We start from the raw sequence: 72089 nt of genomic DNA, 5'->3' as shown, positions 1-72089 counted from the left end.
ATAATTCTCAATATTTTCTTGACATCATCACCCAAACATTCCAAAACAAAAGAATCAGAGATATCATTAATTTTCATAGGATTGTCTGACCCTGGGAACTAATGTGAAACCAATTCTAGCCAAGTCTTGCCATCCTACAATATTTTTCTCTTTAATGGGCACAAACATTTTCTAGTGAATTTTCCTACCTCAGCAGGTTAGATCATCAAAGAGAAAGCCAGGCATGTACATTTCTTTGTCCCCATATGTTTTAGAAATAATATCAGTATTTTCCAAAGACATGCGAGGATGCCAGTGATTTTTAAATAAAACATCCGAAATAATCATGACAGGGGCGCGTGAATCAGCTATCATATTGAGAACAAGATAGCCAGCTACCACCTGGCAGGTGGGATTTTCAACCTTACTTTATGAAAACATATGGGAGACTGTTTGCACCGTGACCTGCGGGCACCACAATCCGCACTACCTTGCTTTACACCGCTGCCCTAGTATCCCCGACACCACTGCGATGCTGCCGACACCCCTGCTTTCATCATGACCTGTGGACACCCCTTGTGGAGAACACAGAGCACCGTCCCGCTTCACACCATAGCCCTGGTTTCCCAGACGATGACGCTCCACGCTGACAGCAACGCCGCTGCTTGCATTGGAGCACTGCTCGTAAATTACACGATGCATCATACTGTACCACAGCCTTGGCCCAACAACACCAGCTTCATTGACTCCAGGTCGTCAACCGATGCCACTGCCTGCACTGCAACCTGTGGGCCCTGCTCAAGTCATTGCACCATCTCGACTCGCAGCCTTAGGTCTACCGAAGACCGCGCTTCAGCAACGAAGCCGCTGCTGCTTGCACCATGACCTGCCAGCACAGAGACAAGCACAGCCCCACTACACACTGCAGCTCTGGTACCACCGACGCCACTGCCTGGACTGGGACCTGAGGACACTGCATGCCGCACCACTGCACTGCACCGCAGCCCTGACGCCAGTGCTCCTGACTGCAATCTCAAGGAGTTCGAACTGCATCACGTGTGACTTCAAGGGCCCAACGACACCTGCACAGATTCCCGGGTTCAACACCAGCCGATGCCTCTTCTCCGAAGTGCATCGCAAGTCCAACACTCTGCATCTCTGAAAGTACAGTTTTGCAAGTCTTTCCGACACCATAGCTGGCCCGCTACGCTGCAGGTGGCCAGAACTATTGTATTTGGTAGCTCATGATGCCATGATAACCCCGGACTGAGCTATCGACTTCAAGGAACTGTATATAAAGTTTATTTTTGTTTTATTGAGGTTATGGATTACTGTTTGTTAGATTTGTATTGTCTTGGTCTTGTTTTACACAGAAGAATATTTGATATTTTTCTAAAACTGGTGTGGTGTCCTCTTGTAGTGTTTTCACTGTATTACTGTGTGTTATGTGCAAATGCTTTACACATTGCCTCTGGGATAAGCCTGACTCTTCATGCCAAGCTACCAAGGGGGTGAACACGGGTTATTTCAGACATGTAATCCCCTTATCCGGACTAGAGTGGTGGATTCTGCCTGGCATAGGTGCAAACCCTAGCCAACCAGAAAAGTCATTTCTGACATGCCCTTATGCAATCATCCATCCACTCCTCATTCTAAAATCCATCCACCACTCATGAACTCACTCAATAATCAATGTATTTTCTGCATAAGCAATAGTGTTATGGTTAAATTTAAGGAATGCCACAAAGAATAAAGATAGTCCCCTGTAATGTAAATGGTCTTTTAAATGCACGTAAAAAGTAGGGCACTGCTAAAATGGTTGGGTTCCTTTTCTCCTGAGGTAATATTTTTGCAGGCAACACCTTTTAAGTCCAACACTCCCAAACTGTTGTTGCCAAGGAAATATTCCCAAGCGTACTTTGCCTCGGCCAATAGGGCAGTTCGGGGAGTTAGCATACTGCTTACGGGTACATTGAACTGGGAGGTGTATAAAGTGTATGAAGGAAGCCAGCTCAAAGGCAAATATTTAGCATGGCCTACTAAAAGGCAAATAATCACACAAATAAGAGACCCTAGTACTGCAATTATGGTAGAAGATAAAGATAGGATAGCAGAAATATTTCTTCTCCATTTTAAACAAATTTATGCTGAAGTATAGAAGTGGACCCACAGGATTTAGAAAGTTACTTTGCCATTTTAGCTACCACAAATTACTAGGGATAATGTAGAAGATTTGAAAAAGTCTATTGAGCCTGTAGAACTAACTGAAACACTAAAAGGTATGGCTAGTGCTAAGGCTAGCAGGAATGATGGCATCCCTGTTAAAATATACAATATGTTTTGGGTGAGCTTTCGCTATTTTTAATATTCTTATTTCACCAAATTATGGTAGGGATCCCCATTTCTAATAGATTCAAGGAGTCATTTGTGATTAGCATTCTTAAAAAAAGACAAAGAACCAAGCGACCCTAATTCAGATCACCCAATAAGCTTATTAAATGCAGATTACAATCTTTTTATTGAAATCTGGGTGAATATGATTGCTTTGTTTGCACAACAAGTGGTTCATGCTGACCAAACAGGATTTCTCCCAGGTAGATCAATGACAGAGAATACTTTTTTTGATTCAGGCAATTGATTATTTTTCAGTCAACAAGGATAAGGCCGCAATCTTAATGATGGATGCTGAAAAAGCGTTTGACCTTATTGACTGGCAGGCTTTGATTTTTATTTTAGGGAAGTTTGGTTTTCCATTTCACTTGATAGCGATGCTAAAGGAAATATACAAGGGGGGCATAGCAAAGATAATTATTAATGCCGAACAGGTGGGAGAGGTGGTGCTTAGGCGTGGCACCCGACAGGGATGCCCATTATCCCACTCCTATTCTATCTCTTTATTGAGCCACTAGCGATCAAAATCCATTCTAATCCATCAATTCTAGCCCCTATAATGGGGATGGGAAAAATGTAACTTTTTGCTGATGGTATAATCTTATATCTGATAGAGGAAAGGGCAAATATCCATGGAACACTGGAGGAAATCCAGGGGTTTACAGGCCTGGGTGGTTATAAAGTCAACCAGTCTTAAACAGAGTTACTTCTACTTAATGCCACAGATGCCCAGTTGCCAACACGGCTACAGATGTTTCCATAACGACCCATAAGATATTTAGGTTTATATGTAACAGCACATTTTACTAAATTGTACCACTTAAATTATGAGAATTCCCTTTTATAGGCAAAAATGCTTTTAGAGAGGTGGACATTATTACCCTTGACATCAGTGGGTCGATTTTCAATAGTTAAAATTTCAATACTACTCTTGTTTGTATTTTTGTTTCTGAACCTCTCTTCGAGAGTGCCAAACTCATATTTTAAGGAATTACACAAAGTTATTCATGAATATATATGAGCAAAGAAACACGCTGAGATAAAACTCTCTATCCTTCAATTAGACATAGAGCATAGGGGCTAGCATTACCCCACTTTCTTACATATTACCAGGCCTCTTTAGTTAGCCAGGCAATACCATTAGTAGCACCATCATCGAAATATGACAATTGTATTCCAAATCATATGTTAAAAGAAAGTGCAATCAATTGACCTGTTTTTCTTCGGTCAACAAAACTACTGCGGAAAACAAGGTATAAGGTCATAACGACAATAGTATTACGTACCCAGCTATTCTATAAAGCATATAATGTACCGGCATGCCATGCACTAACCTCTTTCCAAGACTGTGGCATTTGGGGCTTACAGCTTTCACAAGAGGTGTTGCAGTCCTGGAGCAACTTAGGTTTTTTGAAGCTAGGTGATTTTTATATTCTTACTAACTTTGTAAACACAGGTATCGTTTTTACAGCAATTTGGTAGCCAAAATCAAACTTTATGGTTAAGTTTTATCCAAATAACAAGTTCTTAAAAATAATTATAAAATGATCAATCTCTCATGCCATCCAATCTATCGTCCCATCTCTCTTCTTCCCTGGTTAAGCAAGCTGATTGAGAGCCATGTAAATTCCGTACTAGCACAGTATCTGGAATCCAACAACTTGCTACATGTCTCTCAAACAGGCTTCGCCCTCGATTAGGGACTGAGACGGCCCTTCTGGCAGTAACCGAAGAGGCACGGAGGCTTGTAGATCTGGGCGGCTCAGCGGCTATTGTCCTTTTAGATCTCAGTGCCGCTTTCGACACGGTTGATCATACTATCCTGCTGAAACAACTAAAAAGTCTGGGAGTGACCCATTCGGCACTCTCCTGGTTACAGTCCTTCCTCAAAGACCGGTTCTTTCAGGTCTTCGAGGGCACCGCCTCTTCCAAATGTTGGCCGCTCAGCTGTGGGGTTCCTCAGGGCTCTTCCCTGAGCCCCACACTTTTTAACACCTATATGGCGCCTTTAGCAGAGGTGGCCCTCCCATTCGGTATACAGATTATAACGTATGCAGATGACACCCAACTGGTGGTATCTTTAAACCATCCAGAGGGCTCATCCAGCTCTCTAGGCAGCTGTCTGGAAGCAGTAGCCGAGTGGATGAATATTTCACATCTTAAACTAAACGGCGATAAGACCGAGCTGATGTTTTCGGGAAAACCGCCATCTCCCCTAGCGACCCATCTATGGCCAACCTGCCTAAGCCCTATGCCTCCTCCAAAGCAGCAGATTAAGAGCCTCGGCATGTGGCTGGACAGCTCTCTCTGCTTTGGCTTTCAAGCTGTCAAGCTTGCCGCTCTTGCTTTGGTCTGCCAAGGATGTTAAGAAAGATTCTCCCTCTGCCTCCCTTCAAGGTGAGAAGGATCATGGTACAAGCTCTCATACTCTCTTGCCTTGACTACGGGAATGCGTTGTATATAGGTGCCCCACAGGCATCCTTGCAAAAACTCCAAGTAATCCAGAACTGCGCGGCCCGCCTACTGCTCCAAATTCCCCGGAGACAATCAGCAAAACCCGCTATGAGAACTCTGCACTGGCTCCCCATCCGGGCTAGGATCTAGTTCAAGGCCATGCGCCTGGCTCACAGAGCCATGTGGAGATCAGACCCGGCCATCTTACCCTCCCTGGTCACCCCCTACCAGCCCTCCAGAAATCTTCGTTCCAGCTCAGCCTTCCTTGCCTCATCCAGGAAAGTCTTTCGCTCCAAGTGGAGTGGATGCTCTTTCTCCCTGAACTCCTCAAACCTTTGGAACTCTCTCCCCTCCACTCTGCGCGGCGAACCTAACATACTGGCCTTCCGCAAGCTTCTCAAGACTCACCTGTTCAGTAACATGCCATAAATCTGTCTGTCTCTCTGTGCGATCCATAAGCGCTACGAGGCCTCAGGGTAGTTAGGTGCTATACAAACATAACTTCATTCATTCATTCATTCATCAATGATTTAGTAAGAACAATAATAAGGGGTATCACTGATATGAAATTGTGTGGAATAGGAAACTGGTATTGGTTGCTACGCCAGGGTGTGAATCGTAAGCTTATTGAGGAGATGCTTCAATCATTTTGCAGTAAACAGGCTGCAGGTATAACACTAAAGAATGGCAACTACTGAGTGTGATTGGTCACAAAGCTGTGAGAGTAGCTAATTTCTAGAGAATTACTTTTCTATCTAGATGGTGGACATATTACACACCTCTTAGACTTCATAAAATGTTCCCACCAACTCTGGATCAATGTTTCAGATATCAGGTGGGTGGGTACATATATATTTTTTACATGCCCTAGATTACAGCGCTTTTGGTAGGAATTCTTTTAATGTATTAGTTATTGCAAGTCAATGGCTATCCTTCCATCAGCGTTGATGGGCCTATTTGGGTTCTCCCCGGTGGCTAGTGGGCTTGCTACCTCCCCTGCACCCCGGGCAGATCAGGGGCTATTGCCCTCATCTGCCTCCCAGGCAGAAAGACTATGGCAACTTTTTTAGGGGGTGGAGGAATTGGCATGCCCATTCAAGGAAGCACCCACCCCTGACCTACAATAAAAAAAATCCCTGGCTTCCTAGAGGGCTTTCTGCGCCCCGTAGGGTCAGATCGGGTGATTTAGTCCCTATCTGCCAACAAGGGGGGCAGACAGACTGTTCAATTAGTTTTCAAGGGGAGGGGGCACTGGCATTCCGATTTTGGGCAGACCCCAACCCTAATAGTAAAAATAAATCCTAATCATTGGTGCCTAGTGGGCAGAGGGGCAGTTGATGGTAATTAGCGTTTCCTAAATGCAGTTTGCATTTAGGAAAAGCTTCATGCATCGCCTTTGGAGAATCGCAAATTGCGATTCCCTAAATGTATTCGCAATATAGGTCATCGCAAAAAAATATGATTACATAATTTGCAAATTCAATGCCTTTAATGCATCAGAAAAAGCCTTTGTGCCCTTGCAAACAGACTGATTTACAGAATCAGCCAGTTATAGGACAAAAATGCTTGATGCATGTGGCCCATAAACATTTTAAAAACACTCACAGTCACTAGATGGTGTCATCAGTGACGTAATTTGAGCTGTCATCTGTGATATCATGGACCATGTCATGAGTGATGTAATATCTGAGGTCATAAGCAGTGCATTGCAAGGGCGCAAGGTATAGTTAGCTCAGCTTAGCTGAACTTCTCTTGTTTTGTATGAGTGAAATGTCAGCCTAACTATAACGTCAATGTAACCTTGGTTTTTTCAGTGAAATATACATATATGTATATATATATTCACTGAAGAAAACACAGGTTTCAGGGATGAAATTCGCTTTTAAAAAACCTCAGAAATTCACTGAAAAAACCACCCGTGCCTCTTTTTCTTGTTTTTAAAAAAAAATCATTTTTCAACCTTTTTTCTTCGGACTCGGTTCTAGATGGCTGCCAAGACTTCCTGGTTGGAACTATTGGCAGCCAATCAGAATGCAGGCACGAGATCGGGAGGGTTCGCGGATCCTCCAAGGGGATATATGAATATCTGAGAAATGTTTACATTTCTCAGGAACAACTGAACGTATTAACACCAGTAACAGAAATAGTGCTTTCTGAACCAAGAGCTACAGTTTTTCCAAATTTGGTGTAATTCCATTCAGCAGTTCGGGCTTTAGCTGTGTCTAAAGTTTCCTATGGAAATGAATATAGAGAGAAAGTGTTTTGGGACTGCCCCTTTTTCTCTGCCCCTGTTTGACAAATCACCTCGAAACTCTCAACACAGCAGCAGAAGTGAGCTGGCCCTTAGTTTTGAAAATGTTAAGAAGATTTGTCATACAGTGTCAAAGATATGGGCAAAAGAAAAAATGCTTTTTGAACAGAAACAAGTTCCTAACTATAACTACCTACTGGTGACCGCAAGTAGGTAATATATACATAATTATCTGCTGTATATGTACCATATCATAATGACATTTGCGGTGAAGGCATATGCATGGGAAAGACCGGTGTGGTTAAGTCACTGCGTGGTTAAGGATGCACGTTAATGGCATTGCGTGTTAAAAGATGCATTGTAAAGGCATTGTGTGGTAACTGCTGCATTGTTTCACCCTATAAGCTGCAGCAGCCTGGGGATGAGACAAACTATGGACTAAGGTGTCCCACTGGATGTGGTGCGACTGCCACACATCTTGTACTCCTGGACAGCCTCTTAATTTGTGGAGCAAGGGGTGAGACTCACCTTGTACTCCAGGTCACCCTCTTGAATGGAGAGCAAGGGGTGAGACTCACCTTGCATTCTTGGACAGCCTCTTGAATGAAGACCAAGGGGTGAGACTTACCTTGTACTATAGGACAGCCTCTTATGTGGGTATCAAGGGGTGAGACTCACCTTGTACTGCTGGAAAGCCTATTGTGTGGGGATCAAGGGGTGAGACTCACCTTGTAATCCTGGACAGCCTCTTGAATGGGGAGCAAGGGGTGAGACTCACCTTGTACTCCAGGATAGCCTACTGAAAGGGCAGCAAGGGGTGAGACTCACCTTGTACTCCAGGACTGATGAAAAGCAGCGAGACTCCCAAGACTTTCGATACCGCTTGGTGCAAACCACCTTTAATTCACCTTAAGATTAGCGATCAAAATATCGAGGCAGGCGCTGCAAATTGGAAGGCGAAGAACAAGTTTATTGCTCTAGAGGAGAGTACATCACATCAGACACTGGGGCTATCATCAGGAGGTGCTCTAACTGCATCTCTGCGGCCTGGCCTTTTATATGTTTCTTTCGTCAGTTTATTACATGGTCAAACATTCCCGGCATCAGTTTATTGCATAGTGAAACATCCTTGGAATACCCGCCTTGAGCTAGTTCCCACACAAATCCAGCAGCAAATGTCCCCCCACCGGGATCTTATAGATGATCGCTATCTCGCAGCTGGACATTCCGACAGGACCTAAAACATGTGGCATCGGTCAGATCAAAGGGGTCGGGTCACTGATTAAATTCCGGCCCCTTTGTTGGTGAAGCAAGTTCTGTCGTTATGTGGGCAATAAACTAAGTCCGCAGGTGTTGGTTAGTGCCTGGGACCGGATTGAGTAGCCAGGTGCAGTGGAGGAGGTTATCAAAGGGGCCTGTTCGCGAGCGGAGGATGAAAGGACAAGTGGGTTTGGTGCGGGAAGTGACTCTAGGGCATTGTCATGCTGACATGGTTTTACGACCCCGGTATGCGTGCTCGGGTTTAGTCAGAGCGCGGGGGGGGGGGGAGGGGGTGAGGGTGGCCGGGGTGATGCGCAGGTTATCAACAGTGTGGGAAATGGCTATCTAAAATGGTTGGCGCTTACGTGCTCGTAGAGGCCTTCGTTACGCAAGATGGCACCGGCAATGCTCATATTTGTCGTCTTACATTCCACAGGACAGCCTCTTAAATGGGGAGCAAGGGGTGACAATCACCTTGTACTTGATGGAGCAAGGTTTCATAAGTACAGAAATTTGCTTGTATTCGATCCACTCGAAATAACATGTAACTTATTAATCAACATGTTTTGTTTTACTAATAATTGCATTTCATGACATTTTAGTGTCAAAGGGAAGCTTGCAAATGTACTTTTACTAACAGTAACCCAAAAGTCCTAAAATGGCCGCCGAAAATGTGGGAACCTTTCTGCGCATGCGTCTGCCACATCTATGTGGTGTGACGTATCTTTCTTTGGAGGGAATTCTTTGCAGCTGCGTACTAGTGCCAAAGATGGCTGCTTCAGGTTTCACATGCTAACGCATCTGCCTTGCTTGAACTAAACCTTGGTTGTTCTGCTTAACTATTAATGCTAAAGTTATAATAAAGTAATGGGGTTAGAGAAGAAATAAGTGGTATACAGTGCATTCATTTATTTTTGTATTCTAATGTGTCTTTCTTTAACCTTGCTGATAGCTCGTATTTGGGCCGGAAGGGGGCTACAAACTCCATTTTGAAAATTCTTGGGCTTGCGTGATCAAGCACAAAGAGCCTTGGAATTCATGTCATTGAATAGCTGCCAAAACCCGTCTTACCCGCGATGTTCCTGGGAAACTGACCATCTGACCCCACAAGAGGAAGAAATATGAACTATATTAAATGCAATGTATATGATTTGAAACACGTATTGCTGGGTGGAATAAAAGCATGGGAAAGTAAATTATGGGCAGGAACATTGATCAACTATATTCAATTGAAATTATCTCATCTTAGTATGGTGTGATGACCGCTCCTCGTCTTTCTGACCAATCAAATGAAGAGAACACAATACATTTGCAACATTAAGGGGGTGGTACACACACTGAAATGTTACAACTAAGGTAGGTTTAGTCAGTTAGTTTGTCCGACTTGTCACAGACCTGTCACTGACCCAACTCATGCTGAAGGAGAATCGAGAGCAGAGTGTTGGTCGAGCTCTCCGACAGAAGAATCAAGAGTTTGCTGAGGAAGAGTCGGGGTCCGAGACATAGCCATAGAGAGGGGTGTGACGCTGGCGTTGCCCTTAGCAGAGGTTACCTGTCCTGTTCTGTACCTGTCCTGTCCTGTTGGCATCTGATTAGTCGGGAGCCCTCATCTTTGTCCCAGCCCATGGGCAGGGTTGGTCTTCACACCATTCTAGGTAAATATAATTAATGCGGTATTTCCCTTTCTCACCCTTCCCAGGTACCAATGTTTAAAGGCATTGTTTTAAAGTCCTGCAAGATGCATGTTTTAATAGTTATATTCTTACTTGCAAAGTTTCACATCACTCTGTTGTGGCCTCTGACTCATAGAATATTGTGTAGATAAAGTGTTTAAAACTTCACTTGAGTCTGTGGTTATTTCCATGAAGGTAAATGTCAAAACGCTACCTATTATTCTAACTCCTTTGATCCTTAGGACTTAGAGCACAGGTGACAAGGATTGGTAGGTCATGGTGTACAGGTATAAGTCCTAAAGTGAATACAAATCTGATAGGAAGGAAGTTGAAGCAGGATTACCGGTTCAAAGTGTGAATGTTTATGGGCCCAGGTGAGTATGATAAACTGGACTGGTAATCCCGTGCCATCAGTATTAATTTGGTAGAAGAGGATGGTTAGGGTTTAGTTAAGATAGGTAGTTAGTTACATATTGATTTTTATTGATTGTATGTATTAACCAAAACCCTTTTGTACTAATATTTGTTGTCTGGATTTCCCAGGTGAGGTTTCTGGCCTGAAGAAGTAAGTGCACATAGTTAGGTAAAACTTGAAGCACTAGATAGGGATTTTTGTATTCGTATAAATGTGTGAGTGATTGATAGCAAAGGAGTTCGTTGGTGAAACTTTGGTTTTATAGCACCTAGAAAGGGTAAGTCTGAAGGAGTAGCAGGTTATTTTTGCTTGCGTGAAGAGTAAGCAGAAGAGGTTTTACTCGTAGTGTATGAAGGGTAAACAGAAAAGTTTTACTCGTTGTGAAAGAAAATGGTCTTTTCTTTGAATTTAGTCACTCAGGCACAGTAGCAAATGTTTTATGTTGTTAATTAATGAAATGTGCATTTAAATTGAAATGTAATGTAATTGTTGTATTAACTTGCAAAGGAGGGAGTCAGTCGCGGGTGCTGCACTGACGTCATTTGAGCCGCGCTGGGATTGGTTGAAACAGCGGGTGTGTAGTTGTGAGAAAATTGTAAAGGAGGGGTGAGTGCAGATAGCGAAACTCACGTCACAGAAAAGCCTCGCAAGCATTGGTTAACAGTTATTTGTAAGTTAACTGCTGATTGGTCATTGAAAATAAAAAGCCGCGCTAGCATTGAAAAAGTATTTACGCGAAGTAAACAATTAATAAAATTGCAATAATTGAAAATGTTCAGTGTTGATAGGCAGCGGTAAATATATGTGGCATCTAGAACCAGCATTTATAGGAAATAGCCCAGTCAGAAAGTACTTAGGATTTGCCAAAGAACAGAGTATTAGAGGAAGACCGTTTATCATGTATGGCGGAAAGAGAAAAATGTATATTTTACAGAAAATTAGAAATTATTTTAAGAACGATAAGCCAGTTAAAACAAGAGAAGGAATTATTATTCCACCACCAAATACGCCCGCATCATATATAATGGTAGAAAAAGAGGCTACCACACTTGTGTATGGCTAGAAAATTGGATAGAATATACAAAAGAAGATGGAATATTGGCATTTCCAGAGTATGGTACATTTAATGGTAGAATTTTGCACAATTTACGAACTTGCATGAATGAATTAGGCCCTAGACCAAGATTAACGCAGTATGAAGCTTTAGAAGAGTGGGAGACTGAGGCTTTTGAACGAGACAGACCTCGCTGTGACTGGAATTTTAGTAAATTTTACCCGAGATTTCCCAAAGAGACGAGAGTTAAACAGATGAAACAATGGAGACAGTCTATGTTAGTGGAAGGATTATATCCTATATTTACAACTGAAGAACCGACCAGAAGTAAAAGCACAGAGAAAACAAAACATTTAGGGCCAGATGTAGGAGCCTAAACACCGGTCGGGAATGGCGGACTTCGGCCGTTACCGACCGGTATTTAAGAATTGGCATGTAGGGGCATTTATTTTACAGAATTGGTAAATTTACAGATTCGGTAAATTTACCGATTCTGTAAAATACCGAATCGGTAATTTTACCGATTCGGTAAATCCAAATGTAGGTGGGACTCTTCTGAGTCCCAAAGGCAATACAGATTCGGTATTTTACCACCCAATTCAATTGGTGGTAAAATACCGAATCCAGGTGTGCATGCACATGTGTGCATGCACAGCTATGCCATGTGACAGACAGACATGCCCTTAGGGCATGTCTGTCTGCCACATGGCACACATGCCTGTATTTGGGGTGCAAGAGGGTGTCAAAGTGGCACCCCCTGCACCCTTGCAGAATTCGGTATTTACCGATTCGGTAATTACCGAATCGGTATTTCCCATTGATTCCTATGGGCTTCACAGCCCATAGGAATCAATAGGAAATACCGATTTGGTATTTACCGAATCGGTAAATACCGAATATTAACGAATCGGTATTTCAACATCTGGAAATACCTACATCTCCCCCCTTCATATTTACCGATTCAGTAAAATTCGGTATTTATGAATCGGTAAATAACATTTACCTACATCTAGCCCTTAATGACTAATAATGGTGATTGATACAGCCTAGGAAAGAAAACATAATAATTGATGATCAGGCAAGTGAATGCAAGTCAGTAATTTCCTTGATGGATTTACCTATAAGAGAACCAGTGGGTGACTCGATCAGGAAAATTACTCCTGGACGTTAAAAGAAAGTACAGATTGAAACCTCCACAGGAACGAGAAGTGCTACAGTAGTAACCCCTGAAGAAAGAGAAAGATGGACACGAGATATAGAAAAGCCACAATCACAGTCAAAGGTATTAGACATTTTAAAATTAAGGGTAGAATTGGAGGAAATGGTAGCTGGAAATGTAGGATTAGAAAGATTGAATTCTTTTAATGAAGAAGAATTATTGTTCATATGCAGAAGCATTACCCGAAATACAAAAATATTCCATGAGAAATTAATGAATTTGCCCTCAGAAATGGGAATTGACATAGGTAAATCAAACAGAAACCTTACAGAGCTGAATTTTCTGACAATGATTTGGAAAACATGAATGTGTCAGGACGAAAATTGCAGATAAAAGAATTGTTGTCATTGTTTCAAAAGTGGGGCAACTTAGACTAGTTGGACAAAGAAAAAGGAAGAAGCACAGGCAAATCGAACTGCATCTGAGTATTTAATGGAAGAAACAGAAAAGGTTGAAAGATTGTGTCCGATGAGAGAAGTGCCAGGAGGAGGTTACGTACATGTCCCATGGTCCCGGCAGGATATTTTATCCTTTACTAATGACGTCCCAAAACTCAGAGAAAAACCCGTAGAATGGTACAGGCAAGTCGAAAGGTTTGTGAAAGTTTCAAAAGTACTACTAAAAGATTTAGATGGTTTGTTCGATATAGTTGTCCCTGTAGATTTATAGACAGAATGTAAAGTCACTGAAGATTGGCCTAATGATGAATACCCTGGAGATCCAAAAACGTGGGTTCCGTCTGATGAAGTAATGAAAAAATATAATCAGGTAATAACCTATTTAAAAGGAAAAGTACCTCCAAAAGAGACAGATTGGACCAAAATAGACAGAACAACCCAAAACAAGAATGAATCAGTACACGCCTATTATGAGCGTCTTTTACAGGTGTTCAAGCAGTATAGTGGGTTTGAAAGTATGGTTAATAAAGACATGACACATTTTATATATCGTTTTGTGTCCGGATTAAAGTCAGAAATATCTCAGATGATTAAAGAGCATGAATTATGTTGGCAGGCAAAGCCTATTGATAGGATTCTCAAGTGTGCAAAATACTGTGGGGATGAAATCGATAATAGGCGAAAGAAATTAGATGAAAAAGTAATATGGGCTCAAGTAAAATTGGCAGAGCAGCAGGAACTCCAGCTAAGTCAGCAAACAAATATTCAAGGAAAAAGGGAAGGTCAAGGAAAGGTAATGGGGGCAAGCCTAGAAACCGAATGAGCAAAGAAGAGGCAAAGAAAAATGTTCCCTGTCATAGGAGCGGAAAATTGGGGCATTTTAAAAACGAGTGTAAATTAGTAAAGAATAATAATGTCCGAAATGAAAATTTAAATCCACAGACGCAGAATGAAGTGTCAATGAGGCAACCACAACAGGTAATACAAATTCAGTTACCACCGGCCCCTATGCCAGATTTTGTGAGTCAAGCCAAATACAGTGTGGACACCGGATTTCTGGAGGGAAGTGGTAAGAAAAATACGGTAACACCACAATTTCTTTTGCAGGACACATTCTTTGAGGCTGCATAGTGACGGTGCCTGAGAGGGGGGGGGGGAGAGGAATGCGTACTTGGTGCATCCTTACCGGTAGATCGGTCAGGTCCTTAAATTGAGGGAAATGTTGAGGGAAATTATACCTTTTTGTTGGACACTGGTGCTACCCGTTCTACTGTGAGAACAGCAGACATTCCAAACCTACCCCTCTCAGGTGAAGCGATCCAAGCAGTGGGCATTTCTAATAAGATTAGGACCCCTATTACAGAGCCAATGGAAGTACAAATTGGAAATTTTAAAGAAATGCACAAGTTCGTAGTCTGTGACTCAAGCCCTCTGAATTTGTTAGGCAGGGATTTACTGTGCAAAATGAATTGCACAATCTTTTGCACACCAAATGGTGTTGAAATTCAGACTCCTGATGAAGATGGAATATACATAATTATGTTAGGTAAACAGGAAACAGACGTTAAAAAGATTACCCTAAAATATTTACAGGAAGAACTCCAATCCTATGTAAATCCTGAGGTGTGGGATTTTTCTGGATAGGAAGTAGGATTAATGGCAAATGTCGACCCTATTAAAGTGACAGTAAAGGAAGGTGCCGTTTACCCAAATACTCGACAGTACAAAATGAGTCCAGAAAAAAAAGCAGGTGTTGCAGCCAAAATCGAGGGATGGGTTTAGCAAGGTATTCTAAAAGAAATGATGAGCAGTCCATGTAATTCACCTATAATTGGCATAAAGAAACCAAGTGGAAAATATAGGGTAGTTCAGGACCTGCAAAAAATAAATAAAATTGTCGTGCCATGTTGCCCAGTAGTACCCAATCCAGCAGTAATTCTGTATCAGATACCATGGAGAGCAGGATGGTTCACTGTAATGGATTGGATGCAATGGAATGGAAAAGTAGGCATGGCATACATTTTTATTTTCTTTTAAGTTTGATAAGCATGTTTATGTTTGGAATCGTGTTCCTCAGGGGTAAACAGAAAGTCCATCGATTTTTAATCAGATTTTGAAAAAGTGTCTTGAATCACAGGTGCTGCCCGGACAGTCTGTATTTTCGTTTAGTTTGATGAGCACGTTTATGTTTGGAATCGTGTTCCTCAGGGGTACACGGAAAGTCCATTGATTTTTAATCAGATTTTGAAAAAGTGTCTTGAATCACTGGTGCTGCCCGGACAGTGTGTTTTGGTGCAGTATATCGATGACTTATTAGTAGCATCGAAAACCAGAAATGACTGCATTATTGATTCAATTGCATTATTGAATCATTTGGCTAAAAGCAGACATAAAGTGTACCCTGAAAAATTGCAGTATTGTACAACCTCAGTTAAATATCTGGGGCACCAGACAGAGAGAGGGGTCAGAAGAGTGACTTCAGAAAGAATCAAAATATTTAGAAACATGAAATTACCTCAGACGCAGAAAGAGATCAGGATTTTCTCAGAGTTGTAGGTTACTAAAGGCAGTGGATTGTGGGATTTGTAGAACTGGCAACACCATTGATTCAACTGACAAAGAAACGGGCACGAGATCCAGTTGAATGGAAGTTGAAGCATCCTATTTACCTGGAGTCAAGTCTGCACAAGTAGCCGAATTGATTGCTTTAATAAAAGATAGCAAAAATTGGGAAAAATTGGAAAGTAACCATTTACACAGATAGTCAGTATGGTTACGGGGTTGTGCATGAATTTGGCCAGCTTTGGATGCAAAGGAAGTTCATGACTTCTTCAGGAACCCCTAAAAAAAATGGACATTTTGGAAAAGAATTACTTGAAGCAATTCAATTGCCAAAAGAAGTGGCCGTGGTCAAGTGTGCTGCTCACCAATCTGGAAATGACAGCCGGTAATCGTTATGCTGACCAGTTGGCCCAATATTGTGCCAAATACAAAATGGTAGTTAATAAGAAAATTGATGCACGCTGAATCAGCTGCCAACTTATGCTGCTAGGGGTGTAAGAACATGGGAGGAAGTGATAGATCTCCAAAATGAAGCAGAACCCAAAGAAAAGGAAGAATCAGAGAAAATAGCTTGTCAGAGAAGAGTGGAGGATGGTGTGATAATCTATTTAGATGGGAGACCAGTGTTACCTGACTGTATGCTTGCACCCATGGCCAGGATGTACCACGGACACACACACACACATAGGCAGAGATGCAATGATAAGGCTATTTAGACAGGATTGGTTTAGCCCAAGGTTCAGAAATGTAGCAGAGAGTATTTGCCAGAGATGCTTAATTTGTCAAAAGATTAAACCTGGTAGGAAAACTGTGGTTTGCCCTGGGAAAATTGGAAAGGCAGAAGGTCCATTCATAAGACTCCAACTTGATTTCATTCAGTTACCTGCTTGTCGAGGATTAAAATATGTCCTTGTCCTTGTTTGTCTATTCTCCAAATGGGTAGAAGCTTACCCATCAGAAGGAATGACAGCTTAACTATCGCCAAACTCCTTTTGAGAGAGGTCATTCCTAGGTTTGGTTTTCCAATAACGACTGAATCAGAACAAGGGTCTCATTTTAATATTGAAATAATTCGATTAATTTGTGATGCATTCAAAATTGAGCAACAGCTTCACTGTGCATACCCCTCAGAGGCTTCTGGAGTGGTAGAACAACTGAATGGCACAATCAAATCGAGATTGGGAAAGATGTGTGAATCTACCCGATTGGAATGGCCTGATGCTTTACCTCTTGTCTTGATGGGACTCAGAAGCGTAAAAGACAAGAAAACAGGCTTGAGTCCCCATGAAATACTCATGGGAAGGGCAATGAGGCAGGCATGTGTGCCAGGACACAAGCTGTTGACTATATCTGATGATTTGGATTTGGAGTACTGCAAAGAGTTGGCTGACCAAGCGTGTTCTATCTCTCACCAGGTTGGGGAAGACGCTGTTGCCAGACAATCAACTCCAGTACACGACTTTAATCCAGGTGATTGGGTAGTGATAAAAGAGCACACTCGAGAGTCGTGCCTAGCACCACAGTGGGGAGAACCACATCAAGTAATATTGGTTACCACCACAGCTGTGAAGTGCAAAGGAATTCCAAACTGGACTCATGACAGTTATACCAAAAGAGTAACTGACCCTGACGAAGTAGAGGCTGAAGCTTGCACAGCTGAAGGATCTCAAGTAGTAGATCCTGAAGTAGGTGATTAAGAACAACCTAGCACCAGTCAGGTTGAATGGATTCCTTTAACCGACATACCTGAAGTGATAATAAGAACAAGGAGCCAAACATATTTAGACAGTCAGAGTGATAGTGAGGATGAGACAGGAATAGAAGAACACACTCAGATTACAGAAATCAAAGCTAATAGTAATTCTGGGGAGGACCAGACAAGGAAGAGCAATACACTCAGACTGACAAAAACCCAATCAGAACTCCTGAGTCTGACGAGGGACAGATAGGTACTAGAGAAAACATTCAGGCAGAAGACAATCAAGAGATTACAAGACCTGAGCAGGACCAGACAAGTATAGAAAATCGTGTTCAGGAAGAAGGAGAACAAAGCAAAAGTCAAATCCAACAAACTCCTGAACAAGGCCAGACTAGTATAGAAAAACCCATCCAGGCAGAAACAGAAAAGGTAATAAGCCCTGGACAAGGTCAGATAGAGAGGAACTTGGAAGACGTAAATAACTCAACTCAATGAAAATAAAAGAAAATCTGAAGAATCTGAAAGCACAGTGCCAGCTAAGAGACTCAGAAAAGGTGATGGTTGGCCTAGATGTGTCAAGAGACTGAAATATCGCCTTAAGACAATAAATGAAATACCAGACCAAGTAGATGAAATTTCAAGTCAGTCTGGACCATCTACAGAGAAACCCAGAAGGAGCAGTCCACGGTTGAAAAGACTGAATAATAAATTCAAAGGACCTGAATGGACCTATATAATTCTCAAGGACTTTGAGAATCTGTATATCAGTGATGAAAGTGATGAAGAATTAATTGCTGATCAAATTGTTGAAGAAGTGAGACCAACTTGAAATCATTTTGCAGTTTATACTCTGTGTAGAAGTTACAAAGAGGGATTACATCTCCTTAGTCAGAAATAGCTGATAATAGAGTAACAGAAAACTCGAAAAGAAATTGTATAAAGGAATGCTGTAGAATATGCATATGTAGTGTATTAATAGTGCTCATAGCATGGCTAGGACTGACAATAGCAATACCTTACTTCATGGCTGCTAATAAACAGAATGACACTAGTACACATGGAAAGATAGCTAACCTTAAATAAGACAGAGTAGATTTAGAAGCACCAAATGAGATAGAATTACATCATAGTAGAAATAGAAATGAGACCGATTTGGATGTATTTGCTATCCTGTTAGTGCATTATGTAAAAGCAATGGAAGTTAGTGATTGCTACGTCTGTATGAAATTACCGACATCAGTAACAGAAGGAGTGACATACCATCATTTACCACTGACATATGGTATTTCATGTAGTATTTTAGCTAGTTTGTTTTATAGAACTGGAAAGTTACAATATTATTATTTTAACATAGATGTGATTTTTCCTGAAATTTCCTTACGCAGAAACATGAACCCTGTCCTTAGCAATAGAGATTCACAGTTTATGGGTAATATTTTTTAACAATGAAAACGATAGATATAGCTGAAGCACATAAAGACCACTTAACATGTAGGTTACGTGAAGAAGAAAAGATATTTTTGAATTTAGTAGAGAAAATGAGACAGGATTTCCATAAAAAGGCTACTGAACCAAAACCCCCAGATACCCCAATGGGCTGAAAGGGAAGAATTTATTGCAACTGTCAAGACTCATGCTGCTATGTCTCTGGACTTTGAAAAGAAGGGCAAAATCTGTCTCCATAGATTAAAAACTGAATCGGTTCCAGTGAATGTGAACACAATTTCCTGATAATTGGGGGTCGGAGACTAAAAGGGGGAACTGATCCAGTATTTCCTGGAGTCTATTATATTTGTGGGAACAAAGCTTATTTTAAGCTACCTGATCACTGGTATGGGGGTTGATATTTTGGAATTGTAGTCCCGAAGGTATACCATATAAAAAGAATCACAGGAAGCAATGAAGACAATAATGAACTAACACAACAAAAGAGCTAGTTTTTCAGAAATTGTAGGCAATATATTTAGTGCATTGATACCTTCAGTGGGAGTAATTCTGAATACACAAAGAATTTGTAAATTGTCTACAGTGGTGGATCGCTTATCGAATGACACTGCTGGAGGATTCTTACTGATCAATTCTGAATTAGTTGCGATAAGATCAATGGTTTTAAAAAATGTACTTGCTCTTGACATATTATTGGCAAAAGAGAGCCGAGTCTGCAGAATGCTGAAAGCGCAACATTGTTGCATTTACATACCTGATAAAAGTATTGAAATTGGAAGGTATGTCATAAATAGTACTCATTTGGAAGAAGAATTGCAACCACTGGAGGTTGATAGTGCATGGAAGAGACTAACTGATGGTCACTCCTCTGTAGGTAGTTGACTTTCTAATGTAGGAATAAGTATTGTAGGTAAGGTACTGATGCCAATAATGTGAATATCACTACTGATTTTGGTGATAATGATTTGGTGCAAATGCTGCAGAAACAGAAATTGGTAGGCAGTAAATAAGATAAGAAAAGGAACAAGCATTGGCATAGCCAATAAGTCTCGCCTTTGGGACCTTATAAGTGTTTAGTTATTCAGCACAATATCCTTGGTGCAACAACATCAAGTGTTGCATGGCAAAGCCAATAGGTCTCGCCTTTTATAAGTGCTTAGCCATGCAACAGTTGATGTTGTTGCACCAAGGATATTGTGCTGCGTAACTAAATACTTATAAGGTCCCAAAAGTGTGACCTATTGATTCTGCCACTGCTTTGTTTTAAATGATGTGAATAGATTATCAAAGTGGCCACTTCTAGCTTGCAAAGCAAAATTTAGCATTGTACTGCTCACCTAAAAATTACTGTGAGACTCCCAGTTTGACACTGGGGAGGATTCAAACATGTACATCTAAGAATGACCCCAGTACTCAAGAACAACAGAATGCAGGCAGGTGGCTCGATTTTATAAGTACCACCAGTAGCATTCTCATTATTAGATGTATTAGTAGTGGAAGTATAACAACTCAGCTAAACTCATTATTACCATGTCTCAATACAGGACTGTTTATACAAAGAACAAACGAGATGTGCCTATTGATTCCAGGAACAGGCCAACTTATTAAAGAAAGCTGCTATTCGTGGAGGACATGAAAGGGGGAGGGCTAAAAGTCATCGTAAGAAGAAGAACGCTAAGACACCAGCTATTGTTCATTGTTGGCCTTTGCGGGAAGTGCTGCAGAGCTGTGGCAGAGCCTGTGAATTCACTGTAATCAGGCTCAGAGTCATCAAAATGAAAAAAAGGCAAACAAAACCTCCACCTTTGGGTTGGTGTGTGCGGTGGGGGCCACGGAAAGGAATTCCATGGATGACACACGCTTTCTTTTCCTTGGTCACCTGGCATGTTAGCTCAGGGATGGACTTTTGTCAGGAGGTCAGTAATTAGAAAGTTCCTAAGGAGAGGGAGTGGAGAGAGAGGTAGATAAACCCCTTCGATTCTCTCAAAAGTAACCTCAAATACAAGAAAGGTAGGTGGGACAAGGACTACGAGGGACTAGAAAGCAGGCCCAAGCCCGGCCACTACCTCAGCATCCCAGCATTCACCATGGGTTACTGGTGTCTGAATGAAAGCCTTAGTGTGGAGTATCCGGGTTTAATTTTTTTTTTTTATCGATTGCATAGCTCAGGTGAGTAATGCACCTGCAGAGATCTGGGGTCCACCATACATTCCCAGGTATTAACCCCTGCGGAGATGGCTCAACTTTTATCATTCATAGGTATTAAAATAGGTTCTATATTCAAATTGGTCAATAAAATAGTCAGTTTAACACAATGAAGCGAGCCCATAAGAGTTGCACGAAAACAATGGATTTTTTTGGTTAGGTTTGGATTGTCTATCTATGTTTCTGCAAAAATTACTAAAAGTAAAAAAATGTAGATGCAGAAAATCTGTTACTAAACAATGCTCTATTATTTTATATTGCCAGTTGCTACTAACTACATAATTTAGTAAAATTAAATGTATAATGCAGTTACCATCAGTCATAGCAATGCCTTTAAATGCTAACAAAGACATACATTCACATTGAAAGTAACGTGCATTCCAAGATGTTCCCAGTTGTACATTCAGTGCTTAGCCTTTTCGGTTTCTTTGAACCAGTGAACTATTACACCAGCAAGTTACACTTTCACCGCTCCCGGCCTTTCTTTGCTTTTTCAAAATGTCTTTTTTGATCCAAATGTGACTTCCCTTTCTGCATTTGTAAGGATGTAGATGTTTGCTTGCCAGCGCCATATTGCATTGTTACCAATTCGGTCTTTGTAATCTGGGAACCTCTGTGCTACACTGCTCATCGCCACAGGGCTTTAAGTGGGATGAAAAAACTGGTGGGTCTCTCAAAGGAGCATGGCTGATGGAATTAAGGGCGTGGCTTAAAAACACATAAGCTAAACATATGTGCTTTGCATTGTGTGCCGCCAGATGTGTATTTTGCTGTTTCTGTCATTGCCTTCAGATATGATACAAGCAGGGCTTTAAGTGGGGGAGAGGCTGTGGCGGGCTGAGCCCCCACCAGTTTCTTTTTGAGGGGCCTCGAAAGGGGGCTCTAGGGAGCTCTATTTTCGGGCCTCAAAGGTCAAAGGTAGAGTGAGCAGACGTCCCGGTTTTTGTTTGGTGTTACTAGTGTCTTGATAGTGAAATACTGGCAATTTCGTTTTTCGCTATTGAAAGGCTGTCTTGCTCATAGTATCACATGGGGAATGCTATGTGACATGTTTACCTACAGTTGCTGAGATTGCTGAGGAAGGGACTGTCTGTTGTGTGATGTGTCCCCCTAACTTGAAGAGGGGCTGTGCTGTGTACTTTGCCCCTCTGAAGCCTGCCTGTCTCCAAGGGCCTAAGAAGAGCTGGGATACAAAAGTTCTCCATCACCCACCCTTCCAGCTGCTGTGTGGGTCTCTGTGCTGTGCCTTCCTGAACCTTCCCCCCTATGAAATCTGTCTCGGTGTGCTCATCGGCACACAGCTGGGGCATAAGGTCATGAGGCCTGCTCTGCCTCAAACGTGATCTGCCCTAGGATCGAGTCCCTCGCGCTCTGTGTGTGCAGATTAACGCACCGCTGAGGAACTTTGCAGTGCTTGCTTTGCCCCTGAGCACTGTGTGCGCATTGACTCCACCGCCGCCCCTCGAGCTGTGTTCTGTGCACGAGGCCGGGTTTGACGCTTTGAGAAGGAGCCTTGAAAACACCCTGCCAGTATTCACCACCACCGGTCCAGGATCGTCATTTCCAAGCCGCGCTCGGATTGGTCACAGCAACGTGGATTTCCCCCAGCAACGAGGGGGTTCCTCAGGCGGAGCTATGTTGCTCCTGGGGAGGCGCAAGGCATCCCCTAGCAACCGGGTTTCCTTCACGCTTGTCATCGAGGGAAGGAGCTGCCTGTACCTGAGGCCGAGGCACGTCCCACCGGCGAAAGCGGCTTCACCGGAGATCAGCGCGGACCGCAGAGCCCCCTTCACATCCTAAGGTAACTGGAGTTTGCACAGGGGGGGGGAGAATATGATCACATGCGCTACCGGCGGGTCTGCCTTCTCTTTACAGGTCGCCCTGTTGCTACTTACATGCCAGTGGTGTAACGCAAACTTGAGGGGGCCCCACTGCAAAGTACCTGGCGGAGGCTCCCTCTGACCACATTCAGTAGCTTGGGGAGCCACGTATCGTGGGGGCTGCGGGGGGCCTTTGTTACACCACTGGGGGGAGATTCATATTCAAGACTTCTGGACTTTAGCCTAATAGCTACCTTCGCTTTACAGTTTATAATTCAGTTCACATCTGGTTGGCAGCCCTCACAGTTGCTCATTGTCGCCCTCTCTATTTCTTGGGTCACCGTTAGCACCTCTCCTGCCATGCCCCTTTGTAGTGCTGCTTCTTGCCTACTTTGTTTGGTGGGTCTTACAAGTGTGTTTGCAGCAGTGCGCTGGGAACTTCAGTCAGATTCCTGGCACACCCCCCGGGTCACTGTTGTACCACTCACTGCTGAAACCAGTACGGATTTTTTCATAAGGAATCTATTCCTTGTTATATGCCCAGTATTATCTGTACAGCACATGCCCTCAGTCCTACAGCCAGTCAGCTTTCCTCCCCTTGTAACACCAAGACAGGGGATGCTGTATCTTGAAACAGAGCTGTGCAAAGGAGGTGGGCTCCAGTTGGCCATTGCTCTTCTGCTCCCATTCCCTTGTTCTCTAAAGAGAGGGATTCTCTTTCTCACCTGATTTCTGGGCCTGTTGGCACTTTCCATCCTGTGCACCTGAAGGCACTTTCCATCTTGTGCATTAGTTCAGAGATTGAGGGATGGCACGGGCTTTCAGTGGATTCATGAGTCCGAAACTTAAAAGCAATTCATGTTAGAATTATTCCCATCACCTTGTTGGTTGTAGCGGCTGACTCCCTAAATGCAGCGGCTATGCCCAGTTGTGGGTACCATGCTCAATTGTCATAGGAACCAAGCTACACCTCTCTGATGAGACCCAAGTACGTTCTGCTGACCCCATCTCTGGTTACGCATTAGTTTGCCCCAACTAATCCATTGTAGTGTAATAATAAGGTATCTTGATTGAGACCACGCCCCTACTCGGATAGGCCACACCCCTTTAAGAAATGTGCCACGCCCCTTTTAGAGCACACCCAGTTTTTTCCCCCACTTAAAGCCCTGGATACAAGTAACAGCATACCTACAACAAGTCAGGACTACTGGATTTGTCAATGGTTGTTACTTGCATAAGATAAATAAGCAGCAACTATGGCTTGTATATAATATTGAAAAAGCTTCTACTTAAAGCCCTGGTGACACCACGACAATGTTGCTGCTCCTGAGTTTCAAAAAGAGAATGGAAATCCAGAGACAAAATTACCCTTTAAAGGATTTCCCTTTTCCTACAATGCTCACCTGGCATGCTGTAACTTCTCCACTAGTTAGAAGTGAGAATGTGAGCAGCACACATCGATGCAGTCAGGGGAAAAAACTGACCTCCTTTTCAGGGCACAAAACAGAGCCCGACAGAGACCCGTTTTGAAGCCTCCTTTAAAAAACTGCCGGTACTCAGCACCGGTGAGAGCCGGCCCACTTAAAGCCCTGCATCCTCATTTCAATTTAGGTCACAATAAGTACTCAGATCATATGCACTAGGTTCATTAGGCACCTGTTGCAGCACTTCTTGTTGTCTACATCACTTAGGCTTGGTTGCCATCCACACGAGGCTAAAATAGCTGTTCATTCTTCTGAAGCTGATTAAATAGGTACTTTTGAGTTGGTCAGTGGTGGTAGCCTTTCGTGCTACGCTGAACTACATGTGTAGTTTTGCTTTGTAAATTAATGATTTTGCGATGTATGAAGTGCTGGTTTTGTGAAATAAAAAATCACCTGGTTTGCCATTCAGGCAGCAACACAGTGCTCAGGTGGGATTCTGTAGTATTCACCCCTGTCATTCTGGGTTTTAGCTCTTTTTCGGAACCAGAAGGACAGTGAGGAATCTCGAGAGTTCTAGTAGGGTGAGGGAGGGGGCTCGATTCAGTTGGAGGTTGCCGTTTGTCACGGAGGCTGTTGTTCTTTATGTGGGTACCTCTTTAACACATATGAACAAGATGAAATAAAAGCTACAGCACCTCAACGTTGGTGTGGTCGGTTCCTTCAAGTACCACACATTCGCTAGCCAAAGAGGAAGCAGGGTTGGCCCGGCAGCCCCGTAGCACAGCGCTGTGTGTTTACTTCAGCAGGATACAGCACGGGTGGTAACAGTGATGCAGGGGAGAAGAGGGGAATTCGGCAACACTTTATTAAACAGCAATGCACTTTGTTGTGCTTTTCATTTAGCACTCTGAAGTAACTACATTGGTGTATGCAGCAATATCACATATATGTAAATGAAATAAAGAAACATGTTAGAGCAATGAAGCTCTTTCTGCAGGACCATCTCCTCAACTGCACGCCCAACTAGTGTGACCAGATTCTCAAAACAAACGCACGTACCTCGCGCAAGTAGGGGGTGGGGGGAGTGCGGCCGAGAGCAGGCAGCGTTTAATTGCGGGAGCAAGCGCAATAATTTGTAACACATGGCGCAGCTCGCTCCCGCAAGGGAATCGCCAAACGTGCACGCGTTGTCATTGAAGGCAATATAACGCATGCACGCTTTTGGCTGAAAAGCCTAATCAATTGCTAAAGGTCTCCTTCCTATGCAGCACACGCGCTCTGCATAGGCGAGACCTAAAAAGCGAAAGTATGATGAAATTCAACTAGAGGAGATGAAAGGGGATATTTACAAAAGAATGAAGGGTTTCCAAAAGAAAAGAGAAAAAGGAAATCCTAAATCAATAGAAAAAATTGAATTGGGAAAATGCTGAAGTTGGCATCTGGTTCCGTAATTAGTGATGGTATAGAATACCATCAAAGAGGGGATTGATTGAGCAAGGTTTCATAAGTACAGAAACTTGCTTGTATTCCATCCTCTCGAAATAACATGTAACTTATTAATCAACATGTTTTGTTTTACTAATAATTGCATTTCACGACATTTTAGTATCAAGGGGAAGCTTGCATATGTGCTTTTACCAACAGTAACCCGAGTGTCCTAAAATGGCCGCCGAAAACGCGGGAACCTTTCTGCGCATGTGTCTGCCACATCTACGTGGTGTGATGTATCTTTCGCTTTTGGTGGGAATTCTTTGCAGCTGCGCACTAGTGCCAAAGATGGCCGCTTTAGACTTCACATGCTAACGCATTTGCCTTGCTTGAACTAAACCTTGTGTGTTCTGCTTAACTATCAATGCTATAGTTAAATTAAAGTAATGGGGTTACAGTAGAAATAAGTGGTATACAGTGCATTCATTTATTTTTGTATTCTAATGTGTCTTTCTTTAACCTTGCTGATAGCTTGTATTTGGGCCGGAAGGGTGCTACAAACTCCATTGTGAAAATTCTTGGGCATGCGCGATCAAGCACAAAGAGCCTTGGAATCCATGTCATTGAATAGCTGTCAAAACCCGTCTTACCCGCGATGTTCCTGGGAAACTGACCATTTGACCCCACAAGCAGAAGAAATATGAACTGTACTAAATACGATGTATATCATTTGAAACAAATATTGCTGGGTGGAAAAAAAAGCATGGGAAAGTAAATTATGAGCTGGAACATTGATTAACTATATTTAATTGAAATGCTCTCATCTTAGTATGGTGTGATGGCCTCTCCTCATCTTTCTGACCAATCAAATGAAGGGAACACAACAAATTTACAACATTAAGGGGGTGGTACACACACTGAAATGGTATAACTAAGGTTGGCTTAGTCAGTTAGTTTGTCCGACTTGTCACAGACGTGTCACTGACCCAACGTATGCTGAAGAAGAATCGAGAGCAGAGTGTCGGTTGAGCACTCTGACAGAAGAATCGAGAGTTTGCTGAGGAAGAGTTGGGGTCCGAGATATAGCCGCAGAGAGGGGTGTGACGCTGGCGTTGCACTTAGCGGTTACCTGTCCTGTAAGCATCTGATTAGTCGGGAGCCCTCATCTCTGTCCCAGCCCGTGGCCAGGGTTGGTCTTCACACCATTCTAGGTAAAAATAATTTATGCGGTATGTCCTTGTGTCTTTTCCCTTTCTCACCCTTTCCAGGTACCAATGTTTAAAGGCATCTTTATAAAGTCCTACAAGATTTGTGTTTTAATAGTTATATTCTTACTTGCAAAGTTTCTGATCACTCTGTTGTGGTCTCTGACTCTACTATTGCATAGATAAAGTCTTTAAAACTTCACTTGAGTCTTTGGTTATTTCCATGAAGGTAAATGTCAAAACGCTACCTATTATTCTAACTCCTTGACCCTGATGCAAAGATCTGGCCCGGGACCAGGGTTCAATTCCCGCCTCGGCAGGTCTTGGGCACAATTTACTCGGACCTGATAATTCTTGCCTCTGTGCCTATTCTAATCATGGGTCCCACTCTGCAACTCTGGGCAATAGCTTGCTTAATCTCCACAACGGCCCCAACAGCGCTGGGATGCCTGGCTTCACCTTGGGGGTGCCCAGGAGTGGACATTTCACAGGGAAGCCAGGACGGGTTCCTAAGCGGTATACGGACAGCGCCGGGACACCTCCGGCGGAGGTAGCTGTGCGCTTTACAAATGTCGGCATACTCCTGCACAGCCTCTTATGTGGAGTTCAAGGGGTGAGACTCACCTTGTACTCCTGGACAGCCTCTTGAATGGGGAGCAAGGAGTGAGACTCATCCTTGTATACCATGACAGCCTATTGAATGGGGACCAAGGGGTGAGACCCACATTGGACTCCTGCATAGCCTCTTATGTGGGGTTCAAGGGGTGAGACTCACCTTGTACTCCTGCACAGCCTATTATGTAGGGATCAAGGGGTGAGACTCACCTTGTACTCCTGGGTAGCCTCTTGAATGGGAAGCAAGGGGTGAGACTCACCTTGTACTCCTGCACAGCCTCTTATGTGGGGATCAAGGGGTGAGACTCAAGACAACTTGAGGGTTTTGGGGCATTGGCCCTTGTAGCCTAACGGCGTTGTGCGCCTACCACACATGTACAATCCCACGCAAATACAACAATTGATGGACAGAATGCAGAACAATGTCATACATTCACCCCATTACAGAGATCTGGGCCTAAATCCATCGTTTTTTTTGCACTACACACCACCCCAGGTCAGACAGGGCCATATGCAAATCAGCTTTGACCCTGTGCCTCATGGAAACAGTCCAGCCCGAACTGCCAAGCCATGTCTTTCCTGGACCGGAATCAAGCATCCAAGGACCGGTTTCTGGCTATCAGCCGTCATCAGCCTGGATAGCTTGACTCCAATGGTGTGGAGAGCATGGGACTCATGTCTGAGCATACCCATCCCACTCGGGGTGACAAATGCAAAAACAATTGATGGACAGAATGCAGAACAATGTCATACATTCACCCCAGTACAGAGATCTGGGCCTAAATCCATCGTTTTTTTGCACTACACACCACCCCAGGTCAGACATGGCCATATGCAAATCAGCCTTGACCCTGTGCCTCATGGGAACAGTCCAGCCCGAACTGCCAAGCCATGTCTTTCCTGGACCGGAATCAAGCATCCAAGGACCGGTTTCTGGCTATCAGCCGTCATCAGCCTGGATAGCTTGACTCCAGTGGTGTGGAGAGCATGGGACGCACGACAACAATTGATGGTCAGAATGCAGAACAATGTCATACATTCACCCCAGTTGGCAGGGTATGCTCAGACATGAGTCCCTTGCTCACTTTGCCACTGGATTCAAGCAAGCCGTGCTGAAGACGGCTGGAATGCCAGAAACCGGTCCTCGGAAGCTTGTTTCCGGTCCAGGGAAGGCATGGCTTGGCAGTTCGGGCTGGACTGTTCCCATGAGGCACAGGGTCAGACTGATTTGCATATGGCCATGTCTGAACTGCGGTGGCAGAGTGGGCTATAGAACGGTAATGGATTAAACCCAGATCTGTTGACTGGGTGTGAGCGTTTGATTGGTTCAGATGCTCCATCCATCACCACCCCCTTTTGCACCACTTTGTTCACCATAAGTTGGCAGGGTATGCTCAGACGTGAGTCCCTTGCTCACTTTGCCACTGGATTCAAGCAAGCCGGGCTGAAGACGGTTGAAATGCCAGAAACCAGTCCTCGGAAGCTTGTTTCTGTTCCAGGGAAGGCATGGCTTGGCAGTTCGGGCTGGACTGTTCCCATGAGGCATAGGGTCAGACTGATTTGCATATGGCTATGTCTGAACTGGGGTGGCAGAGTGGGCTAAAGAACAGTGATGGATTAAACTCAGATCTGTTGACTGGGTGTGAGCGTTTGATTGGTTCAGATGCTCCGTCCATCACCACCCACTTTTGTACCACTTTGTTCGCCATAAGTTGGCAGGGTATGCTCAGACGTGAGTCCCTTGCTCACTTTGCCACTGGATTCAAGCAAGCCGGGCCGAAGACGGATGAAATGTCAGAAACCGGTCCTCGGAAGCTTGTTTCCGGTCCAGGGAAGGCATGGCTTGGCAGTTCGGGCTGGACTGTTCCCATGAGGCACAGGGTCAAACTGATTTGCATATGGCCATGTCTGAACTGGGGTGGCAGAGTGGGCTAAAGAACCGTGATGGATTAAACCCAGATCTGTTGACTGGGTGTGAGCGTTTGATTGGTTCAGATGCTCCGTCCATCACCACCCCCTTTTGTACCACTTTGTTCGCCGGAAGTTGGCAGGGTATGCTCAGACATGAGTCCCCGTGAGTCCCTTGCTCACTTTGCCACTGGATTCAAGCAAGCCGGGCTGAAGACGTCTGAAATGCCAGAAACCGTTCGTTGGAAGCTTGTTTCCGGTCCAGGGAAGGCATGGCTTGGCAGTTCGGGCTGGACTCTACCCATGAGGCACTGGGTCAGACTGATTTGCATATGGCCATGTCTGAACTGGGGTGGCAGAGTGGGCTAAAGAACGGTGATGGATTAAACCCAGATCTGTTGACTGGGTGTGAGCGTTTGATTGGTTCAGATGCTCTGTCCATCACCACCCCCTTTTGTACCACTTTGTTCGCCATAAGTTGGCAGGGTATGCTCAGAAGTGAGTCCCCGTGAGTCCCTTGCTCACTTTGCCACTGGATTCAAGCAAGCCGGGCTGAAGACGGCTGAAATGCCAGAAACCGGTCCTCGGAAGCTTGTTTCCGGTCCAGGGAAGGCATGGCTTGGCCGTTCGGGCTGGACTGTTCCCATGAGGCACAGGGTCAGACTGATTTGCATATGTCCATTTCTGAACTGGGGTGGCAGGGTAGGCTAAAGAACGGTGATGGATTAAACCCAGACCTGTTGACTGGGTGTGAGCGTTTGATTGGTTCAGATGCTCCGCCCATCACCACCACCTTTTGTACCATTTTGTTCGCCATAAGTTGGCAGGGTATGCTCAGACGTGAGTCCCTTGCTCACTTTGCCACTGGATTCAAGCAAGCCGGGCTGAAGACGGCTGAAATGCCAGAAACCGGTCCTCGGAAGCTTGTTTCCGGTCCAGGGAAGGCATGGCTTGGCAGTTCGGGCTGGACTGTTCCCATGAGGCACAGGGTCAGACTGATTCGCATATGGCCATGTCTGAACTGGGGTGGCTGAGTGGACTAAAGAACGGTGATGGATTAAACCCATATCTGTTGACTGGGTGTGAGCGTTTGATTCGTTCAGATGCTCGATCCATCACCACCCCCATTTGTACCACTTTGTTCGCCATAATTTGGCAGGGTATGCTCAGACGTGAGTCCCTTGCTCACTTTGCCACTGGATTCAAGCAAGCCGGGCTGAAGAAGGCTGAAATGCCAGAAACCGGTCCTCGGAAGCTTGTTTCCGGTCCAGGGAAGGCATGGCTTGGCAGTTCGGGCTGGACTGTTCCCATGAGGTACAGGGTCAGACTGATTTGCATATGGCCATGTCTGAACTGGGGTGGCAGAGTATGCTAAAGAACGGTGATGGATTAAACCCAGATCTGTTGACTGGGTGTGAGCATTTGATTGGTTCAGATGCTCCGTCCATCACCACCCCCTTTTGTACCACTTTGTTCGCCATAAGTTGGCAGGATATGCTCAGACGCGAGTCCCTTGCTCTCTTTGCCACTGGATTCAAGCAAGCCGGGCTGAAGACGGCTGAAATGCCAGAAACCGGTCCTCGGAAGCTTGTTTCCGGTCCAGGGAAGGCATGGCATGGCAGTTCGGGCTGGACTGTTCCCAGTTAACCGCGCACTTCAATTTTATTGGTTTTGTACGTTTTTGTAAAATAGCGTGGGACAATCAGTCCGCTATTTAATCGTATGCCATATGCAACGAATCGTAAGACGCATAGAGCAACGCTACGAGGTAACGCAACGTGATCCGAGGGAGGAGCCACTTTCTCTATTTACATCGCCACCAACCTCAACCATTTCATCTTGAAGGGGTACATCAATATCTGTAGACCATAGTGGGACAGTAACAACATCAGATATGCTTTTCTCACTTTTATTTTTACATAACAGCCTTGTTCTATAGCAGCCGCGGTGCGTCCATAGGGGCGAGGGGGTGTAGCCCCCCCACCCGCAGCAGTTCCCTCGGCATCTTTGAACTTAAGTAACTCAAAGACAGAGGGAGAACAACTGACAATCATGTCAGTCAGCATGACGTCAGACCGCCCACCCCCTTCAGATGCTTGTCACCAGGGGCAGCAGGCAGCGAGGGCGCATGAGTGGGGACGGAGGTCGAATTTTCGCACCGTGCCCACTCATGCGCACTTGTGTTTTGCCTTGCTTGCGCATGCCCATTAGAAGCCCCTCAGCCTCCTAATGGGCGTGCTGCGGGCGAAGATTAGCAGTGCCCCTAAGCCAAGCCTGGCACTGCTGGCAGCGCCAGGATTGGCTGAGATGGGCTACCAGTCGACTCCAGGGGTGTTCGTGTAGGCGCCAAGGGAGCAGCTGAGATGGCGCAGACCGGCTGAGGTAAGTTTTCATTTTATATGTATATAATATTGAATTCCCTGCCACCCACCCCTGCGCGAACAAGCCCAACTCCCCCCCTCCGTGAGCCGCGTCTAGTAATACAAACTGAGGGTTAGAATGAGCTTAAAGATGTGATGTTCTGTGGCTCGACGGAAATTTACAATGCGTAATGTTGCATGTTTTGAGTGATGTGGTGCACATGATGAGTGATTATACAGATAACCATTTACCGAGTGTTCCCAGATGTGTGCTGAGGTGGACAAACGGAACATAAAACTAAGGAGGAGGGATGTGCTTATATTTTCCACGGGCACGTTCATTGTGAAGGGTGTGAAGGGTGATGCTAAGTAATGCGAAGCATTGCCCTGATTTACTAACCGTTAAAAAAAGCCTGAAGGGAGATAGCAGAGGTTGGACCTGACTAACAGAGACGTCCATATAGTGTCATCGGTACAAACACAGCAGTTGGTGCACTTGTTTGTGGACTTATTATTTATTCGCATGTGTGTTTTGTGGTGGCACGAACCTCTAGGCGTGGTGCTGCCATTTCTGTCAGGATACGGAGTCTCGCGCACATTTTTAATGTGGGGCACGGACGTTTCTGACTCAGGCCTTGACATTAATTCGGGGTCAGGGTGACTCAGTGAAAGTGTTTTCAACGGAGGCCTGACAGCATGAACAGTGGTGCCGTGCATGAAGTGCTTCTGAAATGCGCGTCCTTGCGGCTCAGAAAGAACGGGCAGCAAAGGCATTGTTTGGGTTTTATTTTTGTTCAGCCCCGCAGGAGAAAGATTAACATGATTTCAACTGGGACGCTTTTTGTTGACTATGACAGGACTGTCCACACCAGAGTGAGAGATATTGATTGTACTGTCTACTGCAGAAAAGGGAAAACTCCTCTGGAAATTGCTGTGTCAAGTTTAGCAAACTGTAGTAAATCCAAAGGGGAGGGTGTAAAATGCTTGGCTGCTTATCATCCCAGCCACTGGGATTATGCAACCGGCACGGAAAGGCAAATGAAGAGCCAGAAAGCGGGGAATTATGTGGCCTATCATGCAATTAAAGGCTTGCTGTCTAGCTATTTTGACAATTTTATACAGTGATACCAGTGCTATAAAATAAGCAGGTTTTGTAAGGAAGACAATGGACACAATCTGAAGTCCCTATTCATGAGCAAATAATCATTTTTCAGTGTATGGAAGCTCATAGATGCTGTTTTATTGGTACTGTCCTTTCAAAATGCGAGAGTAAATTGGATTGTGTAAAACATCTACTACATCGTTGCATTAAACATGAAACAAGCCTGCACGTTCACACATCTGGTATTAAAAGCTGGTCCTGATTTTTTGGGTCACGTTCTAGTTATCGTGTAAAACGTCTTTATGTAGTTTTGGGTTTACCTTATATTCACCAGGCAATAACTTACTGACCCCCTTCCTGCATGTTACTCTTAAAGATCTCCCACTTACGTATTCTGAGCTTGAATTTCCTATATCTGTAGAATGTTATATCAAAGTCAACTTTCTGTGACCCAAGAACTACTCGTCATCTTTGTAACTAAGGTACAAAAAGTTGCTTTACAAGAGGAAGTTCTGTGGCATTAAAAGGCTCATTATGGGGAATATTTTGTGAGTAAAGGCAGTTTATGTGGCATGTTGTATGTTATTTTGATATTTTTGTGTGTTGATGCAAACCAGATCCCAATGCAACGCTTGGTAGTTTTCAATAGCCTTGACTGCACACTGCATGTACCTAAAGCTACCTATGTCGTCATCACATGAAATGTCTTTATTGATGTCATAGCTAAATGTTCTCAATTGCTTTATTAACTTTCTTGCTCTCTCAAATTTGCTTGAAAATGCACCATTTGTCCACTGTTTTTTCAAAATGTTCTCAGAGACGTCCCCCCCGAACTCCCCTTATGACTGTCGAGTTTGCTTGCTGCGCTCGCTCCCCCACAGGACACTGTACTTTTACGCCGCACCACTTTCAAATCTGTCACCAGCCGCCCCTGTTCTATAGGACAGCCTTGTGTGGGAGATCAAGGGGTAAGACTCGAGACGACTTGGGGGGGTTTGGGGCGTTGGACCTTGCAGCCTAACGGCGTTGTGTGCCTGCCACACATATATAATTGTCCAACCCTAATCCTTTTTAAAATGTAATCTTGAGTGATTTGCAACTTGTATATTTGTAATTTTAACCACTAGTATCTGTAGTAGACGTCTTTACTTGCTACCCTTTTTATGTAATTTCAGAGTTTTTCTGTTTGTTTCTTCTCCTTGAGTGAATCTTCAACTTGTATATATGCAACTCCAACCTCTAGTATCTGTAGTAGACTTATGTGCTTACTACTGTTCTTTTGCGAATTTAGAGTTGATCGGTCTGTATTGTTATGTTCCCGGCTCTGCACGTCGTGTACGTCACAGGCGTGAGGAGCCGGGTCACGTGTGCTGTTATAATAAAAAGGGGCCCCGCACGCACGTACGCCACTTCGGCGAGGTGCGGAGAGCCATAAGCATATTCCCAGTGTCCGTCTGAGTTTATCATTAGGCCACGTGTCAGGCCTAGGCCACTGTAGATGCCCCCTGAGTGTAGGGTCCGAGATCCGGCCCCTAGGGATCGCCTTGTCACCCTAAAACACACCATTGGCGACGAGGGTGGTTGCCGATCCCTCGCTGCGTGTGAGCGGTGCCGGCCTCTTTGTGCGGCGGCTGCGAGCGTGTCCATCCGCTCGCGGTGCTCGTGCCACACGGCCGCTCACACGTTGTGCGAGCTCAGTGTCGGAGTGCCTGGCCTGGCGGGCGTGCAGGTGAGCCGCTCTGCCCCCTGCGATCTACCCGCTCACCTAGCGCATGGCCCCACGGCTCTCCGGAGCATATTGCGAGCGTCTTGATGTCCACCCCCGGCTGGCCGTCTCTCTTACACCATCTCGGTGCCCCATCTGGCCAGCGCCGCACCCGGCTTTCTGTGCCGGTGCGTGAAGCGCGCTCTCGTCTAGGCCCTGTGCGGCTGGAGCTCCGCGCCTGCAGCCGCGCCCTGCCGGGTCCCACGCATTGGGCAGACGCTGCGTTTTCGGCGGGGGCTCAAGGACGCCTGTCTTATTGCCTCTGCAGAGGGAGGAGGAACTTCGGTGTTTCAGCTAACACACGTCCAAGGTACTCTCAGGCGCCTGGTGGCACGACACGGCTGTGTGAACACACAAGACACGGAGGATACTGCGTGGCCACGACCCACCTGCCACCACTCCAAGGCCTGCCCGCCACACCCATAACAATCACCCATGGCCATGATTCCGCCGTTGGAGCCGTTTGTGGTGGAGGGATCCCCTTCCTCGTTGGCACCTAAGTGGAAAGAATGGGTGGACAGACTTTTGGTGTTCTTTGAAGCCACGAAAGTTCATAAGGATCAGAAGAGAGCCATGGTGCTCCATCTCGGTGGCAAAGATGTGCATTCCATTGCGAGAACACTTACGGAAGCCACACCCAAGACTCACCACACACTTATCAATGCCCTGAATGCTCATTTTGAACCTATGGCTAATCAGGACTATGAACGATTCGTATTCAGGCAAGCGCGACAGCTGTCCGAGGAGTCATTGGACACGTACCACACCAGGCTCAAGAGACTGTCCCTGTCTTGTGGTTTTGCGGATGCTACAGAGGAGATACGAGGCCAGATAATCCAGGGGTGCGCGTCGGCGAAGTTGAGAGAACGCATTCTGGAAGAGTCTGGCAAACCTCTAGCTGACATCCTAACGCTGGGTCGCACAAAAGAACTGTCCAAAGCAAGGGCTGCGCACATGGAGGCCGCTCTCCAAGCACCGGTCAAGGCTGAACCGGTCAACGAGATTCAGGCCCGATCACCAACCAAGTGGAACAAGAAGCCTGCGAGGGCATCGACAGGAGCATCCGGTTTTCCTTGTGGATACTGTGGAGGCCCGAATCACCCCGCACCAGAATGCCCGGCTAGAGGGAAGCGATGTTCAGGGTGTGGCAAACTCAACCACTTTGAGAAGGTATGCCGCTCGAAGAAATTTCGCAAGCCCCGACAGGTAGTGAATACGGTGCCGGAAGGTGATCAGAGCCGAAGTGATATGGATGATGATGAAGAGGAGGAGAGGACAGTGCACCAAGTACACATGATTGGTACAGCGGCGCTGCGAACCAGGAAACTCCCACAATGCTCGATCCGAGTGGCGGAGCAGGAGATCATGGCCGTGGTAGATACGGGAGCCACCATCAATCTCATGAGCACAGCACTGTATAGGACCATGCCGCACCCTCCCAACCTGAGCCCCTCGCCAATCATGGTGTTTGCATATGGTCAGGAAACGCCCCTCAAAATCCGAGGGAAGTTCCGTACAACCGTCAGCCATGGCGATAGGACAATCACGGCGAACATTTTTGTATCGGAAGATGGGCAAGGCATGCTCTTGGGATGTCGGGCCGCGGAGGACCTGGGAGTTGTCACCTTTGCGTTTGGGGTTCATGAAGAGTCCGTGCAGCAGCTCATAATGGACTTTTCGGACATCTTCAAAGGCATAGGCCGCTTCAATGTTCGCGAAATACATCTACATGTGGACCCGACAGTACAGCCAGTGGCACTGCGACATCGCCGGATTGCATTCCATCTCAGGCCCCTCGTGGAAGATGAGCTTGGAAAGCTAGAGGCGGCCGGCATCATCGAAAAAGTGACGGGACCTACTCCATGGGTATCGCCTATTGTGGTCACAAGGAAGCCCAAACAACCAGGAGCCGTCCGGATCTGTGTGGACATGCGCCTCCCAAATGTTGCCATTAAACGGGAACGCCACATCACACCCACTATTGATGATCTCATTGGAGAAATGGCAGGAGCATGCTGGTTCTCGAAGCTAGACCTCCGATCTGGATACCATCAATTGGTGTTGGACAAAGAGTCAAGGAACATAACCACGTTTTCGACGCACATAGGCCTCAGGAGATATACCAGACTCAGTTTTGGAATCTCCAGTGCTGCGGAGGTCTTCCAGAACGTGATACAGGAACTGATTGCAAACATACCAGGGGTGATCAATGTCAGTGATGACATCATGATACACGCCCGAACAATCCTGGAGCACAACCAACGACTGGAGCAGGTGTTCCGGAGACTACGAGAAGCGGGACTGACCCTACATAGAGAAAAATGTGAGTTCCTAAGAAGGAAAATAGGGTTCTTCGGCTACACCTTCTCAGCGGATGGAGTCAACCCAGACCCGGAAAAAGTCCGGGACGTCAAAGAAGCCAAACCTCCCACCTCCGTCACTGAGGTCCGCAGTTTCTTGGGGATGGTGAACTACTGTGGGCGATTCATCAGAGACCTCGCCAATCTCACACTGCCCCTGAGAGAGCTCACAAAGGACTCCACTCCGTGGACCTGGGGCCCGGCTCAAGACAAGGCTTTCGAGGACATCAAGGCTGCTCTCTCGGACACCACCACGCTAGCGTTCTTCGACCCCCGAAACCTCACCCTGGTGGCGGTGGATGCTGGCCCCGCAGGACTAGGTGCAGTACTGATGCAGAAGCAGCGGGATGAACTGGACTGGATGCCAGTGGCATACGCCAGTCGTTCGCTCACGGACACGGAACAACGCTATTCCCAAATAGAAAAGGAGGCCATAGCCATACATTGGGGTTGCCGACACTTTCATCTCTATCTGTATGGGAAACCATTCACTGTCATCACAGATCACAAGCCGCTGATGGCATTATTCTCAGGCACTTCGACAAAACCACCTCCTCGGATAGAAAAGTGGATGCTGCAGCTGCAAGAGTACAACTGCCACATTGAATATCAACCAGGCGCACTGAATCCGGCTGACTATCTCTCACGACATCCCCGGGATGCTACGCCTGAAGAAAGGGAGGAGGCGGAAGACACGGAAGCTTATGTAAAATGTGTCACCGCACGATCATGTCCAAGGTCCATCTCACTGGAAGAGGTAGCAGACGCCACCACACAAGATGTCTGCCTACAAAGGGCCAGGGAAGCCATTCAGCAAGGCAACTGGCATTGTGCCAAGGAGAGCTGGAAAGCACTCACACCGGAAGCTCAACGAATCATGGAAAGTTTGCACCATGTAAAAGATGACCTGAATGAAGACGACACAGGTTGTTTACTACGAGGACACCGGCTGGTAATACCCTTGACACTAACGGAACAGGTGATTCAACTGGCTCATGTAGGCCATCAAGGAATAGTCAAAACTAAGGCGCGATTGCGAGCCAAGGTGTGGTTCCCCCTCATGGATGAACTGGTGGAAAAGATGGTAAAATCCTGTACGGCCTGCCAAGTCACGGGCGATGCTCCACGGGAGGCCCCAATCTTAGTGGAGCCTCGGCCTCAACACCCATGGGAATGTGTCAGCATGGACTTTGGCAGCCTGCCGGATGGGCGACACACGTTAGTGGTGATTGATGACCACTCAAAATATCCAGAAGTAGAAATTGTAACCACCACAAGTGCGGCAGAAGTGATTCCCAAGCTGGAGAAGATCATGGCTGCGCATGGAGTAATACGGGAACTGCGGGACTGACAATGGTCCACCATTTCAAGGACAAGAACTAGCTGAATATCTGAACTCCCTAGGCACACGACATCGCCGGATAACGCCCCGATGGCCACAAGCTAATGGAGAAGCCGAACGCTTCATGAGAACTCTAAACAAAGTTATCAGGATAGCTCATGACAAAGGACAGTCGGTGGAGATGGCCATATTCACGTTTCTACGGAGTTACAGACAAACACCTCATACCACCACTGGTGTAGCTCCGGCCCATATCCTGATGGGGCGAGTGGTCACTGATTCCATTCCTCATCATCCAAGGTGGACACCGAGGACAACAGATGAAAACCAGATCGCGAGGAGCAGGCAGAAAGCCTATGACCAAGTCAGCAAGCGACGGGGAGCCAGAGTCACACAGTTCAACAGAGGAGATCAGGTGCTACTCAAGAACAGGGTGACCAGTGGAAAATTCAGGCTGAACTATGAACGTGGACCGTGGCGGATAATTAGTGTAAAAGGCACCCGCATAGTAGCGGTCAGAGGAAGAGAAGTGGTAACCAGGAATGTATCTCACTTCAAGCACTTTCACCCGGAACTGGACATGAGACCAAACCCACAGTCATCTGTGGTGCCTGGGGCTGATGTCAGCCCACCAGGTCTGGATTCCACGGCCTACAATGATGACTTGGGGACAGAGGTCACATCTGAGGACTCCGCTAGTGGTGCTGAGGAGAGGGCAAGCCCTGCTGAAAGCTCAGAGGGTCCTGATGCTACAACAAACAACTCTCCACTCATGGGCTGGACCAGTGAGAATACCACTCCGAGGCGAGGAATGTCGCAGTACAGGCTGAGAAGAAACCCCGAGCCATCCTGTCGGCTGCGAGACCACTTCATGTAAGACTGTTCTAATTCTAATCATGTTCAAATGTAAATGGTCACAGCTAGCCACCTGTCACTCAAGTTGATTTTAAAACACATCAAGCAGAGACTGCCTATAATGTAATTTCCAAGTTGGACTGTTCCAGTCTGTTTTGTTTGTTTCATATTTTAGGAGGAATGTTATGTTCCCGGCTCTGCACGTCGTGTACGTCACAGGCGTGAGGAGCCGGGTCACGTGTGCTGTTATAATAAAAAGGGGCCCCGCACGCACGTACGCCACTTCGGCGAGGTGCGGAGAGCCATAAGCATATTCCCAGTGTCCGTCTGAGTTTATCATAAGGTCACGTGTCAGGCCTAGGCCACTGTAGATGCCCCCTGAGTGTAGGGTCCGAGATCCAGCCCCTAGGGATCGCCTTGTCACCCTAAAACACAACATGTATCTTTTATGTAATTCATGTACTCCGAAGTCCTTATGTAGTGTAACTGGTCGTTCTGTAAAGCGCTCTGACACCTTTGGGTAAAGTTCGCGCTATATAAAATCGCATTAAATAAAAATAAATAAATAAATAAACTCACCTTGTACTCCTGGGCAGCCTCGTCAATGGGGCGCGCCGAGTGAGCCTTGTGGTCTTTGGAGTCTCGACAGACCACGCAGATGGGCTCCTGGTCATTGTCACAGAACAGACTCAGCTTCTCCTCGTGCTCTTTGCACAGTATCGCTCCCTGGGGCGCCGTGGTCTGGGTCTGAAGCTGTTTTATCTGTTCGGCCATGTTTGCGAGATGCCTGTTAGGGAGGAGGGTTTTATTCGGAAATGTTCCTCTACACTGCGGACATGTTAAGTCTGTCTGCAGCACCTCCCAGTACGCAGAGATACAGGACAGACAGAAGGCATGTCCGCACTCCACAGACACGGGCTCTGTGAAATACTCCAGACATATGGAGCAGATCGCCTCTTCTTTGAGGCTCCGGAGCTGGGTTTCTGTAGCCATGACCCAGCCGAGAAGGAGGACGTGAGGTTAGTTTCAGTTTCGCTTCCTTTCGAGCAGAGTTTGCGAAGTGGGAGGTGCCCATAATTCAGCTTCAGGAAGAGGTGACTGGCCTAACACTGCGTCATGGCACTAGAAATCCGGCATGTAGGTAGGGTTATAAAGTGGAAGTGCCGAGAGTCACAGAACAACACAGGACGGTTTTAACTAGCAACACTGGCGTGAAACAGTGTAAGACTTTTCTAAATGCGTGTTGTGACTTGACATGGAGGTGACCGGTAGCTGTAAGAAGCCACCAGTGAAAACAGTCAATACCCGCCTAGAAAGCAGAAAATGGTGAAGCTGCCAAGTGGGCTTATGCAGTGGATGACAATTTGAGCCAGGCATTGCTTTTTAGTCAGTACAATTTGCATGCTGGGATTTGTAGTTTCGCTTGAAGCACAGAAGTGCTTACAAATCTTAGTATGTAATACACGGTTGCATTTGTTGACAATGCGACATGGGGGTCACTGGGCCACAAGTGTGAAAATACGCCCATCACCTTTCGCCTTTGTTTGCGACATACAGATACCACGTACATACATTAAATACCCATTGATAGCTGATGCGCTCTGCCTGTCCTGCCAGACCTACATGTGAGCTACCGCTTTCTAGGGTACAATTTCTACATATAGTGTGGTGCAGGGCTTTAAGTGGGCCGGGTCTTGCTGGTGCTCAGTTTTAAAATTAAATGCTGAGACGGCGACCTTATCGAGCTAAACATTTTTGCCCTCACTTTCAGGATGAAAAAAATATATATCTTACCTGCAGCAGTACCATCCTTCACTGCCTTTGATGTAACTTCAAAGAGACTCGTTATAGTTCTTTCAGTCTCATCATTTCAAACTGAAGCATTTTCAATATGCTAAACAATGAAGTCATAATTGTTGCTTATGTATCGAATACAACAAACAAGCATTGGCAAAGCCAATAGTACTGGCTTGTTGCAGATGTAATGTTACTTTTTAGGTCGAGCCTAGCAGCAGCATGCATGCTCTGTTCGCTCTACGTGGCATGCTGTCTTAGGGTATGCACTAGCAGCACCGCCCATATTTGTCATTGGCTTTGTGTCCTTGCCCTTCTTAAATGGTGGCTTCTGATTCGTAAATGGGCTTGTTACTCCCGCTTTGGTACTGCCTTGTCTCCATTTGTTACGGCCCATAACAACAGGACCTTTTACTTGGCTCGTTACAAGGCCTGCTTTATCTAGGGGGTGGGCACTATTTTTGTTATTGTCAAGTTCAAGTTCAGGAATTTATATAGCGCACTACTCACCCAGAGGGTCTCAAGGCGCTTGGGGGGGGGGGGGGGGGGGAGAATGTTAATTATCGAATAACCAGGTTTTAAGTTCTTTCCTGAAGGAGATGTGGTTCTGTGTAAGGCGGAGGTGAGTGGGGAGTGAGTTCCAGGTCTTGGCCGCCAAGTAGGAGAAGGATCTACCTCCCATTGTGGATCTTTGGATACGCGGGACTGCGGCGAGGCCTAGATTGGAGGATCTTAGTTGGCGGGTGGGTGTGTAGAAGGATAGTCGAGTGTTGAGGCATTCGGGCCCTAGTTTGTAGAGGGCCTTGTGTGCGTGGGTGAGGAGACGGAATGTTATTCTCTTGTTGACGGGAAGCCAGTGGCGTTTACGGCTGCGTTTTGGGGGATTTGCATAATGAGCCCACTTTAGGGACACCGCGATTATTTTCAGTTTACATTTTATTTATCTTACATGTTGTTTATTTACAATTTTAAAAAACTTTTATATTGCACGTGGTGCTGGCTTCAGGTACACCGCGCTCTGTTTGTTTATTTTTTTTTAACTTTATACCGTTAACCACTGCGTTAAATCCGCCGCGGGTAGGGTGTTTCCTTGAGTCGGCAGGTCCGCATCAGCCAACGGACGTGTGCAGCACTACGTAGGTAGTGCTCGCGAAGGCCGTTGGCCGAGGCAGGCAACGAACAGGTTAAAACTGAGTGCGCCACTGCTTCACGGACACTGCACTCGGTTTCTTTCTTTTTTATTTTACTTTAACACTGAGCGCAGTGCCTGCTTCAAGGACACAGCGCTCAGTGTTAAAGTAAAAAAAAAATAAACCGAGCATGGCGTTCTTGAAGTGGCGCCCCGCTCAGTTTTAAGGTTAAACAAGCATTGCAATGCAATAGGTCTCGCATTTACGCAAGTTTAGGCTATTGGCATTGTCATTTACAATGCCAATAGCTTAAACTCGTGTAAATGCGAGACTTGTTGCATTGCAAATGCTTGTATTATATATTCGGATGCAATGACAGAAGTAGCAAAATGCCAGTCCGGCGCACTCTAAACTAAACACAGATTTTCAGCGTAGGTGTCTTTTAGCCACGCCTTTAATCACATCAGCCACGCCCCTTTGAGAGACCCCCCAGTTTTTCATCCCATTTAAGCCCTGGTGTGGTGCATGCCCAGAAAGGACGCAGCATTGTAACAGATAACATTCAAAGAAGAGATTAAAAGGAACGCTAAGACTGCTGTGATCCAGAACACAGAGCTCTTCACTCTGGCTGGAGCACAGCACATACATTTGAGTCCTGGCTCGGCTGAGAGGCTGAGGGTAGACCCTGCGTGCCGTGGTTCAGTGCTCTCTATAATCCTGCGATACCACTGGGGAGCTCCCTGCGAGTGCCTGGAGAGCTGACCGAATCAACATTTGAATATATACCACTTTCATTACTGTACTGATTTTCACAATGCCCCGATGGCCATCTTGAGCCATGGCCATCTTTTGAGACATTAGTAGCTCGGTATAAATGTTTGTATATGCCTCAAGTGTAGTCCATCTTCAGTGTCGTGTACTGATTTTCACAATGCCCCGATGGCCATCTTGAGCCATGGCCATGTTTTGAGACATTAGTAGCTCGGTATAAATGTTTGTATATGCCTCAAGTGTAGTCCATCTTCAGTGTCGATGAATATCACAGCACAATTCACCTGTCACTGGGAGCCATCTAAATGCTGCTCGCCATATATGAGGCCTTTAATCTTTGGATTTGGCCCATATATCCTTGGTGAATTGAAGTTATAGTGCTTTTAATTCTTGAAGGTCATGACCTTCTGCTTTGCTGTGTGGATCATCATCGTCTTAACTGTCATACATGTTTTTAAATTACAACTTTTTATGAACTTTTAGCCTTATTGTGTATGATTACTGTGTCATATGTATCTGAGCTTCAAACCTACAGCCATCTGCTCATCCCAGGATCCGAGTACACATGTGGTAACAGCTATTTATCGCCTGCTCTGAGCATATTGTCTAAAAAGTTTCCTGTAGGGGATTTAAGAAGGTGGGGATGGGAAGAGAAGACGTCACCTGGCAAAGGGAAGCATTACTCTTCCTTACCTTATAGGCGGGCCAGGGCCAGGGCCAGGATATGGGTCTGGCCTGCAATGCAGCCCTTTACCAAAGCATCATCATCATTGAACTATATTTCAGTCTTAGACCATAAAAGTGCAAGTACCAAAGCAATTTTAGCCCCTTGAATTTCCTGCTGGTAAAATATATGGGTGGGCTGAACTCTTAGAGTTTAACTCCATAAAACTCTGCGAGATTCAGTGGAGTTATGCCAATGGTAAGAAATATGCATTTCATAATGCAATTTACAACCTGTAGCACAAGCAGCACTGAAAAATCAGTGTGTACAGCACCATGCAGTGCACAATTGCGAGCGGCTAATTAATTTGACTTTTCTGCCATTCAAGTAGAAAATCTTCTCAAGCTGCAGCAAACCTACTCGAGAAGCAACGGTCTTACAGCAACCACCCACAACTGCCTGCATTAGAAATTGAAGCTAGGGGATTCTATATATTGCTTGAATCTCTGTCACATTGCGGCACACAGTAATTGGTGGAATGTGGCCAGAACTCTGTTAAAAAAGTAACGCAGAGGTGCCAAATTCTGTAACTTCCACAGGCGTTCTATTCCGCCCACTTCTAGTAAAACGAAGTGGGGTGTTCCCGCACCCAAAACAATCCAGGTGCAGGAACACCGACCAAAATATAATTTGTGAGAACCGAACGTCCACATGGCCATTCTGCTCTACACTCTTAGTAATTGGGGCCTAAGAGGAAGTAGAAACTAAACAAGCTATTCAGTGTTTGTTCCCAATGGGTGCTTGGAAAGCTCAGGTGGTCTTAGTGAGATCTGCGGCGCTCATCACAGAACCCCCATACCCACAACATTTCAGAGACACCTAAATCTCTAGATGAGTGCTATTAGTTGGCAGAGGGATGCCCTGGACAAAGTTAGTAACTTAAATACATTCTCAGCTATATTTAGTAGTGAGATGGTGCAAGCAGTCAGTGATTAATCTCTTTGAAACTATTTGAAACAGCCAGCCATTAAGTCAAAATGGTTTTGCTCATGCCAGAGAGGAAGGAGTAAACTGACCCACTTACATGTACTCACAACCAGGCCGGAGGGAGTTGTGATGGTGCAGATTGAGATACATACTTCCAGGTATCCTAGTGACCTCAGTGATACACGTTTGGCAGCACGCCTGGTTCTGATGCTGATCTCATTCTCTGTGGATCTTCATGGGATATTACTTCCGCACAGGAACAGGACAGGATGACATTTGCCCTTGTCCAGTCAATCAATAATACATATTCTCTAGTTATACAAACGCGGTCCCTTCATAACTGTACATGGATTAACGTTAAAAAAGCAATACATAATACTACATTCTGATATAAAATGATAGCGATGGGCAGGGTAAAGTGCATAAGTTGATATAAAGTGCTACCTATGTCTTTGTAATACCAAACATTTTACTTTCCTAGGTTTAACGACAACACTAAAAACCTAATTGGTTCAAGAGAGAAGCCTCCTGTACATCAGGCCTTCACAGTAAATGAACTAACTGCAGATGTATACTCAAACTCTTACGGAAGGTTGTTTTTAGTGACCCTGTCTGCCAGGAGATGACCACTGTAGACTGAGCCGTATTTGAGCATCGTGCGGGTCTTGCTACTATCCTACCACTTTGGTGACCCTGTATGCCAGAGGGCACCACTGGTAAAATACAATCTCAAGTAATGTCAAGTCTTGTGACTGTCTGGTCCGTGGCTCTTAGGCTGAAAAAGCCTAAACCCATATTGCCACGTACCATGGCAACCCCATATTCCAGGAGGGGCTGCTGATACTAACACTAACAAAGGATTCGTGCTTCCTTCTGAAGGAGAGACTGAGGGTACGACTTATGAACTGGACCCGCTGAAGGAAATATTACCACCCCAGTTGAACAAAGTCAACTTAAAGGTTCTTTGCAGGTATGGAGCCTTACTGACATTTGAGAGAGTTCCAGTATTCTGACAAATCTGGAGGGCTATAGAAGACATCAGGGACGTTGTCATGTCAGACAAGAGCAAATGATGTGACATGTTTTTTTGGAATGATTTGATTATAATATGTGGAAGTATTGATTAAGATATAAAGCGATGCAATATTTATGACTGTAAAATGGCCTCCATCTTTTTTGGCAGAAGGATAGATTGAGTAGGAGTCCGTTGTCAATGTTGGTAGATGTTTGTGCACGCCTACCCGGCACAAGACGAGACAGTTGAACTATAAACAATACAACCTACAGTTAAAATCTCACACAAATTGCACCAGCACAGATGTGATTTATGCCATCATCTTCCCTTGTGATTTGATATATATCGGACAAACACGCCAGAGGTGCGCATTTTGCAACACTGCAGTAGGGTGAAATGCAATGTCCCAGGTGCCCTTTTAGTGGAATATTTAAAAAAACTGAACCACTCACCAGAAAGTCTCAAATGAATTGTATTGGAAAAGGTTACACTGGGCCCCAGGGGTGGTGACATTAACACAATTTTGAATATTTGTGAATGTGAATGGTGTAGTGTCTTAGCGTGGACACGTTCTAGTGTTCCGGTGTGATGTAACATACTCTACACCCACCCACCACAGACGTCATGGTGTCACATGACGCTGCCAATAAAAGAGGCCGAGCGCACGTGCTCCAGACCTTTCATACCACTCATTCCTGGTGTCTGTGTCCCTCATTGCTGCGCCTGATATGCGGGCCTAGGCCCGCCGCCAATACATCATTACAATGGCGACGAGGTCGGTAAGGCAGCCCATGCGTGCCACTACCCTACACTGAGGAAAAGGGGGAGAGAGTTGCCCGCCGGAAGGGCATCCCCTGCAGCAAGGTGCAGCGAGCCGAGAAGCCGGTGAGCACGTCGGAGCACAGCAGCCACTAACAGGCTAACAGCAAGCCGACCGAAGCCACCCGCGTCAGCCGCCACCAACATGTGCCATCAGGAATGAGCGGACCGCCCAGAGCCCACCTGAGACGGCCGAGAAGCGGTGACCCCCCGGAGAGGTGTACCGGCCGGGCGGAGGCCGCGACAGAACGTCAGGCCCGTTGGCTGAAGGTGAGCCCCAGGGGCGAAGCGCTAATAAATAAACTGTGCCCAATCATAAGCAGGACCAGCGGAGCCTACCCGCGGCTTGCCTGAGTCATCCCCTGCCCCCGCCGCGTGTGTGACTGTAAGTGTAAGCGGCGGGGCCCAGAGACAAGCGACTGCGTGAGGGAGAGTGCGGCTGGACCCGCAATTAACACAATCAACGAGGGGGAGGGAGCGGAGTAGCTAACCGCCTCCCGACCCCCTCGCAACGTGGTCTGGGCCAGCGGAGTCCACCCGCGACCTGCCGACGGCACCCCCGGCGAGGATAGACTCAGCAGCACCAGCGGAGCCCACCCGCGACCTGCCGGCGGCACCCCCAGCGAGGATAGACTCAGCAGCGCCTGCGGAGCCCACCCGCGACCTGCCGGCAGCACCCCCAGCGAGTAAAGACATTGCAGAGCCAGCGGAGCCTACCCGCGGCCTGCGAGAAGCAAGGCGGGTCTCCGCCGCGCAGCAAGTGCCAGTAGAAGCTGCTGCGGCGGGAGACCGGCGGAAGTGGAACCTGCTGGGCCAGCGAACAATCAAGTCGGCAGAGCCGGCGGAGCCCAACCGCGGCCTGCCTCGAGCGCCCCCCGTCAGGGAGGAGTGACCGGAGAGACCCGCTCCCCGCCGGAGTGAAGCACAAACCCCCGCCCGCGTGAGGACTGCCGAGGCTTCCGCGGGCGGCGAAGGGAAAGCGGGAGATTGAGGAAGCGCCTGCATGCGGCCAGTGCGGCCGCGATCTAAGGTGCTCCCACCTCGTGGGCAGGAACAAAGTGCCGGGAAGCGGCCGCGCCGCCAATACAAAAGGTGCCCCCTCCTTGAGTGCTCCGTGTGAGGAGCAGAGGCCGGCAGAGCGGTCAATACCGCCAAAGATTAACCAGCCCCACCGGAACACTGATCAAAAGGAAGCACCGGTGCACCCATAAAGACTGTGAATTTTGCCCCCCAGCATCAATGCTGCACAACACCAAAGGGAATACACAGTGCTGTTGCAATGTCTTCCTGAATGAACATGGCAGTCCTGGGAGCATGCTTCAGTACATTCTGCCTCCAATAGTGAAAAGGAAAGAGACTCACCAGGAGGACACATCGAAACAAGTTCTCAACAGCAGCCCCAGCCCCCTGCGCACTGAGTGAAACAATAGAGTGCACCTCAGGGAAGACAAGACCCACAAGACAGGCTGCTAACAAATCCAGCAACACTGCCACCCTGTGGCCAAAAGCAATAGTGCACTCACAACCACTAGTACTGAAACAAGCATTGTACAACGCAAGAGACGTTAGCACCATCTAGAGGCAACAAACTGAGTAGCGCCCCCAGGGAAAGCATCAGAACTCCCGTAGCAAGAAAGCGCGCACAGCGCAGAAGACACCCACACGCACCAACAAGGAGTCGGCAGACGCCACTTCCAGAGTGACGTGGGAAGAGGCATCAACACCTCTCCGAGCATCTAAGCAAGGACGAAACGTCTGGAGAAAACGACTGCCAAGCACTGGAGGAACGATCAAGGAAAAGACTGCCGCGATCAGAAGACGGAGAGAGCAGTGACTCCTAGTGGCCACAGGAGATCACCGCAGCATCAACTACTCCCGCCAACGGTCCGAAGCAGCAAGCACCTGACGCCAGCCAAAGCAGCAAGTACCCAACGGTCCAAAAGCAGCAAAGTACTGGACGTCAGCCAAGCAGCAAGAAATCGACGCCAGCCAAAGCTGCAAGTACCAATGACACGCAACTAGTGTCCGAGAGCCTTGAGAAACTACGGGCGCAGATAACGCGCCACGTGGCACGGCACAGCCCCCACGAGATGGAAGAAGGGCACAGGTAACGCCACAGTGCAGAACAGTTACCGGAAACGACCACTAAGCGTGGCGCCCCCCAGAAGCCGATCCACAGAATGATCGCGTACCAAGTATGACTCGCGACGGGTCCCCTCAAACAACACCAGAAAGTGCTAATGCACCAAGTCCGACAGGACGACCGAAGAAGCCTGCCAAAACATCAGCAGGAGTGGACCGCCAAACGGTCCAGGACGTTCAACCTAGTCAAGGTCTGTGAACACCATCCCAGGAACGTCACCTACAAGAATCTAGAGAAGAGGGTTCGCGACACCAACTCAAGAAGCTGAGGAAGAGGGAGGAAGTGTTCCTGTAGGGACAAACCAGGAGTACACATGCAGCGGGCGCGCCCTGCATGTTGGAGCCAGGTCAAGAGAGAAGATGCAAGATTGGACCAAGTGATGTCGCGAAACAGGAAGGGAGAAAAAGGAGAGATCCGAGTGGCACGCCTGCCACTGTGAAAAGAAAGGAAGAAGAGGCGAGAGCGGTGTGGCACGTCTGCCACTGTGAAACAGAAAGGAAGAAGAGGAGAGAGCTGTGTGGCACGTCTGCCACTGTGAAACGAAAGGAAGAAGAGGAGAGAGCGGTGTGGCACGTCTGCCACTGTGAAACAGAAAGGAAGAAGAGAAGAGATCTGAGTGGCACGTCTGCCACCGTGACAAGAAAGGAAGAAGAAGAGAGATCTGAGTGGCACCTCTACCACCGTGTAAAGAAAGGAAGAAAAGGAGAGACATGTGGCACCTCCGCCACTGATAGAGCGGAAGGAAGCATATTCCACGTGGCCGTTGCCACAGTTAAAGAGCGGAGAGAAGTATATCCACGTGGCCATTGCCGCAGTTAAGAATGGAAGGAAGTATATCCACGTGGCCGTTGCCACAGTTAAGAGTGAAGAAGAAGTCAGTGCAAAGTAGGTCCCCACAGTGAGTCCAAGGCCGAAATGGGTACGTAACCATCATTCCACGGTGAACTACAAGAACTCCAACCGCACCCGTTATCACGGAAGGCAACAACAGAAAGACTGTGAGGACAAAGAGGCTACCCAGTCGTCTACAGACTGTTTCCATCGAGCACCACCAACCGGTGCCAAAGCGGACTAAGGTTCCCCGAAACAGATGGAACTCCATCTGCCAATTCCAAGCAGCGGCGGACAGAAGAGCATGGCGGAACTGAACACTTCACTGCATCCTGAGACATGCTACTTTCCCCAAATGTGAATTTTGAAGTTGGGTCTTTTCAATGATTAAAAAGGGGAGTGATGTAGTGTCTTAGCGTGGACACGTTCTAGTGTTCCGGTGTGATGTAACATACTCTACACCCACCCACCACAGACGTCATGGTGTCACATGACGCTGCCAATAAAAGAGGCCGAGCGCACGTGCTCCAGACCTTTCATACCACTCATTCCTGGTGTCTGTGTCCCTCATTGCTGCGCCTGATATGCGGGCCTAGGCCCGCCGCCAATACATCATTACAAATGGATGCACTCCCTAGACACTGAAACTGCTAGGCAAATGTCCTGCATCAATACTGAATGATTTCGGATATATGTTAGGTGCAGTTGCATGTGAATAATTTTGGATATCTCGCATCTCTCCGAAAATGTCATAGCATGTTAAACCGAGCTATGTTTTGTCTATATATTTGATGAAATGTCTAATTCTTTTTTGGTATAAGTGCTTGCTCTGCCTGATTGTACAACAAAGGCGCTCTAATAATTGTGCTCTCAACTTATGTCTGCATGAAGGGACCTTTTTCCATTACCATACACAAGACCTCTTACCCCTTTCAATAAATATGGCCTGCCTACATATATTGCATATTTTGACCTTTACGGTCATTATTCATTCACTGAAGTAGTTTCTCAGTGTCGCTCGTTGACACTCCCGGCCGTAGGTGTTAGCACTTAGCGACTGTGCTCCTAACGTAAGCACAGCCACGTGCACGCCTACAGGACCAGAGTCTATTTTTAGACGGATGACTGCTGGCATGTCAGGCCACACGTCAGCATTCATCCACATAATCACGTATGAATTCTTCCTCGCTAGTCACAATAATACTTTGACTGAGATCTTTTTAAACATCCTGATCGAGCCGTGTAGCAGCCCCTGATATATTGTTTGGTCCTCTCTATAGATGTTTTTGGATTAACTCCGCCACTGATGCTTACAGCCATATAAAATACTGATGCTTCACACTTGGTTGGATTTATTTACATAGCGAGTATATCATTCCAACTGGCGTTTTTGGATGGAAAATTACTACCTGGCCCAGAATATTAAATATTCTTTCTTCATTTATTCTCAGCACCTATGAAGTCTACTAAAGGGACTGGGCTGATGTCTTTTATCTCTCTGCCAGAGGAGCCTACGAGCCCATTGGGAGGGATGAGGGGGCAAGCCACACCGACAACCATTTGTGTGTGTAAAAGGCCGCTTTATTGAAACAGGTGCATTTCACAATTTTATTAACACTGGCACTTTGCCTTACAAAACTGAAACTTCTCTAAACATACATTTACCTGACCCCTTGACTTTCCTCCACCCACCCCTACGATCCCCACACCATAAAACCCCTACCTTGCACCATACAATGCATACATTTGAATAACATTAAATATTACACAATCTTATCACATAGCATTTAAAACTCCTATCCCCCATGACCTACAATCCTACCTGCCTTCCTGCAACTGTAACTAACAAACCTCTAATGTAAACTTCCAACCTGCTTAATCTTTCCCCGCTCCTGTTCACAAACTACCCAAACTTAACCATAAACTACCAAATTCCAGCCAAACTTGGCTAACTTCAAAAACAACTCCGCCACCCAGGAAAAGGCGGAAGGGTAGGCGAATACGCCTCCGCCACCTTTTTCTACCACCCTGCCCTCTAGCCCTAACTCCCTGCCCCCCCCCAGGCCACCTGTCTAACCTGACCCCCCCCAAAAGGCCGCCGAAGATGCCCGCTCAAGTTCTGTGCACTCCCAGCAGCCTGGTCAGCAGTTCCCGCAACTCCAATAAATAGAGATCCATACCAAGCTGAGAAAGGTGCACCCCGTCGCCCTTGAACAATTCCGGTGCACCATACCGAATGTCCTTATACCAGATTCTAAAAAACCCAAAATGGTGAAAAAACCTTACCATTTCATCGTTCACCTTCCTCTTTCCCAGTATCCACCGCCCCAGGGTTCACTGCGCCCCTCCACACCGGACGCGGAACAAACTCTGTCCAGACCACCGTGTACCCTGACCACTAAATCCTTCCTCATGGCCCACATCAACACCAGCCCCGTCTCTCTGACCATGTCATTCTCCCACAAGTGGAGGACCAGGACATCAGGGCACCTACCAGCCACCAACATCCTGTTCTTTGTTTCCAAAAGTTCCCTCCAAAGCATTCCCCCTTTTCCTTCCAACACACATTAAACAAATTAGTGTTAAATCCAAGGTTATCCCCAAAATAACTGGCACGGCCCTGAACCTGGGCCCATTTGACAAACGAATGGTCCACGATCCATATCGACATATCCCTGGCGAGGGGACCCGTCACCGAACCTGAAACTAAAAACATGAGTGAGTACAGGAGAAAACATACACAACCGCGCTTGCAACTGGCTAGAAGCGCAGCACATGTAACGCCGATAGCAGTCGGACGACCACCTGCCCAAACTAATAATGCCCCCTCGCCCCATCCCCGGTTGTGCGCCTCCGACGCAGCGCCAATCCGGAAGGAATGCGTGCCATAGCTTTTGCCATCCAAACCCAGAAGGGCCAGGGCCTTCCTTAATAAAGCCAATAGCTGCGAACCTAGCCCGGCACCCAGGCCCTCAATCTCAACCCCCACCGTACAGGACATAGCCAAACAGAATCTGCCGCCTGCAGGGATACCCAACGGCCCACGACCCTCTGGTTCGTCTTTGATTTCTGCAGCCAAAGACATACCTCGGTCCCTTTAAAGGAAACTTCGGACCACAAACCCCAACCCCACCTTTGGCCCCCAGCAACTCAGACACGCGGACGGCCCCCACAAACATCCACGACATTAGTGTGGAAAACAGACAGAGTTCCCCGTCGTCCCTGCAAACCCGAGGCAAGGCTCCCAACAAGATTCCAAGACAAAGGTTGTCTATCCCGGCACACCCACCCGCCAGGGGCATAACACAGGCCCCCGCAGCCCACGCATTGCGGGGGGCCCCCATGCTCCAAGGGGGCCCCTTGCTCCAGAGCCCCTTCACTCAGTAGTGGAATTTAATGGTGCGAAAGGCTGTGCTGCGCGCTCAGCCAAGGGCTTAAGTTAACACAGGAGGCCCCCGAAGCCCCGGGCCCTGTGCAGGGGCGCCGTTCTCCAGGGGGGGCCCTCACTAATAAATTGGTGGGGCACTGCACGCCCGGCCTCTTAATTAATTAAACTGTCATCCGTTTAAAAGGCAAGCTCTTTATTAATTATGGCGCGCAGATGCCTCCGCGCCTGCGCGTCTTCAGGGTGGGGGCGGCGCTCTCTCTGCAGCAGCAGTTACGAGGACGTTGCTGCATTAGTCCTGGATGTTAAAGTAAGGAGTGCAGAGCTCCCGGTCGCTAAAGACATGCAGGGTCAGGTCAGACCTCGGTGCTTCGAGCGGTGCCTCAAAAGGCCTACAGGCAGGCCGGGCCAGTCAACGACATTGAAGGTACGGGGAGGGCTGCACTGAGCTCCGGGTCACAAGTGGCAGGCTGGGACTATCCTGGAAATGAACGCAGGGAGAGCGCGAGCACCTGGTGACTAGAGCCAGGCTGGCTCGGTAGGTCGGGTTAGAGGACCACAGAGTCCAGGTAGCGGGTACAGTTTCATCCCAGTTATTATTAGTACGGGGAGCGCTAAACTCAGGGTTACCGGACCCCTGTCTTCTGCTGCCCGCAGCCCGCCCCTCTCTCCTTCAAAGCTGCAGGCCGGCCCAGGCCTAAGGAGGTGAGGAGCGATGAGTATGTGTGCCGTGTGTCCTTCTCATGTTAATGAAAGAACATGTTTTGTACGACATTTACTTCCACACACGAAACTGTGAAATCAGATTCATGCCATCTTCATGGTTTACGATTCGCTGGATCGTTCTAATAAATTGAGAGTTATTATAGTTTTCAATGTTTCCCTGTGAATGTTTATGCAACATGAAAACAGGGTGTTTTAGACTTGTTATAATCTCTGGCTACGCTAATGGAGGGATATGTTCTGGGTGATGCATATTCTGATAGTAACAATAAACCATGGAAAACATCATGTTTGATGACGTTTTAAGCTGACACAATCTGTGAATGATAAAGCGAACTGGGAGGTGAGAACACTGACTACATTTAACACACTGTTCAATTCGATTTATTTTATTATGTTTTGGCACTCCGAAGAGGTCCACATAATACAAAATACTCAGATACAAATACACATTTCTCTAAATAAAAATGACAACTACAACATTTTCCACTAAACAAGATAATCAGCGGCACAAACCTCCATATTTCATCAATAAATAGCTAAAAAACCTTTAAAAAAATTAAAAATATTGAAGCAAAACATTTCATTTGGAGGAGTATATAAAGCCTGTAAAAAAGAATTCACATTAAGGATACCCAATTGCAAGCATATTGGTCTTAACCACTTCAACCAAAGTGGACGCAATGCAGGACATATAAACAGTACATGAGAACGATCCTGAACAGACATATTACAAAAGTTACATGTGGGAGAGGACCCATACCATTTTGCCAAAAGAATGTTCAGGGGCAACAAGTCCTGCCTTAGGAGGAACCAAAATCTCCGAACACCGTGTGGTAAATTCCAGGCGACATAGGGTTGGGCAAGCTTCATTAAATATGTGTTAGCAAGGAGATCACCTCCCCTCTTTAATTGCATGGACTTCTTGTCCAACGTGAAGCAAAGATCCCATGAAGCCTGTTTCAAAAGGGATTTTAACTGGGTAGGAGAGATAGTAAAAAGGGTACTCTCTTCCAATTCAAGAAGTGCCACAGCCTTTCTAAAGTTCTTAACAATTTGGGAGTACTCTTTTAAATTACCCAACAATTCCCCCTTGAGAAGGAATCTCAGAGACCCCCTTTCTCCTCTAGCTAGGCTAACAACCCATCGAACTAGAGCTGACAGGCCCTGCGCCCAACTGCTACGGAGACCGAATTCCAGTCTGCTGGCGGCCACAGAACAGGCCGGATTAAGGGAAGTTATAGACCTTAATAATTTTCCTTCTACCGTCTGTAAAAAAAAACAATGCTTTAAATCAACCAGTTCCATTCCGTACAGGAGGGTTGGTGGAATTTTTGCCCTAAAAACCTCCAGTAGACAAGCAAAATGTCTTCTCCCTGTGGCGGAGTAAAGGGCACTCAGACTTTTGCCTTGGGATCTGGCTTTACGGGAATTATTATCGATATGAGGCTTTTCGCTCAAGTTGGCAGAAATTATTTTTCCTAAAAAGGTATATGTCTTAACCACCTCCAGTTTCTGACCACCTACTGCCCAACCAAAATTCTCCGATTTAGATTTTTTCTTCCCTGTAATGCACATGATTTTACTTTTTGTGGCATTTATCCTCATGTAGTGGGTCTCTGCAAAAAGATGTAAAGCCTGCAGACGATTGGCCAGTCCCTTGGGAGTTAAATCTAGAATGAGAATGTCGTCTGCATATAGCAGGCAGGAAATAGAAGATCCCCCCACTACCGGCGCTATGCCAACACAAGATGAAAGGGAAGCTGGAAGATCAGCAATATACAGGGAGAAAAGTAAAGTGGCCAGAAGACAACCCTGTTTTAATCCATTGATGGAGCGAATAACCCGCGATAAACCCCTTTCTCCACCTTGTAAAACTCGGCACCAGGTGTCCGTATGTAGAGACCGCACCAGATCTAATAGGAGAGGAGGCATGCCCAAGTCAGATAGCTTTCTCCACAGCAAGGGACGGTCAACTTTGTCGAATTCTGTGGAGAAATCAATGAAAGCCGCATACACTCCTCCCCCCCGAACTCTTATATATTTGTCCGAGATAACCTGAAGGGCTGTGAGGTTATCCAATGTGCCATGGCCCTTACGGAAGCCAGTTTGTTCAAGGGGTAATATCTGATTCACATCAACCCAATCAGTAATTAAAGATAGGAGACATTTGGCAAAGACTTTTCCAATGGCATCTAGAAGGGCTATCTGTCGATAATTCATTGGCTTATCCCTATCGCCCTTCTTGAATAATGGAACCAATATGCTCCCCTTCCTAGAAGAGGGCACAATTTTACTAATGAAGCAAGATCTAAATAATGGAAAAAGAATCTTGCTCCAAGAAACAGGATCCTGCTTCAGTACTGATATGGGAAGTTCATCAGGCCCCATTGCTCCGGAGGAGCGCATGTCCTCAATGGCCGATTCAATGGTTTTCTCCGAAGGGGAGTCAATAGGAAACTCATCTTCTTTAGTAGTCTCCTTACATTCTACCATTGCGACATTCCCAGCATACAAGTTGGAAATGTAAATGACCCATGACAATTCAGCAATGGGAAAAGGAAGGGAGCTAACTCTTGCTCCACAACCCTCACCGATGAGTGACCAGTATTGTCTAACTTTGCCATGAACAGCGGCCTCCCGAAGACTTGTCCAAAGTAAGTCTTCTTTTTCTTTTTTAAGTTTCTTCCTGATTCTGCTTCTCCTTCTTTTTGGCGAGTATATTTTATTATTTATTTCAATAGATCTACACAAAAATTGCTCCCGCACTAATTTATTTATTTCCTTATTTAGGAGGGTAATCGGTCTAGAAACATAAATCTTTTTTACAGAAGAGCTAGACCTTTTGGCAACAGAGATGACCTCCTTCATAAAATTCTCAAAATGAATTATTTCGGAACCCTGCCAAACATTCAGTTCTAGTATTGTTTTACCTAGAATACACTCCAGGCCCTTCTTGGCTTTAAAATTCCAGAAGCATCTACCAGAATCCTTGTGAAAGTTAACTATATCACTGTTAAGGGACCATGAATTGGATTTAGGAGGTTGAAATGAGAGGCTTATAGTAATCACATTGTGGTCACTAAATAATGTCGAAGAGACCACCAGATCCTTCACTAGGGAGAAAGTACAGTAGTCGGTGATTACATAGTCCAAAATTGACTCACTTTGGGAGGATCTATGAGTATATTTTGCAGGGACATCAGAGGGAAGCCTACCATTCACTATTAGCCCCTCCGCCGCTGAAAGTTCTTCTAGCAACAGCTTCCCTCTCTTATTAGTTTTAATTTTATTGGGGAAGAGGGATTGAGGAATAAGATAGGCTTCTTCTTTAAATTTGTTTCTAAATAGCTCTAAGCTAGAATTAGAAACTTTGCAATTAAAATCACCTACTAACAAAACATAGGGAGGAGGTTCTACCTCTTTAATCTGTTTAATGTATGAAAACACTTGCTTCAATAAGATATTAAAACACTCATCGGGGGGGATGTAGGCATTTATTATTACCAGAGAGTTATTATTTCCCATACTAGTTAAGCTACAGAGGGACACTGCCTGAAAGAGGTTGATTGGATCAACATAATGGGTGAAGTTCCACTTTAATCTATTGGACAGAAGGCACGCAATTCCCCCTTTTGCATGGCCTTTCTTCGAAGGAGAAGCCACAGCCTCGAGGACAAAATAATCTCTCCCTGCACACAATCTACTAGCACACCAGGTCTCTTGGATGCAAATCACACTAGCGTTCAGAGAGAACAAATACTGTAGTTTCTCAGGACTACTATTTATCCCGGCGGCATTCCAAGAGAGAACTTTCAAATTACTACTAAAGATGTTGAAAGAGTTTAGGGTTGTCTGTGGATTTACTAGACAAAGCACCGGGCAGCCAATTCCAACTCTGGTTATCTTCTATTGGAAGGCTCTTCTGAATTAACGGGGCAGGCATTACATGTGTCACCAGACGTGTGTTTTTCGATACCCATATTTTTAAAACATCATAAGAGGGAGAGGGACCATCTTTACCAGTGCCCTGCTGAGGAAGTCTGTTATAAGGGAAACCATCTCTTCCAGAAGAAAAAACAGGTAATACATCAATTCCCCTACACTGGAAATTCTCAGCCTGTTGCAATATAAGATTTACTATAAATTTGGAATAAAACTTTACCCTAGCATAAGGCGCGGCAGCTGTTCTAGATAAGGAAACTAGATCAATATCATTAGTTTGGATTAATTTTAAACTCTCTATGTTTTTGAAACATTTAAGTAACCATGCTCTATTTAAAGGCTGATCAAAATCAAATAACGATCGAAAATCCACAGTCAATGTATCTACAAAAACTTCTGATACTTTTGTAGGCAAATGATGAGGCCATACAACGCCATCACCTGTAGCATGAAAAGCAGGAGCAGACGGATTAAGAGCCGCGGATACAATAGGGCCTAACCCTATCATCTCTGCTGCGGGGGGAAGGATCGTCAATCCGCCGACATCAAAAGAGGGGCCTCCCACAGGAAAGGTAGAACAATTGGGAGAAGTTTTAATGCCTGATGCAGAGGGATTCAAATTGTCAAAAGGATGAGTGGCAACTTCCTGACTCAAGGACCCATTCACGGGCTCTTCAGTGATAGGGTCATTGATATCAGGGACTTGAGAATCCTCAAAAATTATTTGTCTCTGCTTTTTTTTCCTGTATCTGCGGATTGGTTTCCTCTTTTTTTCTTTGTTCTTTCTGTGATTTCCAGATTTTACTTTTTCTTCCCCCCCCCAACCCCTTAATTTCAGGCACAAAAATTGGGAATAGCTCTTTTTCCGATTTTGGAGCGGTAACATCAACATTTTCTTCCTCAATTTCGAGGACAGAATTTCTTACACAGTTAGATGCAGAAAATGTGGGTACTAAAGATGGCTCATTTTTAGGAATAGCCACATGTTTATTTTGAACTAGATTAACATTTCCGGCTAAGTGGTCACTGCTCAACTCAGGCCCCTGCAATCCAGCCTTAGGACCTAGATCACGAACCTTTTCCGGGAGTTTTAACAGTAAGACATTTAATATCTGAGTGACCGATTCCAAAATACAATCAGAGCTTCCCACAAATTTACCCAGTAACAGTAAAATGGATGCCAGCAAATGTTCCAATGCAATCATGGATTCAGAAATCGGTTTTTCCAATTTATCAAAGCCTGGGGGACCAATAGGACCAATGCCAGATATATTAAGCAGTGGGCTCTTCGAGATGTTATACTGTGAGGAAATATCTTGCGATTTTATGGAGGGGGTACTACTATAAAGCAGAAGACCAGATGGAGTAGCACCAATCGGGGACTTAATAGCTTCAGATGATTTCAGGGTAACATCTACTAGGTATCGACCACAAAGCTCCAGGTCAATACTCGACAAATGAGAGTCCCCCTTAACTTCCACCTTTGGCAGTGAACCTCCTATAGGAACGTTAGATAAAAACACTTTATGGTTTACAGCTACATTATTTTGTTGGCCGCCCTCAGAACTGGAAGCAGAGCACTTAATGTCACCAGTTATTTCAGAAGGCACTGGGAAAGGCTCCTCAGTAATCAGGGAGCCCGAATATTCTTCATTCACCAGAGGGGGACCTTCTTGACCACCGCACGGGCTGTTCCGGATGGAGAAGCTATATTAAAGGCTTTGTTTGCAGCGTTTATCAAATCCTTATCCTGGGGTTTTTCCCACAATTGCAACAGCTGGCATTGGCCCTTTAATACCAAATTATTGGTAGCCTTATTTCTAAGGGGGTTGGATCTTGTCTTCATGCAGGACCTTCCCCACAATAATCTCCCCGAGCGTAACTTTTTAGCCGTCATCCTTGTACGTGGAGAAAAGGGGAGACCGTAGCCCCGATGCATATAGTTAATAACAGTTAGTCAATATAAATTAAGAAATTGGAGGTAAGTCACGATGAGTTCCTGGTCGGAAGGAAAATGTCTATACTGACATATTACACCATGTGATACTAAACAGAAAATGTTTTCAATATAAATAGATAAAAATATAAATAAGTAGGCCCAGCCCAGCCTACTTCAGGCACTGAGGGCCACAGAGGGCCCGCCCTTTGCCGGGGCTTCGCCCCGGGCGCTCCCGCGCGCTCCCGCGACACGGGGGTGACGCCTCTTTTCAAGCGCCGCCTGGCGCGCTCTGAGGTCGGGATTCCCGCCGCTAGGGCAGGCGGGAAATGTAGTTGTTCTTCTTCTGTCCGGTGCCCCCCTCTGCTCGGCGGCCGCGAGGATGGTGAAGGCGGCGGCGAGAGGGGGACAAACACAGACCCAGCAACAGCAAGAAGAGAGGCCTACAGCGTATCCACAGATAGGGGTCCCAGTGGGTTTAAACAGCGTCACCCGCTCCACCGGGGTGACGCCTCTTTTCAAGCGCCGCCTGGCGCGCTCTGAGGCCGGGATTCCCGCCGCTAGGGCAGGCGAGAAATGTAGTTGTTCTTCTTCTGTCCGGTGCCTCCCTCTGCTCGGCGGCCGCGAGGATGGTGAAGGCGGCAGCGAGAGGGGGACAAACACAGACCCAGCAACAGCAAGAAGAGAGGCCCACAGCGTATCCACAGATAGGTGTCCCAGTGGGTTTAAACAGCGTCACCCGCTCCACCGGGGTGACGCCTCTTTTCAAGCGCCGCCTGGCGCGCTCTGAGGCCGGGATTCCCGCCGCTAGGGCAGGCGGGAAATGTAGTTGTTCTTCTTCTGTCCGGTGCCCCCCTCTGCTCGGCGGCCGCGAGGATGGTGAAGGCGGCGGCGAGAGGGGGACAAACACAGACCCAACAACAGCAAGAAGAGAGGCCCACAGCGTATCCACAGATAGGGGTCCCAGTGGGTTTACACAGCGTCACCTTTAACACACTGTTTTAGATTCGTAGGACAAATGAGCTGATCGCATGCATTGTGCTACAAGTTGTTTTCCATCTGCTTCTTTTTTAAGCCTCTCCTTCAGATGCTTCTAGTAACAGCACTACAGAGGCAGGCTCACAAGCGTCTTAGCAGGTAACGAGGTGCACTTTATTTCTCTATTCCGACTTCTGATAGGCTAGGAAGGGGCATGATAGGCAAGCCCTGAAACTCAGTTCTCTGGCACGCTTCATTGCCTTATGCCAGTGTAGCCTGTCAGATATGAATTGTCACTGTGTGAGGCTGGGCTGTATCAGCCCCCGCCTGACACATGCGCAATACAGCCAGTGGAGCCGTTAGCTGCTGGTAATGTGATATTATAGCTTTTACATTCAAATAAACGATCCATGAAATCATTTGTTTTCATGTAAAATATGTACATTCTAAACAAACCATGCCAGAGCCAGGTGGTGGGCCAACGCCCAGGCGCCCCCTGTGGAGCAGCCACTGCCGCTATAAAGGTTTGTAAGTCTGGGAAGAGTGTGGGTAGAAGGAGAAGGAAACTGGAAAGTGTCAGGCGGAAAAGGTAGGGCTTTACCTGCATGGTCTACATTACAGTCATGTGTAGTCCAGTCAGGGGGCGTAGGGAAACAAAAATATATAGGCAGTTACACAGCATAAACCTATAGAGAGAAGCAGTGAGGTTCTTTGTGTGTAGACCAAAACAGGGGTAAACAGAGAAAGTCATGTAATCCTTATGGCACCATGAACAAGGCACAGATGGTTCCAAATTAGTAAAACGGTGCCACATGGGTCAGAAAAGAAATTGGTGACATAAGCAGTATCGGTCCATCTTTGTAAGAGGAGCAATGCTTCCAAGTACTGTACAGATACAACCTCCTGAGTGAGGAAATAAGTGGGAGAGCAATCACGATTGACAATCTTGAGCAGCATTTGCACTATCCTAAAAGGTCCCATTTTGGCCTACTCCTGCCATGGTGAAGGAGGTCAACATTTTGAGCAGAGATTCCGGCCTCAAACATCTCATGCTCTGGAAGGCTGTCAGAGGAAGAAGTGAACATGTCGGACCAGCCCTGGATGCGTAAAAGGTGGAAGGATGAGTGAAAGGATGGATGATGAGCGAGTGGGTGGATGGATGAGTGAAAGGGTGGATGATGAGCGAGTGGGTGGATGGATGAGTGAAAGGGTGGATGATGAGCGAGTGGGTGGATGGATGACTGTAATGATGGATTGGTGTGGTGGAAGGATGAGTGAAAGGATGGATGATGAGCGAGTGGGTGGATGGATGACTGAAATGATGGTTTGATGTGGTGGAAGGATGAGTGAAAGGATGGATGATGAGCGAGTGGGTGGATGGATGAGTGAAAGGGTGGATGATGAGCGAGTGGGTGGATGGATGAGTGAAAGGGTGGTTGATGAGCGAGTGGGTGGATGGATGACTGAAATGTCGGATTGATGTGGTGGAAGGATGAGTGAAAGAATGGATGATGAGCGAGTGGGTGGATGGAGGACTGAAATGATGGATTGATGTGGTGGAAGGATGAGTGAAAGGATGGATGATGAGCGAGTGGGTGGATGGATGGATGACTGAAATGATGGATTGATGTGGTGGAAGGATGAGTGAAAGGATGGATGATGAGCGAGTGGGTGGATGGATGACTGAAATGATGGATTGATGTGGTGAAAGGATGAGTGAAAGGATGGATGATGAGCGAGTGGGTGGATGAATGACTGAAATGATGGATCGATGTGGTGGAAGGATGAGTGAAAGGATGGTTGATGAGCGAGTGGGTGGATGGATGACTGGAAAGATGGATTGATGTGGTGGAAGGATGAGTGAAAGGATGGATGATGAGCGAGTGGGTGGATGGATGAGTGAAAGGGTGGATGATGAGCGAGTGGGTGAATGGATGAGTGAAAGGGTGGATGATGAGCGAGTGGGTGGATGGATGACTGAAATGATGGATTGATGTGGTGGAAGGATGATTGAAAGAATGGATGATGAGCGAGTGGGTGGATGGATGACTGAAATGATGGATTGATGTGGTGGAAGGATGAGTGAAAGGATGGATGATGAGCGAGTGGGTGGATGGATAACTGAAATGATGGATTGATGTGGTGGAAGGATGAGTGAAAGGATGGATGATGAGCGAGTGGGTGGGTGGATGAGTGAAAGGGTGGATGATGAGCGAGTGGGTGGATGGATGAGTGAAAGGGTGGGTGATGAGTGAGTGGGTGGATGGATGACTGAAATGATGGATTGAAGTGGTGGAAGGATGAGTGAAAGGATGGATGATGAGCGAGTGGGTGGATGGATGACTGAAATGATGGATTGATGTGGTGGAAGGATGAGTGAAAGGATGGTTGATGAGCAAGTGGGTGGATGGATGACTGGAATGATTGGATTGATGGATGGATGTGAAAGGGTGAATGGATGGATGGATGAGTGAAAGGGTGGATGATGAGCGAGTGGGTGGATGGATGACTGAAATGATGGATTGATGTGGTGGAAGTATGAGTGAAAGGATGGATGATGAGCGGGTGGGTGGATGGATGACTGAAATGATGGATTGATGTGGTGGAAGGATGAGTGAAAGGATGGATGATGAGCGAGTGGGTGGATGGATGAGTGAAAGGGTGGATGATGAGCGAGTGGGTGGATGGATGAGTGAAAGGGTGGATGATGAGCGAGTGGGTGAATGGATGACTGAAATGATGGATTGATGTGGTGGAAGGATGAGTGAAAGAATGGATGATGAGCGAGTGGGTGGATGGATGTTTGAAATGATGGATTGATGTGGTGGAAGGATGAGTGAAAGGATGGATGATGAGCGAGTGGGTGGATGGATGACTGAAATGATGGATTGATGTGGTGGAAGGATGAGTGAAAGGATGGATGATGAGCGAGTGGGTGGATGGATGACTGAAATGATGGATTGATGTGGTGGAAGGATGAGTGAAAGGATGGATGATGAGCGAGTGGGTGGATGGATGACTGAAATGATGGATTGATGTGGTGGAAGGATGAGTGAAAGGATGGTTGATGAGCGAGTGGGTGGATGGATGACTGGAATGATTGGATTGATGGATGGATGTGAAAGGGTGAATGGATGGATGGATCAGTGAAAGGGTGGAAGTAAGGATGGATGAGTAAGTGAGAAGGAGGGTAGATGGACAAAAGGATGGATAGATGAGAGAAAGAGGGAAAGGATAGATGGATGAGAGAAAGGATGGCTGACTGATAGGGTCAATGGATGGATTCATAAGTGGATGAGTAGATGGATGGATGGGTGGGTGGAAGGAAGGATGGCTAAGTGAAAGGGTCGATGGAGAGAGAAATGGAGGATGGATGACTGAAAGGGTGAATTGGTGGAAGGATGAGGGACTGGGAGGGTATATGAGTAAGTGAAAGGGTGGCTGGATGGATGAAAGGGTAAATAGCTAGATGGATGAATGGATGGATGGGTGGAAGAGTAGATGGATGAGTGTAAAGATGGATAGGTTGAAAAGGTGGATGGATGGATAATGAATGGATGAGTGAAAGGGTGGATGGAGGGATGGATGAGTGAAATGATAGATGGAAGGATACATGATGGACAGGTTTGCAAATGGTTGAATATGTTTGGATATGGATTTGCTTACTTATATACTATTGCACGACCTCCTCTGATGTGTCTGTAAAACGTACTTTTTGTCCTGAAGTTACGTCCTGAATTTTGACATCCTGTCCTGAATTTTGACCCGTGGTAGGGCAAAGTGATAGGTGGTGGACTGGGACACCAGGGGGCACCCTCCATGTGCTTTGCAGGGGGGCCCCCTCAAGTTTTGTTATGCCACTGCCACCCGCACTCCCGGGCCCACCCTTCAAGCATCCGAGAGCCGACCTCCCCCGACGACGGTGCGTGACCCCACAGGAGCTTACCCATGAAGGCGATCCCTGGCAACTTTCCCGCTATCGTGACCCGCGTGAGCTCCTTCTTAATTACGGACAGGATAAACTGTATAACATCCTCCTGCCGTACCAGCTCAGAAGACCGCCATCTTGCCCCAAAAGCCACAAGCTCCACCCATGCTGTCATGTAAGTCAGCTTAGTAGAGTGCACCAGGGACCCTAAAACCAGCTGCAACATCCTGTGTTGCCTATGTACCACAGTTGCGGCGGCATGCTGGTCGGGTTCTGATCCGCGTCCTTGGCTAATCCACGGAATCACCCCCACTGCGAACGAGACAAAGCATCAGCTATGTCATTTTCAACCCCGGCACATGCACAGCGCGAAAGACAATATGCCGCAAGCAGCCCAGCACAAACACTTCTCCGCACACCATTTGCCCCGCCAGTACAGCCCGAAGCCCTCACTCCGTGCTGCATCAGAACAGATCTGTACATCCCAGACAAGGTCATCACCCCGTTGCATAGGGACCCCGTTTAAGTTCCTCAAAAAGAACTGCCACATCCTCAGGTCCTCCCGAATACCCGCGGACAGCCTCACCTGATGATGAGGCGGCCTCCGCCCGGCCAAAGCCCTGCCCAATCTCCTACAGAAGATCCGTCCCACTCGCACCACCCTGCAAGTGAAATTGAGGTGACCCAATAGCACCTGTATGTCCTGTACCGTGACTTTGTGTCGTGCCAACATATTCTCCAGCAGCTCCAACAATTGCTGCTGCTTATCCGCTGGTAAACGGGCCTCCATTGCCCACGAATCCAGTTCAATTTCCAAGAATGACTGTCTTCTCCGGTACCAATGGCATGCCCAAGTCCCCCATGATCTCTGGAAACATGGCCCGCGTATCCTGGCAGTCCGTGTACTGGTGTACCAACCAAGAAAAAGTCATCCAGGTAGTGCGTTACTCCTTGGTGACCCGTCCGTTCCGTGGACAACAATTGTAGGAAGGTACTGAAGCATTCAAACAGTGTGCAAGACATTGAGCAGCGCATCTGCAGTGCTTTGTCCACGTACCAGCAGCCGTTAAACTGGATCCCCAGTAAGCCCCAATCGTCTGGGTGGACCGAAGCAGCTGGAAGGCCGACTTGATGTCATCATCGCTGTCACCACAAGGGACATGGCCGCGCCAACAGAGGAATAAGACATCGTGGTCTCTCGCTCATCAATAAAGTCATTTACAGAGCTACGTTCGGGCCATGACAGATGTTGAATGTGGCGAAACTGCCCCTTCTCTTTCTTTGGGACTACCCCAATGGGGGACACTATCAAATCCACCAAAGGCCACTCCATAGAGGGTCCGACCATGCGGCCCTCCTCAACTTCCTTATCCAACTTATCTTGCACCACCTCAGGGTGCTCCTTCGCCGACTTCAAATTGTCAGCCCACTTACAAACCCTTGGACCGTCGTATCCCGCCCGAAACCCATCCAGAAACCCCGCCTGCAAGCGATCTTCAGCTCCCTTATCCGGATAATCCTGTAGAGCTGCCACCAACCTGTCTACTCTAACTGGCGTACGAGCCTGTTGGCCCAGGCCCCTTGGCCCCCCTACCGCCCCCAGACTGCTGCTGTGTCGAAGACCGAAAGCCTCCTGCCTGTCCCTGCTGGCCTCCATGTTGCTGACCCTTAGCCCCCCAGCATTTAACCAGGGCATGTCCACTCTTCCCACAGCCCCAACACTCGTGTCAAACTGGCAATACTCCAGAGTGCATGCCCCTTGTAGTCCAAGCATTTCCCTTTAAAATTGACTACCTGGGTGGGGTGCCCCTGAAAAGGCTGGTAAACGATGGTCAGCCCACTTGCGATGAATATAGTCTTCCCCGACCCTGCCAGACCCATCGTGTGCTGCCACAAATCAGTGTCCAGCTTGCCCCTCTTGGCCTCGGGGTCCCATGCCATACGGGTCCTGAACTCCTTGTCGTACTGGGCCTACGCATAACCCCCCCATAATCTGGGCCTTCCTAATGGGATCCATATATTTAAACATGGACACCTACCGCTCCGGAAACTTCTCGCAATACACGCTGGTGTAAATGAGGAAGGCCGCCGTCCAATTCTCTATAGCAAGAAGCACCTTCGGCCTCTCCTGGAGCTCATATTCCTCCTCTTTCTAGCCCTCCTTTGCCCTCACTTCCCACTGCATGAGTTTCAATATCTCCACATACTCCCACTTCCATATGCGCTCCTTAGTAGTCAACATCAAATGTGCTCCTAACGGTTTTGTGACCCCCATATACGGCAGCCACTTGACCTTCAACTCTTTACTCTCCGCCTTCACACCTTCCTCTCCCGTCGCGCTAACACCCGCCGTGGCAGTCCCGCAAGCGGCTTCAGCGTCTCCGTTTCCCTTGCTCCCATCAACCCCATCCCTGAGGGCCCCGCACCCGTGCCCTTCTTATCATCCGGCGCCTTACCTGTAGGCGCTGCCATCACCTCATCCGGGTCTACCCCTTTGTCAGACACATACGTCCCCTTCCGCAGTCTGTCCCCCTCTACCCCTTCCCCCCACCCCCACCGAGACCATTCGAGATGCCGCACTCACCGCTTTTTACCTGGAGCCAAGGAAGCAAAACAACGCTCTCCACTCCTCCGTTCCAGGGGGGCCGCTCTCGCCTCCCAGCGCAATGGCCGGACCGTACTCTCCATCTGGCGCCGTGACACCTGCAACACACTCTCAACAGCATTACTCATCCCCCCACCACCCTCACCCTCACCCTCACCATCTCCCAACTCCCCTTCCTCCATACTATCATCGTCATCAATTATCTCCACAACCCTAGAAACACAAGCCCTTTCGTTCGGCAGCGGCAACTAAACCCTTCTAGAAACATTAAAAACAACATGTGCGTCGCTCCTCTTCCGAGTTGCTCCCCAAGTCGTAATGGCCGTGTGTGTGTATGGGTCGGCGAGACCGCAGTGGGCCTTCTTCTTCGGCCGTGACGGGATCCCCCGCAAGTACTGGGCACGCCTTGGGAGGCTCAGCCCTCCCTTCGTCTTGGCGCTGTTGGGCAGTCCCCAGCCCTGCCAAGTCTGGAACCCCGCGTCGCGCCTCCTCCTGAAAAACAAACGGCAGGACTGGTGTGCTAGGTCCGTCTATGTGCACTCCGCCTGCACCCTGACTCCGCACCTCCACCCCACGGGCACCAGCTGCCCATGCCCTACTGACCGCTCTATGGTCCACCTCCCCTCCCCCATCCTCCTCGTCCTCACTCGCCACGCCAAGCCCCCGACCCCACCTCACCACATCCCGAGGAGGCCCCCCTCACTCCAGCCCACCTTTCCCGGAACTCCCCACTCTCCCCTCCCCAGCCCTCCCCATTTCTCTCCGCCACGGGGATCCGAAAGCCTTGCTCTCCTGTTGCACCCTGCCCTCCCCATCCCCTGAGCCTCCCTAACCCCCTCCGCCCAGGAATCAAAGACGTCCAGTCCCTCCCAGTCCCTCTCACTGCCCTCTGATTCCAAGAACAAAGGGGACCAATCCCCTGTGTCTGCCTGCCTACCCCTCCCCCCAAAGCCCTCCGCCACCTCGCCGTCCCTCCCCTCCCCCGGTGTCACCCCCACCACCTTCTGTAGAGCAACCCCCTCACATACCCCCATCCACCTATGTCCATGAGATACCCCCCTGTCTCTACTTCCCCCCACCACCTTTGCTTCGGTTGCCTTCTTTCCCAATGCGCGTCCCCTGCCCGAGGAAGAATGGGCCGGGGAGGGGCTCCTCCCCGCCCCGCATGCACACTCTTGCCCGCTGCCTTCCTTCCTCCAGAACTGGCCCAGGCTTCACCGTCCTCTTTCTCGGACCCACCCACCCCTCTGCGACCGCTCCCGGGCACATGGGGTGACCAGACACCTCCAGCGCCCGGTGTGGAGAGGCACTCCCCCGCGCCTCCCCTATGCGTCCTCGAAACCGCAGCCCCTGAGCCACCAACGCTCCCCTTAAGAGCCCGCACCTCTCTGACACGGACCCGGTCCCCGCCTCCCACTCTCCCGCGATGGACCAGGGCGGTCAGACAACCCGAGGGCGGGGAGACGCACACCGCGCTCCCCCACCAAGACTTTTGCCCCCGCACACCCGCACCCCGCACCTAAACTACCCACATCCAGGGCCGCGCCCCTGGCATCCGCACGGCCCTGCCCACTCACCTGCACTCTATGTGTCTTGCGTGGCAGCGAGCAAGCCAAAACGGCTGCCGCCACACCAGCCGATATACGCATCACGGGGAACGCCCTCCCTGGTGGCCCACCAACAAGTCCATCCAGCATGCCTGGCTGAGCAGGCGGATGGCTTCCAAAACGCTGTAGTCCTTGCCAGACTTCGCTCACACGAAGTACAAGTGACCACCAAATCCACGCTAGAAGGAACCCGAAAAGCAACAACTCACAGGCCTCAGCCAACGACAAAAATCCTGCACCTACAGCACTTCCAGCCACCAGGTCACCAGAACCAAAATGGTGGCTGGGCAGGCGCCGAACACCCCTAAATAGCCGTAGGCTATCTTTCGAAATTGGGCTGCATTTGGGCTATTCCCAAAGCAGGCAAAAGCCACAAACTGGCTGCGCCCATCTGACCCCCACCCCCTCCCAATCTGTCCGGCGGGCAGACGTTGCGGTGCTCGGCAGCCCCCCCAAACACCCCTTGATGTGTCTTTTTTACACCTACTTCCGCGGCGGGAATACGGTGAACATTCATTGTCTTTAGTTTTTTGCCTTTGAGTACATATATCCGGCAACCATGGTAATTCAGTTATCCCTTTCACCTTGTACACATTCATAGGTGGCTCCCTTTGTCCTGATGAAGACCCCGGTTTAAGGACCTAGGTGACACATTGCAGGTCGCAAATTGCGAGGCTCTAAATGAAATGTACAACAGTATGTTTACACTGTTTTGCGGTTCCCTATGGGGTCGCAAATTGTGAGGCTCATTTATAATAATGAGCCTCTCGCAATTTGCAAGCCCATTGTGAATGCCAGCCCTCCCAGGGATGGTGGCCTGGGGGGCTCAGCAGACGACCATGGCTGGGACTGCTTTTTAATCAAGCAGCTTTATAGGTCTTGCCTAGGCAGTGCATGCCCTGTCTAGTCCAGAGATGCTGTATACAGAATAGCGGGGGAAGCTCTGCCCACTTTACCCCCATATATTGGATCAGCTACAATCAACAATTCAGCATTTTGATTGGTTTTTGGCGTCTTAGTCCCGCTTCCTGACTGCCATGGCATCATTTTTGCTCTTCTGAGGAGATAAACCCCTTTCTCCACCTTGTAAAACTCGGCACCAGGTGTCCGTATGTAGAGACCGCACCAGATCTAATAGGAGAGGAGGCATGCCCAAGTCAGATAGCTTTCTCCACAGCAAGGGACGGTCAACTTTGTCGAATGCTGTGGAGAAATCAATGAAAGCCACATACACTCCTCCCCCCGAACTCTTATATATTTGTCCGAGATAACCTGAAGGGCTGTGAGGTTATCCAATGTGCCATGGCCCTTACGGAAGCCAGTTTGTTCAAGGGGTAATATCTGATTCACATCAACCCAATCAGTAATTAAAGATAGGAGACATTTGGCAAAGACTTTTCCAATGGCATCTAGAAGGGCTATCTGTCGATAATTCATTGGCTTATCCCTATCGCCCTTCTTGAATAATGGAACCAATATGCTCCCCTTCCTAGAAGAGGGCACAATTTTACTAATGAAGCAAGATCTAAATAATGGAAAAAGAATCTTGCTCCAAGAAACAGGATCCTGCTTCAGTACTGATATGGGAAGTTCATCAGGCCCCATTGCTCCGGAGGAGCGCATGTCCTTAATGGCCGATTCAATGGTTTTCTCCAAAGGGGAGTCAATAGGAAACTCATCTTCTTTAGTAGTCTCCTTACATTCTACCATTGCGACATTCCCAGCATACAAGTTGGAAATGTAAATGACCTATGACAATTCAGCAATGGGAAAAGGAAGGGAGCTAACTCTTGCTCCACAACCCTCACCGATGAGTGACCAGAATTGTCTAACTTTGCCATGAACAGCGGCCTCCCGAAGACTTATCCAAAGTAAGTCTTCTTTTTCTTTTTTAAGTTTCTTCCTGATTCTGCTTCTCCTTCTTTTTGGCAAGTATATTTTATTATTTATTTCAATAGATCTACACAAAAATTGCTCCCGCACTAATTTATTTATTTCCTTATTTAGGAGGGTAATCGGTCTAGAAACATAAATCTTTTTTACAGAAGAGCTAGACCTTTTGGCAACAGAGATGACCTCCTTCATAAAATTCTCAAAATGAATTATTTCGGAACCCTGCCAAACATTCAGTTCTAGTATTGTTTTACCTAGAATACACTCCAGGCCCTTCTTGGCTTTAAAATTCCAGAAGCATCTACCAGAATCCTTGTGAAAGTTAACTATATCACTTTTAAGGGACCATGAATTGGATTTAGGAGGTTGAAATGAGAGGCTTATAGTAATCACATTGTGGTCACTAAATAATGTCGAAGAGACCACCAGATCCTTCACTAGGGAGAAAGTACAGTAGTCGGTGATTACATAGTCCAAAATTGACTCACTTTGGGAGGATCTATGAGTATATTTTGCAGGGACATCAGAGGGAAGCCTACCATTCACTATTAGCCCCTCCGCCGCTGAAAGTTCTTCTAGCAACAGCTTCCCTCTCTTATTAGTTTTAATTTTATTGGGGAAGAGGGATTGAGGAATAAGATAGGCTTCTTCTTTAAATTTGTTTCTAAATAGCTCTAAGCTAGAATTAGAAACTTTGCAATTATGTTATGTTATGTTATGTTATTAATTGTTTTGTATAGCGCAACGGTTACTCAAAAAGAGTATCCCGGCGCTTTAGGTAAGGGGGAGTAATGCAGAAAAACATAACACAGTTTAAAAGAAGTGCACAACACACAGACAATAAAAGAAGAACTACCTGGAGGACTACTGAGAGAACAGCCAGGTTTTGAGCCCTTTCCTAAACTCAAGAAGAGTAGTAGCCCCCCGAAGTGGGAGCGGCAACGAATTCCACATCTGTGGGGCCAATAGACTAAAGGAGCGGCCACCCAGGCGGGCCCTCTTAACACGAGGGACCGCCGCCAAGAGTAGAGATTCAGACCTCAGCGACCGAGCCGGATGGTAAAAGGCCAGTCTCTTTTGGAGATACTTTGCCCCCACCGCGTGGAGCGCCTTATAGGCCAAAGTCATAGCCTTGAAGGCAATCCGTTTGCGGATGGGTAGCCAATGCAGCGTCAGCAGTAGCCCAGAGACGCTGGTACGTCTATTTAGACCAAAAATGGCCCTGGCCGCCGCATTCTGCGCAACTTGAAGCCGCTGTAGCAGGTACTCTGGAAGGCCCAGGTAAAGAATGTTGGCATAATCCAACCTGGAGCCTATCAGAGCCTGCACAGTCAGCCTCCTATGCTCCTCTGACAGAAGAGGCAGAAACCTCCGCAGCATTTTTAATAGGCCGAAGCAGGTGCCGGTCACCCCAAGAATCTGGGCTTTCATCGTCAACCCCTGATCCATCTTAACCCCCAAGTTTTTAGCCATAGGGGAAGAGCCGGATGGTGGGAACATGTCGACAGGCCACCAGGCCTGCCAGCTGGGCTCTGAATCGCACCCGAAAAATAGTACCTCAGATTTATCGGAATTGCACTTGAGGCTGTTCAGTTGGAACCATGTGAACACCGCCCCAAGGCAATTCCGGATACTCTCCCCGTCAAAGTCAGCCCCTCTCTCGCAAGAGAAAAGGAGCTGGGTGTCGTCGGCATACGACACGATCCGGGCACCAAATGACTCCGCCACCGCCGCCAAAGGGGTCA

The sequence above is a fragment of the Lissotriton helveticus genome, chromosome 5_1 (assembly GCF_964261635.1).
Source record: "Lissotriton helveticus chromosome 5_1, aLisHel1.1, whole genome shotgun sequence".
NCBI classification, from domain to species: Eukaryota; Metazoa; Chordata; class Amphibia; order Caudata; family Salamandridae; genus Lissotriton; species Lissotriton helveticus.
Note: the sequence above shows the minus strand (reverse complement) of the source record.